The following is a 72,089-nucleotide window of genomic DNA, read 5'->3' as shown; positions in this document are numbered from 1 at the left end:
CGGCAACATTTACTGCAACTGATATGCTGCAGTAAAGGATGTCCTGAGGCATGATACACAGGGGAGACCATGCGGACGCTACGACAACAGATGAATGAACACCGCTTAACAATCACCAGGCAGGGGTGTTCTCTTCCTATTGGGAAACACTTCAGCAATCACTGGCATTTAGCCTCTGATCTTCGAGTAAGCATCCTCCAAGAAAGTTTTCACAACACACGACAATGCAGAATTGCTGAGCAAAAACTGATAGCCAAGTTCTGCACAGATGAGGACGGCCTCAACTGGGATCTTGGGTTCATGTCACACTATCTGTAACCTCCACATCTTGCCTGGGCTTGCAAAATCTCACTAACTGTCCTGGCTGGAGACAATACACATCTCTTTAACCAGTGCTTAATCCTCTTTCTACTCACATTGTCTATACCTTTAAGGCTTGATTACCTGTAAAGACTCGCATTCCAACTATTATCTTGTCAATTGAGTTTGTGCCTACATATACCCTGTTTGTGAACAGAACTCCCACTCACCTGAAAGCTTATGCTATGAATAAACTTGTTGGACTTTAACCAAGTGTTGTGAAACTTCTTACTGTATTTAGTTGGCCAGACATTTCTTTGTTCCCCATTATAAGTTCCCCTGTTTTAGATTGTAAGGGACTTACATTTGTCTTCACCAATCTTTTTCTTCTATTATATCAATAGGAACTTTTGCAATCAATTTTTATGTTCCCTGCATGCTTACTGTTGTACTCTATTTTTCCCTTCTTACTCAATCCCTTTGTCCTCCTTTGATGAATTCTAAACTGCTCCCGATCCTCAGGTCAAAATAAAAGAAAGGTGAGACTTCAGATAGAAATTAACTTTCAATTTAACCCTTAAATTCCCCCAACCACCAAACTCCAACACTTACAATCTACTGCAGTCCAAAGCAGCATCCCTGTGCAGAAAAAGATCACGGCTCAGTTAAAGAAATAGGAATTAAGGAATGTTCTAAAGGAAGAAAAAGATGCAGAGAGGCGAAAGGAAGGAATTCCGGAGTTTGGGGCTTTGAAAGCTGAAAGCACAGCCACCAGTTGTAGAGCAATTACAATTGTGGATGTTCAAGAGATCAGAATTAAATAATCACAGATATCTCAGAAGAGATTACAGAGAGAGGAAGGAGAAAGACCTTGGAGAGACTGTTGCTCCTGGGTTGGGTGTGCAGAGTTGAGATAGGTCCCAGCTCTACAAATCCAACTCAGGAGAATGTACCTGGGGTGGTGGAAATTTTGTTCCAGGGTGGTCAGGTTCTTTGGGAGTTGCACTTGCCTTCTCCAAAATGAGTATATAGGCTGATGGGTGCAGACGTAGGCTGGGCAGAAAACCTGACGCTGTGGTCATGCTTTAAAAAGAAGCAATAAAACAAAAATCAGCCTTCCAGCTCTCAAACCTCACACTCTTTAGACAACCTCTTTCCCCACACTCTTCCCATGTCCCATCCATGTCATTCCATGCCACCTCATGCCCCTTTTACCCACATCATGGCCCTTTATACCCTCTATGCCAATCAATGCCCCTTCACCCCCCCCCCCCCGCATAATCCTGCATACCATCCGGCTAATGTATGCTCTCTACCCAGCCCACATGACCCTTTATAGCCCCTATGCCAGCTTAGTGCTAACTCATGCCATTATCCATTATCTACCATGAGCATAACTCAGGACCCATGCTGAGATTTAATAAGATAACATTCTAAGTCTCGATTACAGACTTCATTAAAAAAGTCATTCATAAAAACCTATTTACTGCATTTACACGTAGCTTTAGGTTTATCCTCACAAAAACAAACATTTAATTTGTTTTAAACCCTTATAGAAATAAACATAGGAATTCATATTCTGATGTCTTTGAGTTTGGAGGTGACAATCAAACTGTGAAATGAAAGGCACACTATTGTGATAATAAAAAGCTGTGAAATCTGTTATGCAGCATTAATCCACTAATGGTAATCCTCAGGCTTATGTCAATAGAATGAAGTAGCAAGAAATGATTTTCAAACACTTTTTTCTAAGATTTAAAGGCAATAATGTTAAATGCTTGACAGTTTGACAGTTGCCTTTAAACAGTTCATTTTGCACTATTTGATAGTTTCCTTTGACAATTTGTTTCAATATTTTGACTGTTGTTTCAGACAGTTGATCTTAACACTTTTGAGAGTTCCAACGAGCTTGATTTATGCACTTTTTAAACATAATCATGCCTACATTTAACATTCCCAAGAGGCATGTGAGCTCCCCTAAAGGACAACTAACCTCTTCCAAAGGGCATGTGACTCCCCTCAAAGCTGTCCCAGGATCATATTCTCAGGGTAGCTCTTCAAAATGTACCTGTTCCATCTCTCCAAAGGACTCCACAAAGTTGGGACCTGCTCCTAGCAGGTCTAGCTTGTGTGTATCATGTTTCACAAACCTGGGTCATCGGAGTTAGACACGAATGGAGGTGGCTGAAAATTTATTTGGGCATCTGCCTCCACGAAGCAGGCATTTGCAATAACCCAATCTAAGTACATTCCTGCCCCTGCAAAAATGGTAGATGCTGTGTTCAGGGGCAGAGCTTTTGATTTTTGTCCTTTCTGCCATTTTTTCAATGCTGGAGAGTCTCTCTGAAAATCCAGGCCATAGACTCCTACTTGTACACTAATACTAGTAATATCTAACTCTTTATAATGTGGAATCACTTTTTCTTCATAAATAATGCAACACCCCTTCCTTACTGTTTTAATTTATTAGTATGAAAACCATTTCTTAGGTGCATACATCCTTTCAACAAACTTACTCCCTGTATCACAATTGTGAATATTTATTTTGTCAATTTTTTGCACTGAAAATCTTTGTGTAAACATTTGTAATGGAAATTATTATGTAAACATGTTGGCTGGCAGACTCCTAGCAAAAAAAACAATCATTTCACCACAATGGGTTGGTAAATTCGATCGCTCAAAGTAGTTTTTACAAAAATTCTTCTTGTCATTTTTCCTCATTAGCTAGAATTTCTTATGAGTGTGAAGTTGCCTCCCAGATTGTGCTAGGTGATTCTTTCTGATGGTGACATATAATGTAAGTAAAAGGATTGACACTCTTGGATTAATGCACCAAGCACATGGGAACACCACCTCCTGTGAATTCCATTCTAAGTCACAGAGCAGCCTAGGTAATATATTGCCTTTCCTTCAGCATCACTAGGTCTCAATCTTCGAACCGCCTATCTAACAGCACAATAGGAGTCACTTCATTTCACAGACAGCAGATGTTTAAGATGTCAACTCACCACCACCTTCTCAATAGCAGTTATAATTGGGCATTAAATGCTGGTCTTACCACATTCTAAGGTAATGAAAAAATGAAAAAAACAAATTGAGCTATTACTTGTATAATATGAAGAGAAGAATTACTTTAACTGGTGACTAATTGCTTAATTGAAGACCTATTTCATATGTGCTGCAATAGACTTCTTGCTTAGAGTGTGATTTGTGCAGAGAAACACTTTTTAGTATTTGGGTTGCAGTTGGAATATTGGTTCCTCCTTTCATGAATATAGGTTTCCTTATACAACAAATTGTGCAGCATGCAGCATTGATCAATGATCTTGGCAGTTATGATAGTTGTGATTCAAAGCACCATCTGATCTGCTAAGGCATTTCAAGTGTTGTTTCAAGATATCAATGGAGTACTTCATTGTAATTTGATTAACACATGGTTCTCAGTGTATCTGAGCTATGCCTCTATCTGAGACTTTTGTACAGAGTCACCCTTTTCAGTCTGTCTTCGTCTTCAAATAAAAATAGAAGAACTGATTACCTAAGAATAATGGCATAGTGATTTTGGCTTATTTTATCAAATGGCCTTAAAATAGTCGAAGACTTTTTTGTGTTGTTACATGTCTTATATTGATGTAAAATAAGTTTTGTATTATGAACTATAATATGGAATTTCATTCCCTGACATTGTATGATGAAATCTATCTGCTCATCTAAAATAGCTGTTATTATGCAAAGGGATCCATTATTTTGCAAAGTGGCCCACCTGTCAAATGTTGAGAGCTTTGTCAAACGTAATCTCTTTTAAGGCTTTCACAGGAGCAAGAAATACAGGTGCTGCAACACCTTAACTCAGAAAATATCACATAAACACTTGAAAACAGGAAGCAACAAGATTCTGTTACTCCTCCCCCCTTGCTAAATTCCACAGAGACAGTAAACATATAGCACTCCAGGACTTCATTCTTCATCTACTTGAAGAACCGCTGCTGGGGATTTTTTTTCCTCTGATTTGTCTTGTTATGTTTCTCCCCATTTGCCTGTGCTTCGAAAGGTAACGATGACAAATCCCCTGCAAGGCGTTGTTGATCATTCATGATCCTAGGCATTGAGTATATGCAGGTTATTTTCAGCTAGAATGCAACTGTGCCTTTAAAAGATATGGCAATATTCATGCACAAAAGACATTACACTCACAATGTTCCTTCTTGAATCTCCTACTGATGTGGCAGCTGGCAGGGACTAGTTGGTGTCTCTCTGCAGTCACAGTAGGAAAGGTAAGTGTTAGCCACAGCAAATGTTTCCTCTTTAAATAATATATAATGTATTCAGTCATCAGTGCCAAAACTAGCATGACATTTCAACAGCCTCTTTACTTTCAGTGGGAAAGCAGTTCTCTCAGTGGTGCTTACAAAAATTGACAGTGTTTTAAATCCATAACAACAGGTTGTCTGCTCGTGGTTCAAGGTCATCTGTAATTCCAATGAAAATTTATCAATGTCCATTGCTTTGCCCACTTAGCTGTCAAGTAAAATCAATGATCCACAGGAACCTCACTGATAGTTTTTAATGTCCCTTTCTGTGCCATCTTCAGTAAACCTGTCATTCCAAGCAACCATCTTAAATTTATTGGCTGCATCGCATGAAGTGACTGCAGGCGTTGCATGCATGAAAACTTCAGAAAATTTCTCAGACAACCAGTTTCTTGTCAGTTGTTTGCACTAAAGTTTTCTCTTTCTCTCTCTCTTTTAGCTCGTTCACACACTGACTCCAGAGTTCTGAAGACACTTGCAATTCTCCAGTTTATGCTGAAATGTTGTTGAGTTTCAGCAGCTTATTTGACTGCAGAGGGTCTTACAGACAAAATTATCCAAAATTCAGGTGTGCAAAATCCAGCGAGTTGTTGGATAGTGCTAAAGACTCTGATTTATTTTACTTTGCTCTCAGCCAAGGATGTAAAGTTTACCTTAAGTATCCCAGCGACTGAATCAAATTAGATAAACTAATTCTAAACTAACTGAAAATTAAATTTGGGATTTCCCTTATTTGCAAAGTTCAATATTGTGACCGTCTCTTGTGGAGACAATGGTAGAGTAAGGGTCACATGACCCAGGGAACCAGCCGGTGTGGATCTCACAACATCATGAGATGTCCTACCCTTGTGCCAAAAGATATTCAGGTTGAGAAATGGTATGTTCAGCCACATGATGACCCATGTCTGGAACTTGGAACCCTAAGTAGGTATCATTCTTGAGTTGAGGGACAGCGAATGGCTACAGGGAACTTCTCTGAGGCAGTATTCCTAGTTCTACATTCATCTGGTCACTTATAATATCAACAGGAATATTGGAGAATTCAACCATTTTGAGTGACTCCCAGGCATCAACATGGCAGGGCCATTCATTTTTATTACGCTATAGCGCCTTCAAAGTCCATTGATTAGTCAATGCTCTCATGTTGCACTGCAGGCCATTTGGTGAATTTTCTGAATAAAAAAGGAGCCTGCAACCTTAATCTTCAAATTGTTTGTAATCAACATCAACAAATCCTTCATGTCAATACCTGCATTCCAAGGATTTGTTATAATATTTTATCACAAGGAAATCCTGCCTTCCAGGACCATTTAGGGAAAGCAGTCAGGTGTAAGGATGGGTTTTAAGTAACAAAAATCTTAACTCTACTTCTAGATCCAAACTCACCAGCTGAATATCACTTGACAGTACATCCATCAACCAGAGTGATCATTAAAGGAATTACTTAGTTCTGAAGGGAAAGAGTTGCAGTCTTGACAGGGGTGTAGAGATGATCTGTTGCTTCATGGGTACATATTGGGCCCAATAAAACGTGGTAAAATTGGATGTGAGGCCATTAATGCAATCTGCACCCGCATCCGCGCAGATGGCCACTTTACCATGCATTTAAATTGAATTAATGAACTGCCCGCCCAACTTTATCAGCATTTCCCCCTTTACCACCGCATCTGCCGATCCAGAATCACGCTGAAATGGATGTGCTGAATAGAAGTCTAAATCAGGCGCTCCAGCTGCTGAAGAGGCGAGTTCAGAGCTTCCAATGGCTCTCTGACTCCGATCAGTGGTGGTGGGGGAGGAAGAAGGCGGGTTAGATTATTCTCTGGCCGGGAGGGGTGGTGTCAGGCCAAATCATTCTCTGGGGGAGGGGAGGCAGGTAAGATGGATCTCTGGTGGGGGGCGTGCAGGGAGAAGTGGGGGTGGGGGGGGGTTCCGCTGCCACTCTGCAGGTGATCGGTAGGGGGGAGCGGGGGTGGGGGGGGCAGGAGGTCGCGATCAGTCAGGGTAGCGGGGGGAGGGGGGTGGATAAGGGGGACAGTGATGTCTGCAGGGGCCATCACTCCCGCTTTTCATTGCCGGGCCACTTTCCCTGCTTTCTGTGGCCCAGGAGCGATCTGACACAGATGCGCTTTATCAAATATTTTTCTAACTGCGCGTGTGCAGTTCAGAGCTCTGATTGTTTCAGGCACGATAAGCTTCTGCCCGCAATGCGATTCAGGCCCGCGATTTTTTTTTCAGGCTAAGTGCATATGGGGACACCTGAGAACAGGTTTCCAAATCGGATCTGATGGTAAAATCAGGCCCATTCTGTCCTTCATAATTTTGTGATTCTGAAAAGAATACAAATCAGATCCCTGTCAGAGGCTAAGGAGCAAGAAATAAAAACAGAAAATGATGGAAATGCTCAGCAGGTCTTGCAGTATCTGTGGAGTGAGAGTTAACTGTTCTTCAGAGCCTTCATGCAGACTCTGTTCCTTTCTCTACAGATGCTGCTGCGTCTTTCCAGCATTTTCTGTTTTTATTTCAGATTTCTCGCATTCACAGTATTTTGCTTTTACACAAGGAGCAAGAAAGTTAGCCTCGTAAGCTTTATAACTTGAAGAATCTTTTGTGTCAGCTGTGAAAAACCTAATAGGCATAATAATAATTTAATAATGCATTCTCCTGAAATTGAAACTCATCCTTTTAAAATAGCCCATCACAATATTTCTTCATTCTTTAAGACTAATCCAATCGACCAAAGCATTTGCCTTTTCATACAAAAAAAGCACATACTTCACCCCAATTAACCTTGTAAGACCATATAAAGTTCATGGAGTAAATGACTCAGTTTGAACTGCAATTCCTCATTTATTGTACATTAGCACGGTTCAAATCTCTTCTAAGACTGTCCAAATAATGGTGATTCAGCATTCCTCATGTTATTTTAATGGCAACCCAGATGCTCCTTCCAGCTTCCACCTGAAATTTGGCTGCTGATTTGGAATATGAGGCCCTAGGGTTAGAATCGCCCTCATGTCATGATTGTGGAATCCTGGCACCCTATTTTGCCATTGCCTCCCGCCCATTTTCGGGTGCGAAAGCATGGCAAAAGTTGGGTGAGGAGCCATTATCCACGTACGCGCAGATTGCCAATTTACCGAAACCCAGGAATGGCGGCAATTCGATTCGCACCCAAGGTGGGCTCAACAGCAATTTAAATGCATTTGTATGCATTTAAATTGAATTAATGAACTACCCGCCCATCTTTCGCAGCATTTGCCCCTTTACCACTGTGTCCGCCAATCTGGAATCACGCCGTAATGGACCGGCTAAATAAAAGTCTGAATAGGGCACTCCAGCTTCTGAAGAGCACGTTCAGAGCTTCCAATGGCTCTCTGGCTCAGGCTAGTGGTGGGGCGGCGGGGGGGGGTGTCAGATCATTCTCTGGTGGGGGAGGAGAAGGGGAGTGAGGCCAGAACGTTGTTTGGCTGTGGGGGTGGGGGTGGGGGGGGGGGGGTGCAGAAGGAGGAGGAGACAGGTCAAATGTTCCTCTGGAGGGGAGGCGGAGTGAGGCCAGACCATTCTCTGGGGTTTGGGTGGGGGGGGGGCAGTGGCCAGTTTGTTGTCTGGGGGAGGAGGAGTGAGGCCAGATCGTTGTTTGGTGGGGGTAGGAGGGAGGCAGATAAGACGTATCTCGGGGGGGGGGGAGGCCCAATTGCTCACTGGTGGGTGGGTGGGGGGGGTGGTGACAGATGGATCTCTGGTGGGGGGAAGGCGCAGATGGATCTCTGGTGTGGGAACAGACAGATCTCTGGGGGTGGGGGGGGCAGATGATTCCCCGGTGGGGGTGGGCAGATGGATCTCTGGTGGGGGGGGCAGATGGATCTCTGATGGGGGGTAGATAGATCTCTGGCGGGGGAGTGGGGGGAAGGGGGGCCCACTGCCACTCTGTGGGCAAACGGTGGGAAGAGGGGCAGGGGTGGCAATCAGTCTGGGTTGTGGGGGGATTGGATACGGGGGACAGTGATTTGTGTGGGTAGTGGGAGGGATGGATAAGGGGGACAGTGATGTGTGTGTGTGCACCATCTCTCCTGCTTTTTGCTCCCAAGCCATTTTCTCCACTTTTTGAAGCCCGGGAGCGATCTGACACGAGCGTGCCTTTTCAAATTTTTTTCGAACTGCGCATGCGCAGTTCAGAGCTCCAATAGTTCCAGCTGCACTAAGCCCTGCCCACAGCGCGAATGGAACTGGAGATAGCTGAGAGCGTATGGGAAGCACCTGAAAGTGGATTTCTAAGTCAGATCAGCATTACGCCCAGATTCGGCACTTAGAATGAAAATGGTAAAATCAGGTCCCTGATGTTGGCTGCATCCTTTCTGTAGCTGTTTAAGCGGCCTGGGTTCGCATCCTACATGCTCATTCAGCAGAACTCTCAGGGATTAGGTCAGAGCTGGGCCTAAAAACTGGAATGCAAAACTCCTTCATGCCTATTCCTCCTGGACTTCCAGGGCTACAGTCTGTACTTCCAAGTAAATGAGGCACTGACTTATCCTGAGTCACTTCCGCAGTGGTTTAGGGAATGCTTGCAGACTTCAATGCTCCATTGATGTCTGTAATAAAGAGATTAAAAAAAAAGCCTGTGCCTTCATTACCTCAGGCTGTCCCAAAGCACTTTACAGCCCATTAATTACTTTGGGAGTGTAGTCACTCTTATAACCTGAAGAAATGAGAAACATGTCTTCCTTTTGTTACCACATAAGAGCGCAGTGCATTCCTTGAAGAGAAAAGTCTGCGCATAGGTGTAACATACTTCAAACATCATTCTTTTTGTAGCAGGATCCATGAGATTAGTCTTCCTTTTGAGAGACTGTATTCCTTTCTCAGAGTACAAAGCCAATGCGCAGAGTAGACAGGGCAAGCCCTTAATTCATTTTGTTGCTTGCTTGCTACAGGAAACAATTCAAATTCCAATTGAATCCAATTCAGCCAATACATACCTATCTCAACACTTTCCACCAGAGAATGGCCAAATTCTCACTGACTACCTACTCCTTTATTCTTCATTTTTTTCTGTATCTTTGCAACATCCTCGTCCTCATTAACTTAATCCTCTGGCGGAAGTCGTACATGGAACAACTGACAAATTTGATCTGCCAGAGGTGGAATCTTGCCACTTTCCATATCTCGCCATCACAGCCCAACAAAAATATAGATTGTTTCATTTACATTCTCCTCATGATTGATTTCTTTCTTGTTTGCCCCTATTTACGTGATGATGATGTCAAAGAAGAGGATAAGAATTGATATGCAACGTAAAGACAACTCTGAAATTTTCACTGCATTTGCCTTTTTAAAATATTGTAACAAAATGGGCACTTCAAGGATTAGATGCCATCTTTTTCATCTTGAAAAACACAACAATATTCCAGTAACCAATGCAATACCACAATCTATTCTGATTAAAACTGTGTTAAAAATGATCATTTACCTTCTGAAATTGCAGCATGCAGCTGTTGCTTTGAGATGTTGCAGGCTTCTCCAGTTAGTCGCAATTTTTATTCTTCCCATTGATTTGGGTCCCATTACATATTGCAGTTCTACTCACTGTTCAGTGTTGCCTAGAATTTACACATCTCCCCAGGTACAAGAGCTTCCATGGCAGCCCCTTCCAAGAAAACAATAGATTGATAAATTTCTGCTCCCTCTTCAGTTCTAGTTTTTGTCCCTTTTAAGATGTTGAGCCAACAAAGAAGTGTTCCTAAGGTGGTGTAATTTGAAGCAGCACATGCACCTGCCCAATTTACAGCCTATTCTGTATGTCAGCAAGTGACCTTGCATCATGCTGCTAGATTGTACAATACTAATTTTAAGTGTGGAGCCTTTTAAAGACGTGAGTGTGGCAAGAAATTTAATTTTAATTTGCACGTGTGCCTTCTGGAGTATAATAAGCACAAAAAGAGATGTGGAGTTGTGCCAGGCATTAGTATAGACTTGTAAAACAAATGGAACAGATTTACATGCAATACATTGTATCATGAACACCAGGTACCATCTGCCTGATAGATGATACTGTTAATAGATTTTTCTTGGTATTTTCTTAAAGATGTGCCACATCCATTCTCAGGTCATATACTGAGCACTGTATCGGATTGCAATCTTTTGCCCAAATATATTGGGCTGAATTTTATTGCCCCATCATGGAGGAGGTAAAGCTGGAAAATGCGACAAGCCATTCAAACGCCCATTCACTTAAGTCGGAGTGGAAAATCCCATTGGCAGAGTATTATTCTTTTTAGAGGAGTTCTGGAGTCAAACAAGGAAAATCTTCTTACATTTAACTCATGCCAAAAATCCTTTAGTTGTGCACAGACTCTACACATGCCAGCCACAAAGTTATTTCCCCACCATCCCACAACATGCAGACAAGGTTAAGATTATCCTTGTCTCCTGGGGACTGCATTCCATTAAAAATTACTTACGTTCCTTTTAACAAATGATGACATTCACGTTTTATTGTGCCACCAGCCACTTTCTGCTGAACTAGTTCCAGGGACAAAAAAACCATGAATAGCTAATTACGATTTCGGGAATATCCCATGTGGCTAGACCAGCAGGATATTGGTGAGTATTAAGCTCACTTTGCTCCAGTCCTGCCACTTCAATGACGGCACTGGAAAATCTACCTTTAATGCTGTTGCTATGATACAAAAGTTATGTAATGTTACACCTCTATGAGGAGCTAAATCCCAAAATCAGCAATTCTAGGTAGGTAATGAGTCATAGGTAAACATTGTCCAACAGTTAAACTAATTACATTTATTGCTGGATTATGATGTCAATTGGTGTCAAAACCATTACAAATGTTCAAGATTATGGTTTGTAAGTGAGGACATTTAAATAAGTATAAATGGGAAAGTCTAGGCAATACGATTCAGATGTTAGACGAGCTCCATTCATGAACTGGCTGGACTGGCCAAATAAAACTTTAAACTTTGGAAATGTGAAAAATGTTGCGAAATTAATTTTGAAGTTCAAGGTAAATGAAATTCCAATCTCATCACCTAATGTATATTATTATTCAAGTAGTGTTTTTAGTTATGTCGTAGCATGTTAAACAAATGATTTCAGGGAAAGTGGACAAAATTTGTATGATGGGTGGAATTGATCGTGTCTTATCTTGTGTATTTCCTCATATCTCTATCTCCCTCTCCTCCTTAAAGACCTCCATAGGCCTTTAACAATGCTTTTGGTCACTCCTCCAAATAATTCTTTCCTTGGCTCTTTGCTTTCTAATATTTCTATGAACTGTCTTGGGATATTTTCTATGTTGAAGATGTGCTGATTCTTTTGGCTGTAAGTGCAGTAGTAATTGTATTTCATCTTAATCCAATGGGCACAAAAGGATCAACTTTTATTTTTGGTATATATTGCATGGATGGAATCATCAGAACACTTAGGGCAGTGAGAGGCCCAACCATTTTAAAGGTTGTGATCTTGCTATTGCATTGTTGGTGTGAGGAAGCAGCATTGTCTGCATGACAATTTCTCTTCCACATATAATGCATGCACTTGTCTGCATGAAATTTGAACCGACATTGTTTGTCTGATCATTCTGAGCTGCCTTCTTCAATTGCATTCCAAGCTTGATATCGACTGCAAATTTAATCCATTTATGTTTAGCCTCAGAATCCAAGTCTAGTCAATTGGAATGAATAGGGGTGAGGCACCGCAGTTACATGGAAAGATGACCAAAGCTGGGCTTGTCTTGGAGCAGAGAAGGTTCAGAGAGATTTACCAAAGGTCTCAAAAATTATGAAGAGGTTTGATAGGGTTAATAGGGAAAAACTGCTTCCAGTGACAGAAGGACCAGCAACCAACCAATTTAAGATGATTGATAAAGGAACCAGAAGCAAGAGGGCAGGAGCATTTTTTTTTGCAGCATGTTATGATCTGGAATATCTGAAAAGGTGGTTGACGCAGGATCAACAATGATTTTCAAAAGCAAATTGGATGAATATTTAAAGGAGAAAAATATTCAGGGTTATGAGGAAAGGAGTGAGATTGGACAACACTTTCATTGAGCCATCATAGACATGATGACCTCTTCCTGTATCTGCTGTATCATTCTATGTTTCTGTTATATTAATAATGAGCTGTGGGACACCTCACCAATACCAGTACAACACCCTCCCATGTGCTTACATTATCCAATGACCAATTCATTTCCTGTATACCATAGCAAATAGTGGATATATATAGTAAAAACTTTGAAAAAATATAATGCATTGATAAATTTCTCAGTTAAAACTAAAGCTAAGAAAAAATATAATGGATCAAGCTAATAAAACTCAATCATCCAGGAAGTGCCAGAACTTGGTTTAAGTGGCATGAGGGGACATAGGATTGGGTGAAAGGGCAGGTCTTGGCACAGGGAGCGTATGGGGCCTGAGGTGTGGGTGGAATGCCAGAGCTTGACATGGCAGTATGAGGGGCCCAAGGTGGTGGGTAAAAGGGCAGAGCTTGACATATAGGCCATAAGGTGATATGGGGGTAGGTGGAAGGGCAGAGCTTAGTCAGGGGGATATGTGAGGACACAGGGAGTGGGTATGGACTCCCTATGCAGGGTGACGCGGGTGTGAGATCTGGCGATCTGATGTGTTTTTCTCCTCTGGAGTAAAGACCTGACTCTGCACCCAGTAGTTCCTGTGTTAGCCTGTGCACGTCTTACCTGGGTGGGCTGGCCTGACTCCAGCCTGCACCCAACCCCCAGCAATGACAATTCCACTTTTGCAGGCATTTTTTCCCGAAGGTGGTGGGCTGAGCCAGGAATTTTGTATACTGCTCCAACCTGCTGAGAGAATGAAAATCCAGGCCAATGAGTCTACAAATGCCTGTGTCCATTTTGTTCCCAATTTTGAATAAGGAAACTACGCTGGACTATTTCCAATCTACTGGCATTTTCTCAGTGTCCTTAGACTGCCTCATAATGACTGTCAGTACCTTGTAAAAATTCTTGCTAGTCTGTTTACACAATGGCGTTTTTCTTCCCTTTAAGACTTATTTGATATTGTATATGGCATCTTGAATTATGCTCAATACTCTTTTTGGATAAAGGCTTATGAATACTTTGAGAAAGTGGTCATTGAAAAGAATTACACTCTTATGCTCATCAGCAATTTCAAATGTGCTGCTTAAGATAATATTAATCCTCTTGATGATATAGGACTGAAAGAAATATTTCTGTTATACTTTGTCTTTCAGCTACGCTTTTTCCTGGTCTGTCCAGGTCCCATTAATGACTATTTTAACTTAGTACTGCCTCACCCTACTATAATCATCTCAAAGAGTTCCTCCTCCTTTCTCCCTGCATGATGAATAAGGGTAATTCTTTCTCTTCATTTAGATTTGAATTTGTTTGTTACTTTATTTAGGCGTGCACTCATTTAGTGCAAACTTATTTATCTATCCACTGAAATCTTCATAAACATTTGACCTAGTTTATTTCTCACCTCATAGAACAGAAACATAGAACAGTACAGCACAGTAAGGGCTCTTCGTCCCTCAATGTTGTGCTAAGCCATGTCTAGACCCAAGATCAAGCTATCCCACTCCCTATAATTCTTTGAACTAATTCTTTAAAAGTCAGAAAGCTAACTCCTTGGTTTTTATGTAATTACATCCCACATTATATTAAATTTCACCATTTTGTGGTCATTGTTCTCCTAGGTCTAAATTTCTATTTCTTTGATGATATCTGGCTTCAGATGAACACCTCTTCTTGTGGCTTTCCCTGCATTCTGAGTCAAGGAGCAGTCATGTATTTACATTCACCATCTCTCACACTTAATTCTTAAGTTTTCCTAGTTTATACTGAGGTGACCTAAGAGCGTAGGCACACGGTACATACTCTTGCTACTTGGCCAACGTTGTCTACCTGATACACTGCAAGAAAGGATGTCCCGAGGTATTGTACACTGGGGAGACCATGCAGACACTACAACAATGAACACTGCTCGACAATCACCAGGCAGGAATGTTCTCTTCCTGTTGGGGAACACTTCAGCAGTCATGGGCATTCAGCCTCTGATCTTCAGATAAGCGTTCTCCAAGGCAGCCTTCACGACACGTGACAATGAAAATTGCTGAGCAGAAGCTGATAGCCAAGTTCCGCACAAATGAGGACAGCCTCAACCGGGATCTTGGGTTCATGTCGCACTATCTGTAACCCCCACGACTTGCCTGGCCTTGCAAAGTCTCACTAACTGTCCTGGTTGGAGACAATACACATCTCTTTAACTTGTGCTTAACCCTCTCTCCATTCACATTATCTGTACCTTTAAGACTTGCTTAGCTGTAAAGACTCACATTCCAACCATTATCTTGTAAATAGAGTTTGTGTCTTTATATGTGTTGTTTGTGAACAAAACTCTCACTCACCTAATGAAGGGGCAGCGCTCCGAAAGCGAATGGCTTGTGCTACCAAATAAACCTGTTGGACTTTAACCTGATGTTGTGAGATTTCTTACTGTGTTTAAAGACCCAGGACTCAGATCTTTTTGTCAGAAGAAGCTAACTAGTTTCTGTCTGAAAGAGGTTATTTTTGTCTGAAGGTTGATATTCTAACAAATTAGGAAGTATGACAGAGGCTAAATGATTTCACTGTCTCACTAGGTCTTGCATTGTGTCTGCGATTGTCCAAATGAAGCATTGCAAATCTCTTTTGGTACATGGAGGGTTACCAGCCTAAGATTTTAACTTGATTTAACTGAGATGAGAGATTTGATTTAATGTTCACTATTTGGAAAAATAATTCTTCTTTCTTCCTATTGGATTTGATTTATTGTATTGTCACATGTATCAGTATAAGTGAAAAGTATTGTTTCTTGCATGCTATATAGACACAGCATATCGTACACAGAGAAGGAAAGGAGAATGTAGGATGTGCAGTTACAGTCATAGCTAGGGTGTAGAGAAAGATCAACTTAATGCGAAGTAGGTCCATTCAAAAGTTTGATGGCAGCAGGCAAGAAGCTGTTTTGAGTAGGCATTGGGCTCTCAGCTTAGTTTGCATTCCTGGGGTGAGATCCATTCCATCAGGGGCTATATGGATCATACTGCCTCAACCTTATCTTTAATGGCTTCATTTTTGAGCCACCATCTTGCACAACTTTGCATAGGTCTTCAAAGCTCAAGTTGCATATGATACCAATGTCTATCTAGCACTTTACATTAACTTGATAGTCTTCTTCTGCAGTCACCATTTTACCTTGAGATTTGATGATGCCAGCCTGGTTTAGTCTGGGGTGTAGAGTAATTCATCAAAATCATCACTCAACACTTTTCCAGCAGCTATTTTTATGGGTTTGATTATGCTCTTCCCAGCAAAATACTTGTGTGCAAGGTGGTTCATCTTCTTCAGTTAGAACATCGCTTTCCCCACACTGGTCATTCTTCCTTTTCTTTTGTGCAGTGTCCTCCACAATATTGACATCCAGTTCTCTGGCCTTGATCTTTCTGCTGGCCTTTTTACAAATAGTTCTACGTTTTCTCCAGCGTCTAGTGCTTAGAAGGCCTAGACTGTTTCTCAGCGTAGTGCAAGCCCATCATTTCTACCACCAATACTCTTCAGCCATTGATTAGCCATTTGGAACCTCTGCACATGTCAATAGCTTTCTTGTGAGAAAGGTTCTCTTCTCTCAGCAGGCACACTCTTATGGGGGGATCTATTGTTCTTAAGACAGGACTGCGCCTGATCAGATCATTTTTCAATTGCTCAAACTCTCAAGATTCAGCTAGATGCCTTAGTACACTCATGCACTGATAAATATTCTGTCCCTCTTCCTGAGCTTTGGTGTTAAACATATAAGGCGGGATTTTACAGTCCCAAAGCCATAAAATTCCATCCATTCCACCCTTCACCTGCTCTGATTCCTGTGGCAGGCGGACTGGTAAAATTCTGATCATAATGTTCATAAATGTCATTAATAGAGGGTTGGAGGTGAGTCTTCAAGCCTTCCAAAATTTCACCAGGCTGGCTTTTCTGCTCTTCAGAGTGCATTGAATATGTAACATTCTTCCAAACACTATAGCAGAATTGCTATTCTTAATCATTCAGGTTACATGTCTAACTCTGTAGCAATTACATTGTTCTGCCATTGAGACTGGAAGATGTCCCAGTTTATTTCCACATCATGGTAGCACAATAGTTAACACTGCTGCTGCACAGTGCCAGGGACCCAGGTTCAATTCTGTCCTTGGATCACTGTCTGTGTGGAGTTTGCACTTTCTCTTTGTGTCTGCGTGGGTTTCTTCCGGGTGCCCCAGTTTCCTCCCACAGTCCAAAGATGTGTGGGTTAGGTTGATTGGTTATGATAAATTGACCCTTAAGGCCCTATTTTACCATTTTGACTCTAAGTGCTGGGCAGACTTGAAACTGGGAGTGTTTCAGATCCGACTTTTAGACCCATTCTCAGGTGCCCCACTATGCACTCTGCCTGAAAAAATATCAGCAGTGCGCTGCACAAGCCTGTGGGCAGGGCTTAACGTGCCCGAAATCCTGTGGCTCCAATCGGCAGCTCCAACTGCGCGTGTGCAGAAAAAAAAAATAGACTGGGGCTCCCCTGCCAGATCGCTCCCAGGCCAGAAAATGCCTCCCCAGCCCCCATAGATAGTGCCCCATCCCACAATATTACTGACCACCTTATCCTCCCACCCCCATCACCCAAACTGATCGCAGGCCTCACTCCCACTCCCCCTCACTGATCACAGCCAGAGTGACAGTGGACCCCCCCCTTCCCTCTCACTGATCCCAGGCAGAGTGGCACTGATCCCTCTCCCCCCTCACCGACCTCAAGCAGGGAGCCATCGGACTCACCTCCCCCATCCTCTCAACCATCCCCACTCCCCAACCCCACTGATCTCAAGCAGAGAGCCATCGGACCCACCTCCCCCACCCCCTCCACTCCCCCCACCTCCTCAACCCCACTGATCTCAAGCAGAGAGACTTTGGACGCTCAGCACTTACTTCCTCACTAGCTGGAGTACCCGAATCGGACTTTTGTGGAGCATGTCTGTTTCCTGCTGATTCTGGATGGGCGAACACAGTGGTAAAGGGGGAAGAGCTGGTAAGGTTGGGCGTGCAGCCCATTAAGTCAATTTAAATGCATGTAGATGCATTTAAATGGCCATTGCACCCGTTTTGGGCACAGTCCCAATTGTGGCCATTTTCGGGCCTTGGTAAAGGGGGAACCAGCGTGGAGGTACTACTCACCTCATGCCCGACTTTACCAAGTTTCTGGCCCGAAAACAGGCGCAAGTTGATGATAAAATGGGACCTCGGTGTCAGGGGAATTAGTAGGGTAAATGTATCGGGTCAGCGGAATAAGGCCTAGGTGGGATGTGGTTGGTACAGATTCGATCGGCCAAGTCACCTCTTTCTGTATCGTGGGGATTCTATGATCTCCATTCATTTGTATCTGGAGCTGATATTGGAATATTCATAATGACTGCCAGTGGTCACTATCCTAAACTAAGTTGCTGTTAAAATTTCTTACAGCCACTGGCTCTCTCACTCAATTCAGCTGCACATTCCTGACACCATCCTCCATGGACTGGGTAAAATATCTTCTGCCTGAGTCCTTTATTCATAAAATAAAAATACCAGAGACCACCATAATATGGCAAGCCAGAGTATGCAATACGGATAGTGCACAATAGGCAAAGGAATTTGTCCAAACAATAGCCACCTGTTGTGTATTACCTATTCAATTGTGATCTTGTTTTCTTGCTGTAGTTTCCTCGTATCCATATATTATAAATTATATCGAATAACGTTCCTCATGTGCCTTTTAGTTCACATTTGATTGAGGTGCATGTTTACTGACCAAAGATCCAGTACAGGAAGAAGAAAAATGTTAAAAAGCTACATTTGAGTGGCAATTAGCCAATGTCACAATCCCATTGGGAAAGGCTGGCTTAGCAATAGTGCATGTCAGATACTTGGATCTACTTTGCACATCATTTTCCGACCTGTGTGTTGAGTATGCCATGTAAATCTGCTTCTCCGATATGCCCCCCAGCATGTGAGGTTCCTCACTAGGCCCATGAAAATGAAAGTTGCCCCACTAAAATATCCAGGGGCAGACATTCTATAGAATAGCACATCTTGGAATACAAGGTGAGGTGAACCCATCTCATACTCCTGCTGCTGATCTTGCTAAAGTTCATCGGGTTACTGGAAGATCCCTACTTTTACTTTCCTTGGTAGACACCCTGCTTATCAAACGGGGCATCTTCCATCACAGCACTGCAAGAATGTCTGGCATAAGTCTGTAGTCTCAGACGAGGTGATGTTGAAGCTCCCCACCTCCAAGGTATAAAGTTAGGGCAGGAGTATGCCAGAACAACCATGGATTTTATCACCCAATGTTTAATTTTAATCCTTAGCAACTGTATGAATAGATTACTCGGCAGGGAACTGGAAGAGGATATTTTAGGAGGAAAAGCTGTGTAAATCACATGACGTTTTCATTGGTGAATAACAGGTTGCCTTTTCTTGTGAAACCTACTGTGTCTAATTAAATACACTCTCTACACAATGGGGTTCTTGCCAATAGCCTTGTGAAGATAAGAAAGCTGTCAATTATAAGAGTACTGTATCCAGAATCTGAAATTCTGGATTACCATTAAAATGTAAAATTTTGCTGGGTGTAAAACAGTTTTCTGGAAGCACCAGCAAAGTCCCGCAGGATATATCAAATCAGTTCACAAATAGGAAACTAAAGTTATTAACATGACCTGCTGTAAAATGCAAATGCCAAATTTTTATTTGAAGTATCCACAGTCTTGATATTCATTGCACTGTGGCTATTTTAGGGGACTAACTCTATCTCACTGTAGCGGACAGAAAGTGCATACAGATTTTCAGATTATGTGAGAGTAGAAAGTTTTATTTAAATTTGACTCTGTTTGAAGTGCTGGATCTGTTTCCTATTTTTGAATGCCACAGCTTGATGAACTTACACAACACAATGTGACTCTCACCAGCAGGAAGGCCCCTTCATCAATGATATTTAAAGAGATCATGCAGTACTTCAAGGTTAATTCCTGGATTCTCGACTTGCACAGCTGGTTGACTTCTGGACTTTTACGTGAGTTTTCACACTTCTGCAACGCCACTTTGACTTTGTATAACAAGTTCTTGCATCATTTTAGGCTTTCTCAAAAATTTGGCTGCATTCATGGATGGCTCAAAAGGTTGCCTTTGGAGGTGCGAGGGTGACCAGTGAGAAAGAAACCATAAAGCAGGAGAGAGGAGGGCACAGCACAAGAGGCCATACCATAGCAGGTAGTCAGGGTGAACTTAATCCTACCTCAATTTCACCAAGAAGCGTGTCACTGAACTATGTCATCTGCTGCAATCACAACTCAAGTCTCAAATCAGGGCATGGACAGTGATTGAGACAAGCTGAATGTGTGGGCATCTGCGTGGTGGATGCAGTATAATGTGGATAAATGGGAGATTATCCACATTGGTAGCAATAATAGGAAGACAGATTATTACTTGAGTGGGTGTAAATTAAGAGAGGTAGATACTTGGAGTCCTCGTGCATCAGTTGCTGAAAGTAAACATGTAGGTACAACAGGCAAATGGTATGTTGGTCTTCATAGCAAGAGGATTTGAGTATAGGGATAGGGATGTTTTGCTGCAATCGTGTAGGATGTTGGTGAGGCCACACTTGGAGTATTGTATGCAATTTTGGTGTCCTTATCTGAGGAAGGATGCCCTTGCTATAGAGGGAGTACAGCAAAGGTTTACCAGGTTGATTCCTGGAATGGCAGATTTGTCATATGAGGCAAGACTAAGTTGGCTAGGATTATATTCACTGGAGTTTAGAAGAATGAGAGGGGATCTCCTGGAAACTTATAAAATTTTAACAGGATTAGACAGAGTAGATTCAGAAAGAATGTTCCCAGTGATGGGCAGTCCAGAACTAGGAGTCACAGGATAAGGGGTAAATCTTTTAGAACTGAGGAGAAATTTCTTCACCCAGACGGTGGTGAATGTGTGGAATTCACTATCACAGTATGTAGTCGAGGCCAAAGCATTGTCTCATTTCAAGAATAGATTAGTTCTAGCTCTTGGGGCTATAGGGATCAAGGGATATGGAGGGAAGGGAGGCTCAGGATAGTGATTTTGATGATTAGCCATGATCAAGATGAATGGTGGAGCAGGCTCTAAGGGCCGAATGGCCTACTCCTGCTTCTAGTTTCTATGTTTCTATGCCTGTGGCTGTCAAGAACACAATGGCCTTAAACTTTAATGGCAGTGGCTCCTTTCAGACTTCACCAAGTGACATCAATGATATCTCACAGTCCACAGTACATTGATGTACCAGGCAGACTGCTGACACCAGGGGAAACACTGGCACTTCCTTCCCTACTAACAACGTAAAGTGGGATGAGAAAGCACAGGCTTTCATTTGCATAGTAAGAAGTCTCACAACACCAGGTTTAAAGTTCAACAGGTCTATTTGGTAGCACAAGCCACAAGCTTTCGGAGTGCTGTCCCTTCATCAGGTGAGTGGGATTTCAGTTCATATAAAGACACAAACTCAATTTTCAAAATAATGGTTGAAATGTGAGTCTTCACAGGTATCAAGTCTTAAAAGGTACAGACAACGTGAGTGGAGAGAGGGTTAAGCACAGGTTAAAGAGATGTGTATTGTCTCCAGCCAGGACAGTTAGTGAAATTTTGCAAGCTCAGGCAAGTTGTGAGGGTAACCCACAACATGACACGACATGACATACCCCCACGACTTGCAAAATCTCACTACAATAACAATTGGTGACCTGACATTGCGGGTGGAATTTTACAGGACTGATTCCAAGTGTCAAGCTGCTGTGAAAATGGGAGATTTCATGATTCATTTTTTGGGTGAGTTTTCAATTAATCTTATGCACTCAGTCACTGAAGATGTGGACTAGACCATTTGTAGCTGCTGCAAGCAATGGGTTGGGCTTAATTCGCCAGCCAGTCTGTAGAGGGAGCCATTACACATGTGCAGACCCAAGTCCCACAATGTATGGGCATCTAGTCCCCACTGCCTCCCTGCCACCTACACCTATCATGCCTCCCTGATTCAATCACATTACAGAGTAGCAGCAGGCCCCCTCCTCCCAATCAAATCCCATTGCAGAGTGGCAGCGACCCCTCCCCCCCCCCCACCCCACCCACCCCCACCCCCACCCCCAGATCAGGCCGCCCCTTCATGGCCTGCCATATTCATACCCCATTCTATTCATGCCCCTCCCCTATAGGCCCTGCCACTTCATAGGCTCCACCACTTCAGCCCTACCATCATAGGCCTTGCCTCCAAAGACCCCTTGCCTAGAACAGCCTAGTAGGCAGTGCCAAGGTACCCACAGGGCATTGCAAAGGTGTCGAGCTGGCAGTGTCCAAGTAGCACTGTCCAAGTGGCACCAGCCCAGCCATTGGCCTTCCTGGGAGGCCTCAATAGCTTCTGATGCCAACAGTGAGGCAAGCATGACTGTTCCCCATTCACGTGGAGCAATTATTTTCCTCTCTGGAGAGAACCTCTCCCAACAAGGCCATAAAGGCAAGTGAGACCAGACAATTTAGCATCGGACTCACTAAAGACATGGAAATCAGCATTATACAATATTTAAATAAATTATTTAGCCTGTCGCCCATTTCCGGTCAGAGGCTGACCTCGTCAGAAATCCAGCTCTCAAAATCAGGAGAGCTGAGAAATCGGGTGTGACTTCTTGGCTCTCATGAGATTTTACCGGCTCGCTCCCACCATCAATGGGCGGGGCAAGGTGGTAAAATTCCACCCAGTGACTCTAATCAGGAATCAGCTGCAAAACACAGTCACAATACGTACCATGTACCACAAGAAACATTATTGAGCAAACAGTAGATGCTCTCAAACCATACTTCATTACCTGGACCTGTTGAAGAAACTGAGTGGTGAAAAAGATTTCTCTATTCATTTCACTGAGTTCAAATGTACAACAATTGATTGTGCCAGTAAAGTTTTCCATTAAGTGCAAAATACAAACTTATCTAATGCACCATGATTTAAATAGATTCTGTAGGTTTAGCTATTCAGTCTACTTTAACAAAACGCTATTATCTTGATGTCTATGTCAGAGATTTATGTATGTGCATACAATATACTTAATCTGTAACTAGGTTAAAATTTGTTATTTTTATTGCATTGTAAACTTTATTACTCAGCCACAATTCAAAGTATACATGTTAATTATCACTAGTTATATAAAGCTACTGATTAGCCTTTTTCTCTGAATAATCGACAGAATTGTGGAGTTCAATTTGAAATCCCCCAAAAGTCAAAAAACTGTAATTTGCTATACAGGTACCATGCAAAAATACATATAATTTTAAATTGGTGGAATCATAAGGATACAATCCCCAAAAGAAGACTAAATGTGACTTGCAGTCAAAGTAAATCCATGACCCAGGTAAATAACAGTCAGGGTAGCATTTCATAAAAAAATTGAATGGAGGCAAAATTTTAATTATGTTTCTCTCTCCACCAGATGCTGCCAGACTTGCTGAGTTTATACAGCATTTTCTGATGTTATTTGACATTTCTTTGGCTAATTTGAATTATGGTTCTAAAGTTATCTTTGATTATTCTATGCCTCACACATTCATGTCAAGCAACCTAGTTAATAAACCAAACATAGGCCTTTTTCTCTGCACCATTTGTGTTCATGACATTCAATTTCTGTCAAAATTTAGATGATAACCTTGCTAGATGAGCCTTGTTAGTCAGGTTCACGTGACACTATGGCCTGTGACTGATCAAAAGGGAGAAGGCTCGTTTGGAAAAGCACTGAACGCATCTCGAGACTTTGTCGGATAATGCACAGAGGCAAAGTCAAGGCATCAGAGGGAGCACACAAGCCTCCTTAACAACCCAATGACCAATGTCTTCAAGTACCAACTGTCCCAAATATGGCAGAGTCTGCAGATCATGCATTGGACTCATCAGCTACTGCAGAACCCACTGAGCCAGAGGCGAAGCAAGTCATCCTTGATCCTGAGGGACTTCCCAATAGAAAGTCTGGTGATTTACCCATGCAGACATGTGGAGAATGTGCAAACTCCACTTGGACAGTCACCAAAGGCTGGATCGAACCTGGATCCCTAGCGCTGTGAGGCAGCAGTGCTAACCATTGTGTCATCATGCTGCCCCATTCTGTTCAAAGTTCTTTATTACTTTGCTCCTTCCCTATTACTGTAACTGTCTGATATCGTCCAAGAGCTGTGCAATTTTTGACACTGAACTCTTGTGAAAACCCCACTCCATTCAACCCACCATTAATAGCTGTATTTGCACTGTGTGGACCCTACCCTCTGGAAATCCTTCTTCAAATATCTTCACCTACTTCCACCTTCGAGATCCTTCTTAAAATTCAGGGGTGGCATTTTCTGTTGTCACTGCAAGCGAGGACAGAGAACTTGGCACTCAGCCAGATCTCCATTTACTGTAGCGGGGTCAGAGAATCTCAATGGCGCGAAGGGCCAGAAAATTCCAGTACAGATCTTTGACCAAACTTTTCATTATATCTTCTTCGCTGGCTCTGTGTTTGATTATTTTTGTGAAACACAGATGTTTTTCTACATTAAAGGTGAGCTATAAATAGAGTTCCTATTGTTGCTTAATCAAACCCCATTGAAGGTTGGAGAAGTTATTTGCATATCCACTTAAGAAATAATTGATGAAAAACATGTGTAGAACAGAACTATCTGATGGAGGCAATTATAGCATAGCCTTTAAGAATTCAGATAATGGGGAAACAATACAAAAGTAAGTGACAGCATTGGGTTCACATATTTCGCTTCAACTGCATGTCTCATAGAATCATATGGTGCAGAAGAGGGCATTCGGCCCATCCTGTTTGCATCGACACATGATAAAAATCTGACCTCCCATCTATTCCTGTTTACCAGCATTTGGCCCACAGCCTTGAATGTTATGACATGCCAAGTTCTTATACAGCTACTTTTTAAAGGATGTGAGGCAACCCACCTCTACCACCCTCCCCCGCAGCACATTCCAGCCCATCATCATCCTCTGGGTTAAAAGCTTTTTCCTCACATTCCACATAGACTTCCTGCCTCTGACCTTAAAGCTATGTCCCCTTGAGATTGAACATTCAATTGAAGGGAATAACTGCTCCCTATCCACGCTGTCCATGCCCCTCATGATCTTGTACACCTCAATCAGGTTACCAGTCAGCCCTTTCTGCTCCAACAAAAACAACCCAAGCCTATCCAACCTCTCTTCATAGCTTTAGTGCCCCCTCCAGTACAATCACATGTTTCCGATTATGCGGTGACCAGAACTGCGCACAGTACTCTTGCTGTGGCCTCACCAAAGTTCATACAGATCCCACATGACTTCTCTGCTTTTGTAATCTATGCCTCGATTGATAAATGCAAGTGTCCCATATACCTTTTTCACCATCCTACTAATATGCCCTTCCATCTTCAGAAATCTGTGGATAAACATGCCAAGAACCCTTTGCTGCACAGAAATTCTGGGAATCATGCCGTTCATTGAATACTTCATTTTCAAATGACTCTTTCCAAAGTGTATCACCTATACTTTCAGGGTTAAACTCCATCTGCCACTTGTCTGCTCATTTTACCATTCTATCTATATCTTCTTTTAATCCAAGACACTCAGCCTCACTGCTAACCTCCCAGCCAATCTCTGTCTCATCCACAAGCTTACTAATCTTACCCCCCCGCATAGTCATCTATGTTGTTTATAGAAATGACGAATAATAGGGGACCCAACGCAAATCCCTGTGGTACGTTTCACAACTTAATGTGCTGTTTTACAAGAATAACTAACACAGAACTTGGCAGAAGCAGACAAAAAATAGGAACAAGGGGGCAGAGAAGATGCCACAATCTTAAAAGCTGAATGAAACTGTGCTCAGGGTATGTAGACTATTGGATTTCTGTGTTAGCATATCCTCAAAAAAGGCATTTATGTCATTTGAAAGTTCCACCAACTTTACTGTCTGATATTGTGTAATTGCTATTGATATGAAGCTTTATAGCTGAAGGCACTGGCAAGCCACAATACAAAGTTACACAGAATGTGTCTGTGTGTTACACAGCTGTAGACTTATAGATAAACATGCTGCAAGATTGTTTTGTTTTCTGCACTTTTGAGTTTTAACTGACAGGAATGTAAGAATAAACATGATTGATTTAGCAGGGACAAAGGTAAGTCACATTCAGGTTTGGTTATGTTTTACTGGATCCTAACTCTAGCCGGTGATAAACAGTAAAACTGGAAAGCAAGAGACATTCCATTTCTGGTGTCTTATGGGAGAAAACCACTCCTAATTAAATGAGGGTGAACAGAAAGGTCACATACACTTACAATAACTTTATTGTGTGCTAGTTCTGCTGCACTACTGACACTGAAATGGCAGTGAACCAACATAATTTTCTAAATGTCAGGCAAAGAAGCAGCCAAGTAATCTTTTTATTTCTTCATTTGATGAAAAGCAAGGCCATATTCAGTTCTCACCTCTGGTTGCTCTGAGAAGGTGCGGTGGCTCCTTTGCTTCAGCTGCTGATGGTGCTGCCATGCTGGTGTTAGGTCAGAATTTCAGGACTCTGACACAACAAACAAATACATTCTGCATGCCTTCTTGAGTGTGTTGATAGTTCCACTGACAACCGATTTAAGATAAGTAGTTGAGCTTGTAACATGGCTCCTCTGTGCCTTCCAGAAGCAACATACATTCATAGGCAGGGACCCATTTTTGCAAAGAAAATGAAAGTGTTGGAGCCTTTTTTGAAATAATTGGGAACTTGGCTTCCCCCCATGGCAACAATCAGCCAATCTAAGTCAATTTGCTAAGTAATCAGCACCCCATTCCTCCTATACTATAATTTGCTGTGATCTTTTGAAGGGCATTCTACTTTTGCCCTGATGAGTACAAGACTTATGCAACATATTTCTCCTTTTAATAGTATGCAAGTCCAGTTGTGTTCCAGGTCCTGCCATAGACTAGCATTGTATAATAGCATTGTCAGGAAGCAGCTTCATTCTGACTTTATGCAACATATTTCTCCTTTTAATAGTATGCAAGTCCAGTTGTGTTCCAGGTCCTGCCATAGACTAGCATTGTATAATAGCATTGTCAGGAAGCAGCTTCATTCTGACTTTATGAAGGAATAAATGTCATTCATGAACTAGGTGATGATATTTAGGTAGAGAGCTCGGTATTGAGAAACTACAGCCGTGATGTCTCTGGGCTGTGATAACTGGTTTTCAACAACTATAGCCACCTTCCTTTCCATCATGGTTGACACCATAGAATTTGGAGGATTTTCCCTTTAACTTCCAGTGACATCAAATTTGCTAAAGTTATTTGATGCCATACTTGTTTGAATATTTTCTTGATGTTGCGGGTTGTTCTTGTTGTTGTGTTCTACCTCATTAATCCTACGAACAGTAAACCTCGAAATGCTAAAACAGATTGATCATCCATTTGAAATCCATCAAGAATGTAACTGATTTTACCCATAGAGCAATTTTTTCTCACCTTTTGAAGGGCAATTAGGAAGGGCAACAAAGATTGGTCTTGCCTGGAGTGCTACATCCAGGCAAGACCAATGAGCTGTAAAAAATTGGTGTTCAAAGCAACATTTGATCCAGTAACTCTATCTCCAAGGTAACAGGACCAGTACATCTCCAAATGCTGTAGCTATCTTCTGATAAACTACAAACTGAAATCAGTGACTCTTTCCTACACTCCCTGGATAAAGGAAAGCAGGATGACAACAAACAGCTGTAAGCAAGCTGGGTAAATGACAGATATAATAAAATCTACCTTTCCAGGTCCCAATTATATTTTCCATCTGAAGGCAATGAACAATATTGAACATTCTTGTTGTTAATTCTTTCAGCCTTTTACACCGTGAAATAATTTTTTGGCTTTCTGGTGAAGTTGAGGTGCTTTGAAAATGTCAGGCTTCTGGAGTAAGTCCAGACATTCCACTGCCAGTTCTGTGAAGCTCTGGATTCCCTTAGTCTCGCAAAACTGAAAAGCCATTGCTGTAGTTAATGTCAATCACCAGGTCAACAACAATGGGCAGATTTACCCTGTCCCATCTGTCACGGGAATTTTAGTGGGCAAGACAGAAAATTCAGAGACAATGTAAAGATCCGTTGACCTCAGGTGGGTATTTCCAGTCTTGGGGCATGCAAGGCCAGAACATCCAGCCCAACAGCTCTGCTTAATCCCATATTTCATTCATGCATACAAATTAGGAACTGGAGTAGGCCATTCAGCCCCATGAGTTTGCTTTGCCCTTCAATAAGACCATGGATGATCTGACTGTGGCCTCAACTCCACTTTCCTTCCTCAATCATATACCCTTTCACTCCCTTATCAATCAAGAATCAACCTAACTCAGCCCTAAAAATAATCAATAACCTGCCCCCACCATTTTCCAATCACTTGTTGTACCTACAATATAACTTGTGATTCATGCACCAGGACACCTAAATTCCTATATCTTAGAATTCTGCAATCTCTCCCATTTAAATAATATTCCGTCGTTTTTTATTTATGCTACCAAGGTGGACAAGTTCACATTTTCCCACATTATATACCAAATAATTTATACTACACATATATACCTATATAAATCGTTAATATATGCCATAAACAATGATGAGACAGAGTACACAAATGAAATAGAGAATCTAGTGAACTGGTATGGCAACAACAATCTCTCCCTCAATGTCAACAAAACAAAGGAGATTATTATTGACTTCAGGATGCGTAAAGGAGAACACACCCCTGTCTACATCAATGATGGTGAAATAGAAAAAGTCGAGAGCTTCAAGTCTTTAGGTGTCCAGGTGACCAACAACCTGTCCCGGTCTCCCATGAAGTGGAGATGCCGGCGTTGGACTGAGGTAAACACCAACACTGTAGTTAAGAAAGGCCACTAACACCTCTACTTTCTCAGAAGACTAAGGAAACTTAGCATGTCAGCTACGACTCTGACCAACTTGTACAGATACACCATAGAAAGCATTCTTTCTTGTTGTATCATAGCTTGGTATGGCTCCTGCTCTGTCCAACACTGCAAGGAACTACAAAAGATTGTGAATGTAGCCCAATATATCACGCAAACTAGCCTCCCATCCACTGACTCAGTCTACACTTCCCACTGCCTTGGCAAAGCAACCAGCATAATTAAGGACCCCACACACACTGGACGTTCTCTCTTCTACCTACTTCCTTTGGGAAAAAGATATAAAAGTCTGAGATCGCATACCAACTGACTCAAGAACAGCTTCTTCCCTGCTGCTGTCAGACTTTTGAATGGACCTACTTGCATTAAATTGATCTTTCTCTACAGCCTAGCTATAACTGTAACAGTACATTCTGCACGTCTCGTTTCCTTCTCTATAACCTGATGTTTTGTCCGCACAGCACGCAAGAAACAATACTTTTCAGTATATATTAATACATGTGGCAATAATCAATCAAATTAAATCAAAAAAATGCCTAATTTTTGCCCACTGGTTTAACCAATAGGTTAATTCTAGACCAGTCAGTCTAACCACATTGATAGGGAAGTTACTAGAACTAATGCTGAGATGTAGAATATATTGACATGGATTAATCAGGGTTGGTCAGCATAGATTTGTTAAGGAAAGGTCATGTTTGACAAATGTAATCAATTGTTTTGAGGAGTATTGATGAGGGTATTGTATTTGATGTGTTATATTTGGACTTTAGCAAAGTTTTTGATAGTGTCCCTCATGGCAGACTTGTCAAGAAAGTGAGGGCCCCTGGGATCCAAGGCAAAATGGCACATTGGATCCAAAACTGGTTGAAAGGCAGGAACACAGTAAAAAGTCTGACAACACCAGGTTTTAGTCCAACCTGTTTATTTGATAATATACTCACAAGCTTTCGGGGTTAGCCCCTTCGTCAGGTGAATGGAGAGTTCTGGCCTCAGACAGAGCATATAAGGCACAGACAGTTTAGAGATTACTGATTAGAATGCGAATCCTTACACCTAACCTGCTGTTCAAGACCTGAAGTGGCTGATAATGTGAGTGGAAGGAGCACGACTTGCCTGGGTTTGCAAAACCTCACTTACTGTACTGTCTGGAGACAATACACATCTCTTTAAACTGTGATCAGTGCTCCTTCCACTCACATTATCAGCCACTTCAGGTCTTGAACAGCAGGTTAGGTGTAAGGATTCACATTCTAATCAGTAATCTCTAAACTGTCTGTGCTTTATATGCTCTGTCTGAGGCCAGAACTCTCCATTCACCTGACGAAGGGGCTAACCCCGAAAGCTTGTGAGTATATTATCAAATAAACAGGTTGGACTAAAACCTGGTGTTGTCAGACTTTTTACAGTGTTTACGCCAGTCCAACGCCGGCATACCCACATCATGAAAGGCAGGAAGCAGAGGTGACGGTCTGGGGATATTTCTGTGACTGGAAGTCTGTTTCCAATGGGGTTTCGCAGGGATCTGTGTTGGGCCCTTGCTATTTGGGGTTTACATCAATGATTTGGACTTAAATGTAGAGGTTATGATCAAAACATTCATGGACGACACAAAAATTGGTAGGGTGGCAAATTGTGAGGAGGGTAGCCATAGATGCAGGAGGATATCAATGACTGGTAGAACAGTGGCAAATTGAATTAAACCTGGAAAAGTGTGAAGTAATGCAGCTGGGGAGGGCTAACAAGGCAAAGGATTACACCATAATGGTAGGACCCTGAAACATACTGAAGATCAGAAGGACCTCGGGAGTACATCTCCACAGCTCCCTGAAATGGCAGGGTAGGTTGATGAGGTGGCTAACAAGACATTTGGGATACTTGCCTTTATTAATCAAGTCATAGAACACAAAAGCAGTGAAGTCATATTGGAACTGTATAAAACACTGATAAGGCCATAACTGGAGTAACTGAATGCAGTTCTGATCACCACATTAAAGGAAGATTGGAATTACACTGGAAAGGGTGCAGAGGAAATTTACTGGGATACTGCCTGCACTGGAGGGTCTGAATTATGAGGAGAGATTGCATAAGCTGGGGCTGTTTTCCTTGGAGCAGCAAAGGTTGAGAGGGACTTGATAGAGATTATAAGGGGCATGGATGGAATGAATAGGAAAGCATGCTTTCCATTAGTAGTGTGTTCAATAACCAGGGAGCATGGATTTGAGAAGGCTAAAAGGGAGTTGAGGAAAAACATTTTGATCCAGAAGGTGGTGGATGTTGGGAGTCTGGAACTTACCACATGGAGGGTGGTTGACTTAGAAACTCTGATAACATTTAAGAAGTATTTTGGCTTTCACTTGCACTCCCGTAGCCTATAGGGCTAATGACCTAGTACTGTTAAATGGGATTAATGTAGTCAGATCTTTGATGACTGGTGTGGACCAGGCTTCTCTGAATGGAGGCCAGTGACTAGTAGTGTGCCACAGGGATCAGTGCTGGGTCCATTGTTGTTTGTCATCTATATCAATGATCTGGATGATAATGTGGTAAATTGGATCAGCAAATTTGCTGATGATACAAAGATTGGAGGTGTAGTGGACAGTGAGGAAGGTTTTCAAAGCTTGCAGAGGGATTTGGACCAGCTAGAAAAATGGGCTGTAAAATGGCAGATGGAGTTTAATGCAGTCAAGTGTGAGGTATTGCACTTTGGAGGGGCAAACCAAGGTAGAACTTACAAGCTAAATGGTAGGATACTGAAGAGTGCAATAGAACAGAGGGATCTGGGAATACAGATACATAATTCCCTAAAAGTGGCACCACAGGTAGATCGGGTCGTAAAGATTGCTTTTGGAACATTGGCCTTTATAAATCAAAGTATTGAGTATAAGAGTTGGAATGTTATGGTGAGGTTGTATAAAACATTGGTGAAGCTGAATTGTGTGCAGTTTTGGTCACCTAGTTACAGGAAGGATATTAATAAGGTTGAAAGAGTGCAGAAAAGGTTTACAAGGATGTTGCAGGAACTTGAGAAACTGAGTTACAGAGAAAGGTTGAATAGGTTAGGACTTTATTCCCTGGAGCATAGAAAAATGAAGGGAGATTTGATAGAGGTGCATAAGATTATGATGGGTATAGATAGAGTGAATGCAAGCAGGCTTTTTCCACTGAGGCTAAGGGAGAGAAAAAAAAACTGGAAGACATGGGTTAAGGGCGAATGGGGTAAAAGGTTAAAGGGAATATTAGGGGGGGCTTCTTCACACAGCATGGTGGGAGTGTGGAATGAGCTGCCAGATGAAGTGGTGAATGCGGGATCACTTTTAACATTTAAGAAAAACTTGGACAGGTACATAGATGAGAGGGGTGTGGAGGGAAATGGTCCACATGCAGGTCAGTGGGACTAGGCAGAAAAATGGTTTGGCACAGACAAGAAGGGCCAGAAGGCCTGTTTCTGTGCTGTAGTGTTCTATGGTTCTCTATGGTTCTAATAGGCTAAATGGTCACTTCCTGTGTTGCAAATTTCTATGAATCTACCTACATACCTTTGCAGACTCCTTTTATGTCCAATTTACAACCTTCTTTCTCACCATTAATGCCTAAGATATCCACAAACCACTAGAACTGAATTCAGGCTGTATGAGACCACTTTGAAGAGATAGTCTAACATCACCTGGGTTTAAACCAGCTGCAGAGAAAGGTTGAATAGGTTAAGACTTTATTCCCTGGAGCGTAGAAAAAAAATGTTTTAAGCTTTAACAGCAGTTACTTCAACATAGTTAATAAAAACTGCTGGTTTGCAGCATTAATCTTAGTGGAATAGCTACATAAACCCTCGGGCAAATGGCATTTGAAACATTTTACTTTAGGCTCCTTGGCTCTACCTAAAGGTTATGGTGTATGAGCCAAGATCATAGAATCTTGCAGTGCAGAAGGAGGCCATTTGGCCCATCAAGTCTTCATCACCCACATTTCCACCTAGGCATTATCCCCACACATCTTTGGAGTGTGAAAGGAAACTGGAGCACCCAGAGGAAACCCACGCAGACTCAGGGAGAACATGCAAACTCCTCACTGACAGCGACCCAAGCCAGCAATTGAACCCAGGTCTCTGGTGCTGCGAGGCAGCCTTGCTAACCACTGTGCCACCGTGCCACCCAGGGCAATAGGGGACTTATGTTGAAAATCCACTAAAATATCAGATAATTAAATTTTACACAAATGAGTTACTCTGCTTTGTATTTTTTCTGGGTGTATTTCCCCTTTTGTTTTGTGACTTTACATGATTATTGGCTCTCTTGAGAAAATTTTAAGCTTTGTTTTCAACTGTTAATGTTAGCAGATAACTGAAAGTCTTATTGAAAGGTAATTGCATTTGGACAGTGGTGGGCAGAGCTCTGTCCAATTGAGTATGCACAAATGTACAAATTCAACTTTACAGAGTAACATTAAGCCAGTTGCATGACTTTGACCTCTACCCAAAGTAAATGCCAGTCCTAAGCCAGCGCTTGTAATGTAACTTCACTCCTTTTATGCACTTATATGTGTATATTTCATTGCAGAAGGAATTAATAGTGTTCACTGCGCCCCACATTAACTCAGTAATGGAGAATTGTTTAATTATTTTTGTTTAAGTGATTAGTTATCAGAATGGTCAGATTAAATTTAATATTCCTGCTATCCAACTAGATCTCAACTAATTGTTTCTGCACTCAGATCATAAAGCACATTTAACAGTCAAAATTTAATACTAAAAAGGAATGATTGCCCCAAATTGTTGTTTTAGTACTCAGCAAAATGCAACATATGCTTTTAAGACTCAAAAAAGGAGAAACTTTTGTCTCTAATAAGGCTCAGTGAGAAGTCTCACAACACCAGATGAAGGAGCAGCGCTCCAAAAGCTCATGCTACCAAATAAACCTGTTGGACTTTAACCTGGTGTTGTGAGACTTCTTATTGTGCCCGCCCCAGTCCAATGCCGGCATCTCCACATCATGTCTAATAAGGCTGTAAGTGGGGAGAAATAATTGGAGAAGGATATTCAGTACAATGTGTAGGCACAAAATAGAATTTGTGAGCAAATGGCAGAGTGGTATTACTGACCTTAACCCGCAATTCCTGGATAGTTAAGTGGGAATTCTGCTGGATAAGGGGGTGTGAGAAAGTTTGCCCCAGTTGGCATTAGGATGGCCTTTCCAATGGACAGCAGCACAACTTTACATGTCAGGAATTGATATCCTGAAAATTACATTTCAAATGAAGCTGTGCATCAGAGAGCACACACTCAAGAAAACAATAACAACAATAACATTCAAATATTCTAAAGGCTTCAAGTTGGATATATGGTAGCAATCTTTTTTCATTCTTTCACAGAATGTGCCATAAATGGTTAGGCCAGCATTTTAATTGTTTTTTCCTAATTACCCTCAAGAAGGTGGTGGTGAGCTGTGTTCTTGAATGGCTGCAGTCCACGTGGTGTAGGTTCTCTTTTCAGAAAAAGCATGAACGTGGTCAAACTGGGAATGTCTGGAATGTGGCTCAATGTGAAAGGTGATAAATGTGTTGGTCTTGTTGCCCAGTGCATCAGTCACTGTCTTGTTTCATGAGCGACCATTACAGTACTTAACAGTACAGTGATCGACAGATCAGGGTTACAAGCGTAACAACAGAGGGCAGTGGTGATCTTGTCAGTCATTGGTATTGCTGCCCTGTTGTTTGCTGCCAATGTCTTGCCTATAAATGCCAAAAATAAGAAGCAACCTGAGGTAATTTTCCTGGATCATTGGTAGTTGGTATGCCTAGGGCTGCTGATCTTCTTGGTGTGGCTTCTTGCATTTTGTAATGTAGTCACACAGAATTAAGTTGCATTAAAAGCAAAGTTACCTTCAGATGTGTGTGACCATGAATGCCAGTCTTTCCTCAAAAGTTAATATTTTGATAAAAATTTCAAAAGTATGGCAAAATAATTAATGTGAGATGGCATGAATAAGTTTTGTTAAGTATTAGTTAACCTATTCCAAAGGCTATTTATGAGATTTTGTATTCAAGGGGTTTCGTTCACACTCATTTGGAATGAGTGTACAAAAACCTGGAGCAAATTCAAGGAAATTATGAGCGTGGCATTCCATTAAATATTTTTGCAACAATTTTGCAGCCTTCATAAGGCTCATATGTATAAGGCTCATACATGAAATAGACACAAAATCCTTTAGCACATTAATCATAGAAAGTAGACAATTACAGTCTATGAATTACACTCAATTCCCCATATATCCCTGTTTGAGTCCATCAGGATATAAGAACAGGAGTTGACTTTTTGCCTCTCAAGTTTGTCTCATTATTCAATGAGACCTTGCTAATCTGAGATGTAACTCCACAAGGCTGTTTCCTTCCCCATATTCCTTGATACCTATGATTGACAGATGCTGCGCCGGTCGATCAGCATGGCGAACAAGAATGATAGCGTACAAGGCCAAAAATCCAATTTGCGGTAGGCACCAATTAGTTCTGTATCTTCCCGGCCCTGTTTTACTGATGAGGACAGCTTTGCACCCTTTCTGGGTATGAAGCCTATTAGCATCTGATTGACTGAAGTTAAATTCCATTAGTGAGTCCGGGACAGCTGCTTCCCCCCTCACACTGGCCAGAGATCTCACACTGGCCAGAATTACTACTACTCCACAGCAACAGAGATCAGGCACCATGGCCACGCTAGGAGGATCAGAAACTATTGAAGCCTCTGGGCAGTCAGGGACATGGCTGGGCAGCACCTACCTGGCACCCTGGCAGTGCCAACCTGGTATCTTAGCAGTGCCCATTTGACACCCTGGCAGTGCTCAATTGGGCACTATAAGTGGGCCAGGGCAGTGCCAAGGATTGTGGATTAAGTGTAGGTGGGGCCTAAATGGGACTAAGGCTATGCAAGGAAGGAGCCATGCAAGGGGAAAGCTCTACAAGGGAGGCGGTCAGTGAGAGGGACAGGGTGTCTCAGGGTAGTGCCATCACATAGATTAAATTGTTGTCGTAAAAATATGAGACAATTCAAAGGGTGTGGATTGGGGCAGTAGGGAGGGGTGTGTTTTGGGCCAGAGGATTTCTCTGCAGGCTGTGTAAGAGAATAGAGAATCATATATTTATGATTGGGTTACCAAGAGGTAAACCACTGTTGTTGCAACTTCGCATATCTAATTGGTAAAGCTACCACTCAGTGAAGTATGGTACATGTTCATGCTGTGGTCAGGAGATGGAGGCAAAACAATCACACAACTTTGCTGCATGTTGTGATACTGCTGAGGAGACTGAGCACCTGCTCTCAGACATTGAGAACTCAACACTGCACTTGTAAGTTTTCTATTAACCAAAGACTGATTATCCTCCACAGGATTGACATTTCATAGATGACAGAAATTTGGAACCTCTTATGTCAGACCTCTTATGTCAGACGTGATACACTGATGCATGTACTGACAAACCCGCATTACTGTAAGGCACAGCTCATAATTTTCCTGTAAGCTCCATGAGTAGAATTCCCTGTCACTTGGAAGTGGGATTCTTCCAAGATAACTTTGAAAGTTAATTCTCCTGGTTGGAGAGAAAGAAATAAGTTTACCAATGCACTGGAATACAATCACACATGTTTGAGATACATAAGCCTTGGATTTGACAATCTAAATCTAAGCCCATCAGATATATGCAACCACAACTCACATTTGTACATTGTCTCTAACTTGGGCCAAAATGTTACGTTCCTTAGGCTGGCATGCTCCCAACCTTGAAGAGTGTGAAATCTCTCAAAAAGATGTCAGACCAAGCCAGCCAGGTTGAATGAGCTAGAGTCTTCCAAACCATTGCAGAGATCCCCCACATTTAGGGTGCCATGGGCTGTACCCATGTGCTATCAAGGCATCAGAAGATCAGTTGAGTGCCTTTGTGAATAGGTAAAGTTAGTACTTCATGAACAGCCAGATAGTTTACGATCACAAGATGCAGATTCTGCAAATTTGTGCAAGGTACCCTAATAGCTCCCATGTTGCACACATACTGTGACACTCTCGTGTCCTGACCTTCAGCATCTGATGTGGTGGCCTCTTCTTGCTACTCTGTGTCATTAATATTTCACACTGGGGACTTACTGCCTCTACTTGCTGTTGTTTGAGAATTATGGGGCTGGTGCCCACCAGCACTGGCAGCTAGCCTGCCATGTCTACTGGATGCTGAGGCCATCATTTGTGCCAAAACTTCCACTCTCTTGTTGACAGATCCTTTGGACTCCTCTCCAACTCTTGGCAGCCTGCAGGGGGAATGACTGGGCTTATTTTATACCCTCATCTGGATCACCATTTTACCTGCCACCCGCCATCCTCTCACCCCACCGACAGTGCTGTGCTAACGTCTGCACCAATCCCTCAATTGGGCAGCCAGTGTGAAATCACATTGTTGCAATACAGGTGGGCACCACACCTGCTCGACGAGTGCCAAGTTTAGGTCATAGAATAATGTTTCAACACAATTCATAGATATAATCAAAAATGGGCATCAAACTAATCTCGCTATGATGTTACGCTGCTTGCATACCTAATATGATCACATTAGTGAAAGAATATTGCAGAACAATTCAACTCCATTCAATGAAGGGCATCACCTCAATTGTAAACTGTAAGCGAAATTAGAACAAAATTGACAGCAAATGCAACAGCAGTGAAGTATAAACTATGATGTTAAAGACAGAAAATGTAGGCCCTGAAAGCAACTATTTTCTACTGCACAGGCCGATTGGACTTCACATTTGAAACACATGAAACATTGATCCTCAGACCTCATTGAGCCAATAAGTTATGGCACCTATCAGGAAACAAATGGGCATTCAATTCTCTGCAAATTCACCAAGCACCCCAGGTATCCATTTTCTGCCCATGTCATTGTGGTGTGCAATATACTTTAGGCTTGAACGTGCTTCCCACCATACAGAGGTTTGGAAAGTCATTCAGCACCTTAACAATGCACACTAAACAGTTGAGTTTCTTGACTGTGGTTACCCTGTTCTTGTTCCAATTTAGATAGTTTTTTTTGTTTTGCATTTCCATTAGAAGTTAAATGAGCAGTTTCTTGGAAAAGTGAAGAAGAGTTGAAAAACCTGGCAGCATTGAATAGTTTCATTATGATGTTCCAACTATACAAATCAAATTTAAATCTAATTCTTCCTTTCTTTTTCCCCCCCAGTAGTGGCAGCAGCCCAGAGTACCTGGAATGTCCCCAGTTTGTGGCTTTGACATGCTGCTGACTTCATCATTGCCTGCAGCATGGAACCATTTATAATCTTCTACTACTCATTCCTTTCATTGGAAAGCAGAGCATCATTTTCCGCATGTGGCTGATGTAGTTCATCAATAATTTTGCTTGGTTTTGTGGCACAGACTCTTCGGAGTCAAATAGTATAAATTAACCACTGTGAATACACGCTGGTACAGCTTAGTAAGACAACTGTATTCTCTTGAATGAATGGCAAATGGTGTATTGTCAATTTTAGTGTCATATTATGGAGATGATAACATTGGCATTCAGGAGTCACATTGGGCAACAGCAAAGGAAATGGGAGCTGAATGCAAGGAATAAAAATTTATTTGTTTTCTTGGTAAAGGAAAAGAATACAGAAAGAAAATAAAAGCTGCAGAAACAAATAGCATGTCTTTCAGCATCCATGGAAAGAATAATCAAAGATTTCCGAAGAAGGGTATACACTCAAAATGTTTGCTTGCCTATTGTCCCCAGTGATATCAACTGACCTACTTTGTGTTTCCAGAATTTTCTTAAGTTTAAAAAAAAATCCCTTTTCTTGTCAGCACTAGTTCAGTAAAACTGGTTCCTGTGCTGGCAGCATGTTGTTTTTTTTTCAATTTGTGTAGGGTGCCGATTAGGTAACCTAAAGACGACACACACCACAGACACTGAGCTCACCTTTGGACATGTTTGTGTACCTGTAACCACATTTGTACTTACTCATCAAGTGTAGTTCGAGCTTGAAGAGATATGTATAATGGTGGGCAAGTTTCAAAAAGATCAACATTGCATTCTGTGAACCTTACGCCGGAAAGTACATAATTTATATCGGTTGTGTATAAGTAAAACAAACTTTAAGACAATTATAAATTACTCAAAAAAAACTGTAAGTTATGGGTGAGGAGCCAAATGGTTCACCAGTAATGGAAATGTGAGGACGTTGTGTCATCCTTTCCCCCATTCTCATTCTGGTTTAGATTAATTCCACATATAGCACCTCAATACCAAATGTTTTTGTTTTGTTTATGCTGCTAATAGGGTTTGAAATTAAATTAAGAACAAATGTGTGCTTTCTGGTGTCGGTCATTTATATTTTACTGGGAATGATAATAAAATTAGACATTCCTTTTCACAACATGACTTTCAGAGTTTGGTGGGTAACTCAAAATGCTACAAATAGGCATTTGGGTTTAGCTCTGATGAAGAGTGGAGGGTCATCTAGACTCGAAACATTGGCTTTATTCTCTCTCCACAGATGCTGTCAGATCTGCTGAGATTTTTCAGCATTTCTCTGTTTTTGTTGTGTGTGTGACATAACTTCACTGCTAAAAGCTGATCTTCAATGACAACAGGGAATTGACCCAACAATGAACTTAATCACATTCTTCTTGCTGCAAAGGTTGTGATACAAAGACATTTTGGGGTTGAAATTGGTATGCAATGTGCTTGTTTTTTGGGCACAAAATAGGCACAAAGTATGACAATTTATCAGTGAATAGCCTGCACGGAATCTACAACATTACATCTCTTGGCTATGTACGTGAGGAAACATGGGGAGGAATTTGTTCAAGTGGTGCTGCTTTTGATTATCACAGAAAAGGACCATGAACATCATGCGGATGATGACTGTAGTGATGGCTGCCCCTGGAGAATACACATAAGTGTGTCTACAACTTTAGAAGCGGAGATACGCAAACAAATATCTCACCTCCCCAAATATTTTCCACTGATACTTTTTGAAAACTTGAGCAGGTCAGGCTTTAGGGCCTGCCTTCACTCAGAAATTGTCAGCTGCTCTCGTGGCTTTATAATGGGCTGCAAGAAAAGATAGATATAAACTAAAGCCTTTTCACAGAAACAATGGAGCAGATCCACAGGAGACTGGGATTTCTGTGGAAATCCTATCCCAATTTCCTGCTACAACTTCAGTAAGAAATCAATGGAAACCCCAGATATTACATAATATTGACACCAATTAGGGCATGATAACCCCTGTGGAAATTCAGGGCTGTTATTAAAGATCAGCCTTTTTTTTTGAAGAGCTATTTTTTAATCAATGGTAATGTGAAACATATTTTTTTCCCCAAATAACCACCTCGTACTGACTGTGCACATTTAATGAGCGATCAATAAAAAATCCTTGACCTGAATCAGTGCATAACCCCTCCCAGTTGACCCCAACAGGTGCCATTTGCCATTTTATGCTCAATTGAGCATTGATTGGAAGCAGGCGGGACTTCCGTCTGCCCTTGGATGAAAGTCTGCCTTGGAGAGTTTCAGCCAATCAGATTGCTTGTCAGCTCCCCAGCCCCTTAAGCACAGTGCAGTGGTGGCCAGAAGAGATATTTTCTAAGTATTTTGAGATATTCTAAGTGCCATATTCACGTAAAAGCTGAAGTAACTCCCGCTGGTTTCTTTTAGCAGGGTTTTCAAAATGAATCTCCGACACTCTGCATCACGGAGTCCCTTAGGGAGATCCACGTTGAAAATCGGTGGATGGGGCCTATTCCCACCAGAGAGACCGGCAGCATAGCGTTGATTGGGCCATTGTGCAGGTCCTGATGTGTCAGAATGGAAATTGGCAAATGCGCAGTAGGCGTGCACTGTCAGCCTATCAATTGCTGTTCAGCACAGCAAACTTCCCATCACTGGCCGTGGGACCCACCCCCCCCAACTACCTAATCACTGGCCTCCCGGATGTCTTCGGGCCTGCCCTGATGCTCCTCTCCCATCGCGGCAGTCCGGACAACAAGCCCCCAGCAGTCCCAAACACCCTCCACCCCAACCTCCCCCCCCTGCCCCCGGTAACCCCCTCACCTCCCCTACCCCAATGGCCAACCCCAATCAACCCCTTCTATCCCTCTACCACTGATTCCGACTGCAGAGTGCCAGCGAACACCCTACCCCCACTGATCTCCTTTTCTTAGGCTCTGCTCCCTCTGCCTCCCCCTTGGCACTGCTCGAAGCCTGGTGGGCAATGCCAAGGTGCCCCATGGGCATTGTCACTTTGCCCATTTGGTAGTGCTGGGCACCAGGTTGACACTGCCAGGCTGGCAAATCCCAGGAGCCACTCCCCCTCACCCCCAACCTCTTGGCGGGCCTCTCTGGCCTCCCTTCACTCTAGTGGGGTCGGCCACCAGCTCCCCATTAGTAGGGAGCTGTTGCAAATCCTGCTGGAGTGAACCACTCATAGCAGGGGGGAGACGCTAGTGGGCCTTGAGAAATCAGCTCTGCGCTGATTTCTGACATGCGCCCCGAGGTGCTGGAACGGCACAGCAGGCTGGGAGAATGGCCCCTTAGGTAATTATTGGAGGTCCCAGGGCAGGAGGGTTGGAGGATAGGGGGTGCCCTGGCGGGGGGTGGGGGGGGTTGAAGGGGCATGATCTCAGTGTCGGTGGTCAGCTAGAGGGGGTGAGGGAGAGGGAGGGTCAAAAGAAGCTCTGAGATCCCAGAAGAGAGTACGCCCAGAACTGCCCCCTCTCCCCCCACCCACTGCCCCCAGCTTCCTGATCAATGTGGCAATTTCTAACTTTTTCAATCTGGTACCTTTTTTTATTTGTTATTGCAATGTGGATGTCAATGGCATTTATTGCCCAGTGGCTCTGAATGGCCATTTCTGAGGGCAGTTAAGAGTCAACCACATTGCTGTAGCTCTGGAGTTGCATATAAACCAGACTAGTTAAGGATGGTGGATTTCCTTCCCTAAAGGATATTAGTGAAACAGATGGGTTTTTCCAACAATCGACAATGGCTTCATGGTCATCAGTACATTCTTATTTCCAGATTTTTAAAAAATTCAAATTCTACAATCTGCCGTGGCAAGATTTCGAACCTGGGTCCCCAGGACATTATCTGAGTTTCTGGATTAATAGTCTAGTGATAATAACACTAGGACCTCACCTCTGCACCGGCTCTGAATGGTGCCCACCAGCCTGAAAATTGAGGCTAGCTGAGAAAAGGCCCTTAAGTGAAATTGCCCCTGGGTTGGGGCTGATGACATCCCTTTGGGAGCAATTTAACGTTCCCCCTCTGCCTCAACTGCAGCATCCACGAATGAATAAATAAACTATCTTAATACTGCCGAGGTAAGGTGGGGGTGGTGGGGGTGGGGCGGTGTGTGTATAAAATTCTGGCTTATGTTTTTCTTGGTCTGTTGTTTCTAACAGATCAAGATAGACACAAGGCACCCTGGTACGGTCGATTCATGTTTGGGGTTCCTGATCCCTAAGAAGGTTAAATGACATTTGACAACATTAATATGAAGCCTATCACATACAGGCCCCAACTTGTCAGGTTAAGTTACAACTTATTGATCTGTCTAAATTACTCACCAATTGACAAGAATCATGTATCAATTTCAGAATAGTTCTATTTATGTCCTTACCTGAAGCATTAATATAAAAGATGAACAGAAAGTTTAGAAGATTGGATTTTTTACAACATTTACTGTACTCTCTTTGGTCATAAATTTAACCAAGATTACCTAGGAATAATCCCAGAACATTCCAAATCTACATTCCCAATATAATGAAGGCTGGTAGATTTTATGAATAATTTCTCCTAATGCTAATTATAATGGATAGAAAAGCAAATGGAAAAGGCAAGACCACCCATCCCCGCACCCGCCCCCATCCCTCACCCCCTCCCAATCAGAATCCTGACTAGAAGTCTTTTCATCAGTTGATTAAATTGGTTAAATTTGAATTCAAAGAAATCTGGAATTAAAAGTCTAATGCTTGGAGGGAGTGCAGAGGAGGTTTACTAGGCTGATGCCGGAATTGAAGGGGTTGAGCTATGAGGAGAGGCTGAATAAACTAGGCTTGTACTCGTTAGAGTTTAGAAGAATGAGGGGAGATCTCATTGAGACATATAAGATGATGAATGGAATGGATAGGATAGAGGTGGAGAGACTCTTCCCGCTCAGAAAGGACAGTAGGACTCGGGGGCACAGCCTCAAAATAAAGGGGGGGCGGTTTAGAATGGAGTTGAGGAAGAACTTCTTCACTCAAAGGGTGGTGAATCTCTGGAATTCTCTGCCCGTTGAAGTGGTGGAGGCTGCCTCGCTAAATATTTTTAAGACGCGGGTTGATGGGTTTTTGATAAGAGAGGGGATTAAGGGTTATGGGGAGAGGGCGGGAATGTGGAACTGAGCCACGACAGATCAGCCATGATCTTATTGAATGGTGGGGCAGGCTCGAAGGGCTAGATGGCCTACTCCTGCTCCTATTTCTTATGTTCTTATGTTCTTATGATGACCATGAAACCATTGTCGATTGTTGTAAAAATCCACCTGGTTCACTTATCTCCTTTAGGGAAGGAAATCTGTTGCCCTTAGCTGGTCTGGCCTACATGTGACTCTAGATCCACAGCAATGTGGTTAACTCTCAAATGCCCTCAGGGATGGGCAATAAATGTTGGCCTAGCTAATGGCACTCATATCTCATGAACGACTAATTAAAAAAATCAAACTCTGCACAGGGAGTTCGAATGCCCTTATCTACTCAATCTCTTTGTCAATTATTAAGTTTAAAAAAAATTCATTCACAGGATGTGTCGCTGGTTAGGCTGGCATTCATTGTCCATCCCTAATTGCCCTTGAGAAAGTTGTGGTGACCTGCCTTTTTGAACCACTGCAGTCCATATGGTACAAGTGCACCTATAGTACTGTTAGGAAGGGAGTTCCAGGATATTGACCCAGTGATAGTGAAGAAATGGTGATACATTTCCAAGTCAGGATGCTGTGTGTCTTGGAGGGAGACATATATATGTCAGTACAGAAGTTTTGGAAACTGAAAAACCATACAGTAGGAAAGTTTTTCTAATCCCGGCATTCAAACAAATTACGAATGTGGATCAATAGATTTATCTGGGTATCTTATCCCACCATAGGCTGAAATGTTATGGCCGTTCATGCCAGTGGGAATTTCCCAGTGAATGGAGATTTAGTTGATGCCAAGTTCTCTGACTTCGCTGCAGTGGGTGCATGGTGTGAACGCCCAGTAAGTTTGCACCCCTACTCTTAAATCTAAAGTCCAACCTGAACTCATCAGGGTGGAGAGTATTACCATAACTCAATGTTTATCGATGTTCTTTTAAGCTTGTTGTACCACTGATAATTTACAAATATCAGTACACTGCTGCCTGCTTCATTCAAGTTAAATCAATACTCACAAATACTCTGTTTCTTTAATTTCAGAACTGCATTCATCCTACTGATCTCTCAGAGAAGTCCTTCCCATGTGTGAGGATGATCAATTCTACCTGCAGTGACCTTGCAAGTCACTATCTAATTCCCTAAACAATTCTTCTGGTGCAAAAATCACACCTGTGAAACTGTTTGCCACAAACTCCTCCCACTTTTGATTGCACCTTCTTACATTTTGCAACAATCCCACATCCGGGGTTTGTGAATGGTTAATCAACATTTGATTGGAGTTCCCATGGGGAGGATTCTAGCTTTTCAGCAGCATCAGATCTGTGGCTGAGTTTGCTCTGAATTTGGGTGCACACCCAGACAGACTGGAACCTGCAGCTTATCAGCTTGTAACTACTAGTTACCGTTCTACAGATTGGCCACATGAGATCAGTGGTCGAGACAAATCATTTAACTGGATAGATTGATACCATTGTGTGGCGTAATTGCTTCACCATTTCTTGGCTAGTGTGTAAACTTCACTGTGTACGTGCTTCATTTCACATTTTTTTTAAATTTAAGTTCCAAAGTCTTGTAGAATGCTGGGAGGCAAAAAAGGGCCAATTTCTGCCCATTACAAATGATCTTCTTTTCAATAAAAGCAAAATACTGTGGATTCTCGGAATCTGAAATAAAGCAGAAAATGCACAGCGCCAGGGACCTAGGTTCAATTCCTGGCTTGGGTCACTGTCTGTACGGAATCTGCACATCCTCCTTGTGCCTACATGGCTTTCCTCCAGGTGCTCTGGTTTCCTCCCATAATCTGAAAGACATGCTGGTTAGGTGCATTGACCATGTGGCTACTAGGGGACTTTCACAGTAACTTCATTGCGGTGTGTCACCATGCTACCGTGTCACCTACTGAAATGCCCACATCAAAAGGAGAAGAATGTTGTATTTAATTTGCTCCATTTGGCTAAATTGCCCGCAGTAACAGTGAAGATGGTAAGTTTTGCACCTTTGGTAAGATGATATTTTGACTGTATGACATCAGGCTCTCCAGCCAAAGCCTCACACTGCTTTTTGCCAATCAAAAAACAAAGAACAAAGAACAATACAGCACAGGAACAGCCCCTTCAGCCCTCCAAGCCTGCACTGATCATGTGTTCCTAGCTAGACCATCCGTTTGTATCCGTTTTTCCCAATCTGCTCATGTGGCTATCTAGATACGTCTTAAATGATCCTACCTTCTCTGCCTCAACCACCTTGCTTGGTAGTGCATTCCAGGCCCCCACCACTCTCCGTGTAAAATACGTCCGCCGCATATCTGTATTGAACCTTGCCCCGCCTTACCTTGAACGTGTAACCCTTTGTGTTTGTCATTTCCGACCTGGGAAAAAGCTCCCAACTGTTCACCCTATCTATGCCCTTCATAATTTTATAAACTTCCAGACAGAACAACCCTAGTTTACTCAATCGCATCTCATAACTAAGACCCTCCATACCAGGCCACATACTGGTAAACCTTTTCTGCACTCTGTCCAAACCCTCCACATCCTACTGGTAGTGTGGCAACCAGAATTGGACACAGTATTCCAAATGTGGCCTAACCAACATTCTATATAGCTGCAACATCACATGCCAACTTTTCTAGTCTATGCTCCCTCCAGTAGAGGCAAGCATGCCACATGCCTTCTTCACCACCTTTTCCACCTGTGTTGCCATCTTTAAGGATCTGTGGACTTGCACATCCAGATTCCTCGGTGTGTCCATACTCCTGATGGTTCTGCCATTTATTGTATAGCTCCCCCCTGCATTAGATCTGCCAAAATGCATCACTTTGCACTTATCTGGATTAATTTCCATCTGACATTTCTCACCCAATTTTCCAGCCTATCTATATCCTGCTGTATTTTCTGACAATGTTCATTACTATCCCCAACTCCAGCAATCTTTGTGTCATCCGCAAACTAATCAGACCAGCTACTTCCATATCATTTATATATTTCACAAACAGCAGAGGTCCCAGTACAGAGTCCTGCGGAACACCACAAGTCACAGGCCTCCAATCAGAAAAAGACCCTTCCACTGCTACCCTCTGTTTTCTATGGGCAAGCCAGTTCTGTAGCCATTTGTTAGTCCATCTTTGATCCCGTGACATTTAACCTTTTGCACTAGCCTGACATGAGGGACCAACAGTTATCCTGCCTCCCACCCTGTTGCAAATGGGCCAGAAACAGTCAGCCCGTCTTCCATAACATTATGTGCAATGAGCACCGGGTTCCTTGCATTGTGGGGAACTAAAGATCTGTGTGCCAAACTATAATCTGATCAGAAAGTCCCTGTAGTATACTTGGCTTATAATACTTGCAGCTGTATGCTAGGACCCATGAATAATACCTACTGTGTCCACAGCTACATTTTCCTGTCAATTGAAATAAACTTGCCAAACAAATTAGTGTACCCCAGTCAACCCACATTTTATTCATTGAACAGTCTGTGTTGCATGTGTGTTTAATGTTTTCACTGCCTTTAGTGGAAGCATGTGGTGTGTATCTTTTACTTCTTAATTATACGTTTTCCCAGTTTGAGGAGGATGAAACGTGGACAGCTGGCACATATCAGTGTCTGTCTTTAGGAATGGAGATGGTCTGCTGGGCCAATAGAGAACCCTGCAACTACAGGTTCATGGAGAGCTGTCTGTGTCTGTATGCCAATGACTGCCACTGGTAGCCAATGGATTGCTAGGAGCAATTCTACTTAGCTCATATGCATCTTCCTCTTGGGAGCCATTTCAGTATCAATGTTAGCCCTTGTTAATCGCTGCTGTTGAGCACTTTCTCAGCACAGACACGGACCTGTGTGGGAGAAAACTGCTGGACTAGAAGAAGGATCCTGTAGACCTGTGTTATTTGATTCCCCACAAAAAAATGAATACAGAGAGAGCTGATTGTGTCAGCTTATTGGATTACAGTTAAACACAGTACCCAAGGAGCAATGTCTACATCATCAGTTTAAAGTTTATTTTATTAGAGTCACAAGTAGACTTACATTAACACTGCAATGAAGTTAGTGTGAAATTCCCCTAGTCACCTTACTCCAGCACTGTGAGGCAGCAGTGCTAACCACTGTGCCACCATGCCGCCATCATGTCTGTATACTAAGATTGTATTATTCAGTCTGTGTTGCAAGAGAAGATATCAGAGCAAGAGAATTGTCAGTTCTTTCATCTGCATCAGAAGTTTCTTAAACATGGCATTTTATCAACAGGGTGGAACTTTGCTTAACGTAGGTTTGTATAAATGTAGCTGTTTTTTTAGTGCCAGGTCAGGTACTTTGAAATGTCCATTTTGACCACTTTGTGTTTATAACAACCACATATTACACTTCCCATTTCCCACAGAACTATTTGTGTCTCAGAGCCCGTGGGAAATGTCACTTTAAATGACAAGTTTCTTAAATGGGATTTATAAATCCAATAAGCAAAAGGTCATGTACAAAATGTCATGTAATCACGTGATTGACAGAAACTTGGACTATTTTTTCCATGATATTTGGTCAGTCCAACTGTTTTGCATTAATTATGTTAGAGATTGAGGGACAACTTCTGATGGTGTGTCACTAAGATAATATTACACTGTTAAAACTTTGTGTAATGTTACATTTAGAATATGAGCTAAGATTTATTTAAGCCAGAAGCTATAAAAGTGTATTAAAGATTTATGGTTGGGAGCAAATTTGAACAAATGAAGTATAGTACTGACTTAAATCAATGTGATTCTCTTAAAAGTCCATTAAGCATTCAGGCCCTTATGACTCATGTGTGATTATGCAGCTGAAGGAGTAAAATTGCAAGAATAGTGCTAGTTGGCTACAAAATTATCTTTAACCACATTAATCATAGAATTCATCCCTCATTCATTGGGAAGACAGAAGTGGTCATGTCTCTTCCTGCGTCTGTTAACCATTTGCATTAAATACAAATTTCCTAAGCAGTGGTGAGCATGATTACTGGAATGATTCGTGCTCTGATTCATGCACTGCCATAATTACAATTAAAACGTGAATAACCTGGAGGTTAATTGACCCTGTGAATGATTTAATGATTTACAAGAAAACAAGGCTGAAGCAGGCTGTCACTATGGGCAGAATTCTTCCATCCTGCTCTTGGGTTTGGTGGTGGGTAGGAGGGAGAATCTAGCAGGAACCAAAAACCCATTGGCGCAAATCACATTGCAGTTTTCCCCGTGACAGGTTAATGACGGGTCGATAGCTGGTGACATGAATCCAATTTGAATTCATTTGCATCTCATGAATACTCATTAAAACAGCAGCATGAAATCACTATCAATCTAAAACCTGATTGAGAGAAGTGGTGTGCACAAAGCCATCCTCAATTTGCAAGAGACTTTGAGCTGAGTGCAGCAAAACCTTGCTGTCATAATGCTGCATTGCTCCTGAAACATGGAACACCACTCTACCAGGGCAGATTGGTTCCTGCCTTCCATCTCCATGCTGAGCTGGTCTCCATGGACAGCACCATGCTGTGGGACTTATGGAGTCTCCTGTGTCACCATCCTGGATCAGTACTGTACCTAGGTTCGGGGAATACAAGGGCTTCCAAAGTCTGACTGTGGGTACAAGATGAGGCTGGTGAAGGGGAGAGGATAGCCTGACAAAAACAAGAGGGATAACGTGGAAGGAGAATTGTGAAATGAGAGGGTGGGATGGGGAGGTTTCACAATGCCAAGCAAAGGGATGAGAGGTGGATGAAGAAGGTGAACAAAGGAAGGCAAAGAAAAGACCAAGGGGAGGGAAGTTTAACCTTGACTAGGCTACACAAAAAAGCTCACAAACATCGCAGTCAAAGGGATAGCACATCGTTTGTTGGAAAAGGATGCACAAAGACTCCAGATATGGTGGCTAGATGTCTAATTGGGGGCATGGGAACCTCGCATGTGATGGGCTCAGGGGAAAAGTGGTTGTATTGAGCAATAGACTGCACCTTGAGGCTGTTAGTCTTTTCCCTCTGGGTTGCTGACAGCCTGCATGATCTGGTGAAGACAGATTAGGAGAGAGTGATACGAGTGTTCTGGACTGGAGTTTAAATATGCTGCTGTAACTTCAAACCCTCCAGCTGATAGCAGGCAGATGAATCAGCCAGGAGCTTCAGAGGGAACTCATCCATAGACTTTTGATGAGGTCGTATGTATAGAATCTGGCACAGGATCCTGCCACTCTGGCCAGCGAGAAAGCCACCCACCTTCGCTCAATGTGCAAATTGTGTGGAGTTTGCACAATCTCCCCGTGTCTGCTTTGGTTTCTTCCCACAGTCCAAAGATGTGGGGGTTAGGTTGATTGGCCATGCTAAATTGACCCTATTGTCAGGGGGATTAGCAAAGTAGGTATGTGAGGTTACGGATATAGGGCCTGGGTGGATTGTGGTCAGTGCAAACTCAATTTGCACTGTACGAATTCTATAATTCTTTAAGTGGAAAGCTGAGTTGAGATCAGTCCTGAGAATGTTGTACTATATCTTACAGCATCAATAACTATGAATATAGTGGTTAGGGCTAAGAATTTAATATTTCCAGTAATAAGAAACTGAGGAGGTAGGTCGAAAGAATGATAGTGTTAGAGAAGGATTTTGTCTTGGTGTTAGATAAGGATATTCTGTTTTGGAACTGAGTCATTTCCTCTGGCGCTTTGCTAATGTAATGGAATTGATGGAAGTGTTGCCATATGGAAAAAAAGTAAATCTAGATGAGTTGTACGTTATACATAAATAACATATAACAAGCATTCAACAAGTGAATGAATGTATTATAAATAAATAACATAACAAGCATTCAATAAGTGAGTATTAATGCTATGATGCAGTAGTGTACATTAAAAATATACTGTACCAGGATATGTTTAAAACTTAAATAATACCAGTAACAAAATTATTACTATCTTTTAATGCACAATTAGTACGTGAGTTAGCTCTAAAACATATTTTAAAATAAGTGCCTGAATGACTGATGAAGGAACAGAAATTGCCTAATGCTCATCATTTAATGGCAATGGGAACAAATATCCAGTTTATGTAAATCTATCAGCAGAGGCACTTTGGTTCACTGGCAACCTAGTAGTGAATAGAGTCATGGAGGTTTACAGCATGGAAACAGGCCCTTAGGTCCAACTTGTCCATGCTGCCCTTTTTTTTAAACTCCTAAGCTAATCCCAATTGCCCACATTTGGCCGATATCCCTCTATACCATCGTACTCACGTAAATATCTAAATGCTTTTTAAAAGACAAAATTGTACCTGCCTCTACTGTGACATCTGGCAGCTTGTTCCAGACACTCACCACCCTGTGTGAAAAAATTGCCCCTCTGGACACTTTTGTATCTCTCCCCTCTCACCTTAAACCTATGCTGTCTAGTTTTAGACTCCCCTACCTTTGGGAAAAGATATTGGCTATCTAGTTGATCTATGCCTCTCATTACTTTAAAGACTTCTATAAGATCTTCCCTCAGCCTCCTCCGCTCCAGAGAAAAAAGTCCTAGTCTATCCAGCATCTCCTTATAACTTAATCCATCAAGTCCTAGCAGTATCCTAGTAAATCCTTTCTGCACTCTTTCTAGTTTAGTAATATCCTTTCTATAACAGGGTGACCAGAACTGCGCACATATTACAAGTGTGGCCTTACGAACGTCTTGTACAACTTCAACAAGACATCTCAACTCCTGTATTCAATGTTCTGACCAATGAAACCAAGCATGCCGAATGCCTTCTTCACCACGCTGTCCACCTGTGACTCCACTTTCAAGGAGCTATGAACACGTACCCCTAGATTTCTTTATTCTGTAACTCTCCCCAACACCTTACCATTAACTGAGTAAGTCCTGTCCTGCGTCAATCTACCAAAATGCATCACCTCGCATTGGTCTAAATTAAACTCCATCTGTCATTCATCAGCCCACTGGCCCAATTGATCAAGATCCCGTTGCAATTGAAGATAACTTTCTTCACTGTCCACTATGCCACCAATCTTAGCATCATCTGCAAACTTACTAACCATGCCTCCTATAGTTTCATCCAAATCATTAATATAAATGACAAATAACAATGGACCCAGCACTGATCCCTGAGGCACACCGCTGGTCACAGGCCTCCAGTTTGAAAAATAATCCTCTACAACCACTCCCTTTTGTGTCACTTTCCTCAAGTAACCTAGAGATGGATTAGGTATTCCAATTTCTCTTGGGTGGGACAGGGTTGATGTGGAGTGATGGGGATAAGCTGGAATACATTTTTTTTAACCGGCAATGGTGTAAATCAGTGTGCTTTCTCTCTGGCATATTCGTACTCATCATCAAATTAGCTCCTAAATCTGATATTTTTCAATGTTCTACATAACCATAATCTACAACAAACTCAGTCCATTTTCTCTTTGAGTTGGTGCAATATTATGTCATGATGGGGAGGAAGTGAAAACTGCTCATGAAATTGAAATTGAAATGTTTTCACATTTCTGAGTGGAGGATGCATTAGTGATTGGTACATTGGTGTGTAGTGATAATCTAGCTACATCCTTGCATTAATTTGAGTTTGATATCAGTTCTTCAATTTCATAAATGCACAAGTTTGAGGATCAAAGCCACAATCATGTCAATTCTTGATCATGCCATGTAATTTTGTTATTGTTCCAGGACTCTCACTATATATGAAGCATAGCAATATTTGCTGTCAATAAATAACTCAAGAGACTTATTTTAACAAAATGCTATTGGGCAAAAACACAAATAAATCAAGAGCGCTGTCCTTTGATATCACTTATCGGATATTAACACATTTGTTCCAAAATATTAGATTCCAAACTTATGACCCCTCCCCTTAGCAAATCTGTAATGACATGCCCCTTTAAATTAAGTATGTGTGCTATAGCACAAGAACTCTATTGTCTATCTTAAATAAACTCTTGAAATTCTCTGAATGTTCACACCCTGCTTGAGCTGTACTTATCTACTCAGTAAATGACTCAAGAGTATGGTTTCCCTTGCCAAAGAATTTGAACGCCTTAAACAGTTAAAAGGAAACTTTGTTCGCAGTTACTTTAAATTAAAAAGTAAATGCTTTATCTAGACAGCATTGTCTGCACAAACGTAAAGCTTGATTTTCTTGTATGGTGCCTGACTGTAGACTGAGATTGTAACATACCAAATAATTTTGTGTTCTGCAGTCAAAAACGTTTCGACAGATGTCAACATTGTCTAAAAGCTCCAGACAGTTGTTTGTCATGTACAAGCAATTATGGCTAACCCTGCTCACCTCTCCTTTAATCCAAAAAGGCTAGACTACATTTTGGGAAAGATTTAGCTAAGTCTGAATGTAAATTCTTTGAACCCCCACTCTCCCCTTAAATTTATTAGCCTGGGGCTGTGTCTGGCGTAAAGTTTTGTGTTTAAAGCACATATCTTTCTGCCAATAGAAAATTAGCTACAGTAACTAATCCAAACTACCGCTTATACATATTTAACTTTTACTGCTTAAAATTATAATTCTCTTCCAATCCAATCACAGTCACAAGCATTCACAACTGAATTTTTTTGGTTTTGTTGAACAGTCCCAGGTAGCAGGAAGAAGCATTGAGATTAAAGTTATAATAAGTCCCTCAAAAAGCTCAGACTGTAAACATTTTATAGAAAATACTGTTCCCTATATTAGCGGGTGAACAGTTAATACTTTTGGTATTTCTGCCACCTCAGTCTGCCACCTCAACAGGGGTATTGACTTATTTAAAATAAACATATTAATATCATATGATATGATATATCAAATTAAGTTTTTATCTACCAATGATCAACAACAATAATTTCTAACTTATATTGCAATGGTTGCATGCATGGAGATGTAAGAGTTTATTGCTGAATCACTTATCATTTATTCAATATTCATTAGTCTTGAGTTTGATGGAGTTCCTATCAATCAAACTGGACTGAAAACTTTTTTGATAATTATTAATTCAAATTACATTAAAAATTGTAGTGCATCGAGAAAGGATTTGATTAAGAATAAAGAATCATTTTTAGGTAATGGCCAGAAATTGACCATGGTAGCTTTGGTCCACATTAACAATAAAAAAAGCATGAAATATAGAATTCCAAAAATTATATTTACCTACGATTTTGTTTTTTGATCTGAGACCTTAAAAAAACTCATACAAATTTTGACAACTTGAATACTTAGTGCTGTTGCAACAAAGGGTTAGTATCCACTGCTGGAATCAGAACAATGTACAGATCTCGAATGTCAGAGAACAAGATTAAATCACAGCATCGCAATTTTTTTTTATCATTCAGAAGGAAGCTATTCAGCCCATCATGTCTGCACCAGCTCTTCAAATGAGCAGTATGACATGATGCCATTTTCCTGCCTTTCCCCTGTACCTTTGCACATTGTCTCTGTTCAACTAATCATCCAATGCCCTCTGAGTGTGTCAATTGAATCTTCCTCCATCATATTTCTAGGCAATGCATTCCAGAACAAACTACTCATATGAAAATGTTTTTCTCAAATCAGATGTACTTTTTTTTAAAGCAAATCACTTTAAATCTGTGCCCTTTCATTCTTAATCCTTTTATGAGCAGGATCAGTTTCTCCTTATCTACTCTGTCCAGCCACTTCATGGTTTTGAACATCTCTAACAACTCTCCTCTTTGACTGAATATAAAGTCAAAATAGTGCAGATGCTAGAATCTGAAACAAAAACAGAAAATGCTTGAAAATGTCAGAATCTTCAACATGTTATTGATGGAGACGATCATCCGCCAAGGCCATCCCCACACCTCACTTCTTGCCTTCAAACAACTTCAAACAGACTGTTGTCCGTAGCAAACTACCCAGCCTTCAGGAGAACAGTGACCACGACAGCACACAACCCTGCCACAGGAATCTCTGCAAGACATGCCAGATCATCAACACGGATGCCATCATCTCACGTGAGAAAACCATCCACCAGGTACACGGTACATACACTTGCAACTAAACCAAGGTTTTCTACCTGATATGCTGCAGGAAAGGATGTCCCGAGGCATGGTACACTGGGGAGACCATGCAGACGCTACAACAATGGATGAATGAACACCACTCGACAATCACTAGGCAAGAGTGTTCTCTTCCTGTTGGGGAACATTTCAGCAGTCATGGGCATTCGGCCTCTGATCTTTGGGTAAGCATTCTCAAAGGCGGCCTTCACGACACACGACAACACAGAGTCGCTGAGCAGAGATTGACAGCCAAGTTCCACACTCATGAGGACAGCCTCAACCAGGATCTTGGGTTTGTGTCACACCATCTGTAACCCTTCCACGACTTGCCTGGGCTTACAAAATCTCACTAACTGTCCTGTCCTGTCAATACACATCTTTTTAACCTGTGCTTAACCCTCTCTCCACTCACGTTGTCTGTACCTTTAAGAATTGATTACCTGTAAAGACTCACATTCCAACCATTATTTTGTAAATTGAGTTTGTTTCTTTATATGCTCTGTTTGAACTGAAATCCCACTCACCTGATGAAGGAGCAATGCTCTGAGAGCCAGTGGCTTGTGCTACCAAATAAACTTGTTGGATTTTAACTTGGTGTTGTGAGACTTCTTACTGCGGCAGTCATTGTCAGACTGCCACTCCATACCCACTAACCTGCATCAAATTTCACCTCTTCTTCTCTGCAAAGAGAACAGTCCTGAGCTATTCAGTCTATTCTAATAACTGAGATTTCTCATTCTGGGAACCATTCCCATAAATTTTTTCTGCACTCTCTGCAATTCATTCACATCCTTCCTATAATGTGGTGCCCAAAACTGTACACAATATTCCACTTGAGGTCTAACTAGTGTCTAAGTTCAGCATAACCACCTTGATTTTGTACTCTGTCCCTTTTAATAGAGCCTGGAGCACTGCATGTTTTCTGAACTGCTGTCTCCACCTGTCCTACTGTCTTCAATGATTGATGCACATATACACCCAAGGCCCTCTGTTCCTTCACCCACTTAAGAATTGTATCCCTTATTTTATATTGTCTGTCCACGTTCTTCATACCAATTGCATCACGTCACATTTCTCTGCATTGTACTTCGTCTGCCAACTATCTGCCCACTCCACCAACATATCTACATTCATTTGAAGTTCGACGCTGTCCCCACTTGTTGTAATGCTTCCAAGCTTTGAGTTGTCCACAAACTTTGAAATTATTCCCTGTACGTCAAGGTTTAAATTAATATATCAGGAAAAGCAAGTGCCCCAATATCAACATTTGCAATCTTCTAGTCTCCTGGCACCTCCCCTAGGTCGAGTGAAGATTGGAAGATTATGGCCAAAACTCCTGCAATTTTCACTCTCACTTCTTTCAATATCCTTGGATGCATCTTAATAGGTTCCAGTACCTTGTTAAAGACAGAAGAAAATCACTAATTTAGTATCTTATCCATGCCCCCTGCCGCCATATGTAAATTCCCTTTTTAGTCTCTAATTGGTCCCAATCCTCCTTTTTCCACTCTTTACCATTTATATACCAAAAAGTCTTTGAGATTTCCCTTTATGTTGACTGCCAGTCTTTTCTCATAGTCCCCATTCACTTCTCTTACATGTTTTTTCACCTCCCCTCTAACTCTTCGGTACTCCTCTTGATTCTCAATTCTACCTATCACCTGTCATAAGCACAGTTTTTATTATTTATCTTTATTTCTATCTCATTTTTTTCAGCCAGGGAGTACTGGATTTGTTTCCCCTGCCTTTATTTTTGAAAGTAGCCCATTGTTCAGCTACAGATTTTCCTGCCAACCTTTCATTCCAGTCTATTCAGCCCAGCTCTCTTGTCCCATTTTGGAGCAATACTGGTTTCCTTAGTCTGAAAAGGAGGAAGATGAGAAAGAAACTTTCAGGGATATGGACTATATCGAGGCAGAATTTCTACAAGGGCTTCCGGATTTCTCATTGTAGCATCAATGAAAGATTGGTGCAAGAGGCTGAAACTTCTAATTTTCTGTGAGTTCTGCCAGATTTATAACAGGAGATTGTGAAATGTCTTGTAGAAATTATTAGTGGCTAACTGGTGACAGTATGCCTGCTTGGGTCCGAGAGGATGTGTTGGAGCAGCTTTGGCATTCAGGAGCCAGGTGAGGACAACTAGCATTCCGTTTTTGCTGGGGTGGTCAAGCTCAACTGGCATACCTTCTTCCCAAATGTTCTTGCCCTACTTTTCAGTTGGGCATAACAGATGGATACAGCATTGCTCTCTCTCTGTAACTGTCTTTTTATCAATTATTGCCTATGCAAACAGCATAGGCAGAGTGAGAGAAGTGTTTCAACATTGAAGTATTAAACAGTTTTGAGTAATGGTAGAATAACTTCGACTTGCGTGATGGCAGAGGAGTGAGGAGGTGAAGGTAGTAACAGTATTGAACTAGCAAGTGAAGACTACGACAGGTGGAGCTAAAGGAGGCATATATATGACCATACAAATTAGGAGCAGGAGTGGTCTCCATCACTCAGTGATATTAAAGCTTGTTTTAATGTGGCCTCAGCTCCACATTCTCTCTACCCACAATAACCTTTGCAGAATTAATTGTTTGCGCTACTCTGGGAGTGTGCAGAGAAGGGTAGTGAATACTGGAGCAAGGTTAATGATCCAGTGATGATAAATATTATTTTTAGAGGCTCACCTTAGCTGCCTTCACAGTCATTGAACTTCTGCTTACTGCAGTCAAGTGCCTAAGGTGATAGGCTCTGCCTTCTCTGCATAGTCCTGCTTAAGTGGATATCTTTTTGCTTCCTGGTAGAAAATAGATGCCCCTCCTTCTGCTGATGTGAAATCACCGAATTGTTATAGTGCAGATGGAGGCCATTTGGTCCACCTGCATCAACTCTCCAAATGAGTATTTCACCCCTAGTGCAGTTCTCTTGCTTTCCAGATTCAACCTCTCAAATCCACATATCTGAAATTTCTCATCCCTAGAACTATTCATATAAACCTCTCCTGTATTCTCCTCATTGCACTCACATCCTTCCTATAGTGTGGTGTCCACAACTGTGCATAATACTCCAGCCGATGTCTAACCAGTGTCTTGTTCAGCATAATTTCCTTGCTCTTGTACTCAATGTCCCTATAAAGCTCAGGATACTGTGTGCTTTATTAAATGTGCTGTCAACCCATCCTGCCACCTCTAATGCCTGGTGCACAGACACACACAGCTCTCTCTGCTCCTTCGCCCCCTTTAAGGTAGTACTCTTTATTTTGTACAGTTACTCCATGTTCTTCCTACATAATATATTACCTTACATTTTTCCACATTGAATTTCATCTGCCACCAACCTGCCCAGACCACCACCTTGTCCATGGTCTTTCGAAGTTCTGTACTCTCCTTCTCATTGTTTCCAAATTTTATATCATCCGCAAATTTTGAAATTATACTCTCTACACCAAAGTCTATGTCTTCATAGATATCAAGAAAAGGCTTCCAATTCTCATCCCTGGGGAAGTACACCATAAGCCTTCCCACAGCCTGAGATTCTTCCAAGGAAAATTACTCTCTGTTTCTTGTCACTCGGCCAATTTTGTATCCATTTTGCTACTGTTCTTTTTATTCCATGAGCTATAACTTTTTCCACAAGTTTGTTCTGTGGCAATGCATCAAGTGCTTTTTGCATGTTCATGTGCACCACTTCAATAGTATTGCCCTCATCAGTCCTCTTTCACCTCTTCAAAAAACTCCAAGTTAGATAATTATGATTTACCCATAATAAATGCATGCTGGAACTCCTTACTTAACCTACATTTATCCATGTGAAATGGGATGCAGGTATCATTGGTTAGGCCAAAATTTATTGCTCATCCTTAATTGACCTTTACAAGCTGGTAGTGAGCTGTTTTATTGAACCATTCCAGTCCGTGTGGTGTAAGTGTGCTTACATTGTTGTTAGGGAAACAGTGGCATACTGATTTTGTGCCTGGACTAGTAATCCAGAAACTGGAGACCTGGGTTCAAATCCCATGATGGCAGATCATGAAATTTGCATTCAATAAAATCTGGAATTAAAATATTTAATGATCGTTCAGATTTTCCTGCTTTTTCTGTCCCAAATTATAGTTTCTAGAAGTTTCGCCACCATTGAAGACAAATTAACAGCTGGGCTTATCCCTGCACCTTTTTTGAACAAGAGAGTAATGTGTGCAATTTTCCAGTCCTCTAGGACAACCCCTGAGTCTACAGAAGACTGAAAAATTATGGCCAGTTTCTACACAATTTCCATTTTCCCTCCCCTTAGTATCCATGGATGCATCTCATCTGCTCCTATCTGTACTTTCAGTACAGATATCCTATCCAATAGCTCCTCCTTATTCATTTTAAACCTCTCTCTCATGACTGTATTTCCTCCTCTTTCACCTTGGCCTTGGTAGCATCTTCTTCCTTGGTAAAGACAAATTATTAAATGAATACCTCAGCTATGCCTCCAACTCTGTGTGCAGGTCACATTCTCAGTCTCGAAACCAGCCCTACTCCCTTCACCACCATTTTACTATTTATATACCGTTTATCTTCTGCCAAAGTCTCCAAGTAATGTTATTTAAATAGGAGCAGCCTTAAAGCTTCACTGGAGTCTGAGGACAAAGTTCACCTCTCCCATCAGAGATGCTGGAATCCATCAAATCATTTCAGGAATGTATAGAATTGATGCCTCCCCCTCTGCCTCACCCCCACTCCAAGCCAATCATGCTGTCAATCAGCAGCTTGAGTAGTATTGGCAACTTGCCTCTTTTGTTTCAATTGATGAGTTATGCAAATTGTAAGTTCTCTTTGCACACAATTGGATAGGCGCTTCGAGCGTGGCATCCACTATGTAAATCAAAACTGCAAATGCAAATTCCACCCCAATGTATCCAAGTTGAAGAAAATACATGGCAACACATTCTACTTGTTCATTCACTGTAGTTGACCACTCAACTCAAATTCATCAGCAATGCTCCTCGTGAATACAGACTCTACATACTTATGAAATACTTCACTGTCTTAAATGAAGAATCCTTTGTTTTCATGTTAACAAGAATTTTAAGAATAAAGAAAATCCAAGTTAAAATTTTATTCTGTTTATGACTGTAAAATTCCAAACCTGCAAAACATCTGATGGCAGATTTCATTTTTTTTTAATATATTAACCATTCATCCCTAATCAAAAGAGCAATGTAAAGTATAGGCTTCCCTGTGACTGACAAATTTTTGAACAGTCTGCTTCTATATTCACATGTGAAATCTTTGTGAGTTTTCATTTCTTAAACAATGTCACTTATTTTGTCAGTTCCCTACACTGTCTTCTTGTGCCGATATCTTCACTTTACTAGTAATATCCTCCTTTTTCCGTTGTCTCTTAGATTCGAGGATGGTTTGCTTTCACACTAGTCAATGGGGTTTGAAACGGCTGCTCAGACCAATGCACAATCAGTAGAACCTGCCACACATGGTTCAGGTAGTGCTTGAAGGGTTGGGTGGATGAATTCAATGCCTTGACTTTGCCTCTGCACCTTTCTAATGAACAATCTTCATTTTGCATGGTCACAAGTCAGGAACTACCATAGGTCAGCAGGAATATTTGATCTCTTTGGGGATGTTTTGGGAAACATCCCTAAAGAATCATAGAATCCATACCGTGCAGAAGGAGGCCATTCAGCACATCGAGCCTGCACCAACAGCAATCTTACTCAGGCCCTATCCCCATAACCCGACATATTTACCTTCCTAATCCCCCTCACTCTAAGAGTCAATTTAGCATCTAAATCAACCTAACCCACACAGCTTTGGAGTGTGGGAGGAAACCAGAGCATCCAGAGGAAACATATGCAGGCAGGGAGAACATGTAAACTCTACACAGACAACAATTCAAGACCAGAATTAAACCTGGATCTCTGATGCTGTAAGGCAGCAATTCTAACCACTGTGCCACCTTGCCGAACTTGCAGGTCTCAATGCTTGGCTACTATATTCTTTGTCCTGATTCAGGATGAAAAAATCAGACCAACATCTTTGGAAGAGCAGAGAGGAAAGAATTATTGGAAAAAGTACAGTTAACCCATACATTTAAAGTTGGATATAAATGTTGTTGTAACAGAAGTAATTGGAAAATGATTGCTACATTAGAAATTTATGTTTACAATGATTGCAGTGACCTCAAGTCCAACAGCATTTGGATCTGCCAGGTAACTGCACAGTACTTTTTGCAAAATAGAAAAATGTTTCCACTGTCTTCCTTGTGGTTTCCTGCAGTAATCAAGGTCTGGGTAGAGCAGTTGTTTCAGGAATCCAATATCAGTCACATGGACAACATATCATGGTCTGTGGAACTGATTTTGAGTGATTAATGCCTGAATGTTGGGCTGGTTAACTAGGAGAGGATGTTGCTTTTGGATCACATTTCATGCCACTGAATTTGGAATATCTTGAGAAAGCACTGGTGATGGTACTTCTCCAATGCTTTAAGGTGCCTACTGTAAATTGACCAAGTTTCCAAAATATACAGGAGCACATTGATAATTACTACCTTGTCAATCATGACCTTAGTCATGGGTTTGAGACCCTGGTCCTGAAATGTTCTCTCCCCCACTTGGCTGAAGATGTAGAATGTTAAGTGACAGGGAACTTCATCGCCATTGGAAGTGCCATCCTCGCCCTGTTTAAAGGCTCAGTGTGGCGGAAGTGGCACAATTCGTTTACCTCCATTGTGAACTCTAGCCACCATAGTCCCTGCTCCTGACTCATGGCTAAATAGCTATGCAATTTGAAATTAGGACCTTCTATCAAGAGTTCTCCATTTGCCTCCACATAGATCTTCCCTTCTCTACCTTTCCATATTTTGATTATACTGCATACCAAGTGATAATGCAACAACACCACCCCCCCTCACCCATGCCTGCTTCTGTTGTCCCTTAATATTTCCAAATTGATCCAGCAACTCACCACAATGCTTCCACAAACTTTGTAAAAGCACCTGACCTGCAACTTGTTAAATAGTCCCAAAGCAGTAACCATCTTGCTTCATAATATTTGCATCCAGGAGTGATTAACAAAGATGTTACATGCCTAAGTATGGATCAGATTTGGTATCTTGGTGTTGCATCAGGCCATTCAGTGAATTGACATCATGATGGCATCTATTCAGAGTTTGTAGACAAATGAAGGGGGTGTACTTGCTTGCACTACTCCAATTCAGTGATGCTGAGTAGATTTTGCAGGAAGCAGCTATCAGTATACAGAAAAGTGAGATAACCCGGTGGTGCTTCAGTAAGTTTTTTCTAGATTCCATAATTGTAAAATTAATTTTTCAGGGCCAGAAAGGTAGTTTAATGGTAATCACATATTGTGCTGTTAAAGACTTACTTATTCCTCAATACACAAGCAATAATCCTGAACTTTTCAGAGGCAAGTGTATTAGCCCTGTGAGGGAACTAATTCACACCATTTCAGCACCTTCTGGATTTCCACACTCAGCTGATGTGAACATCGCTTTGGGATCATATTTAATACTGAGCGTCCTGAATTATTATTGCAGAAAATGCTGGGCTACTGACCACAATGCATTGGTCGTTTAACACTTTGAGGCACCTGAAGAAATGATGAAACCAAATTTCACAGTGAATGAAGATAGATGTGCCATTTGACAAGGTTTATTGGTAGAATGCAATTAAACAATATGAAAGGAAATGAGTCAGTATGGAATGGAAATGACAGAAAGGAAACTATTTTTCAAGTGTCAGTGTTGAAACTTGTTAAATAGTCCCAAAGCAGTAACCATCTGCTTAGTAAATGTGAATCATTTGGATTTGGACAAATTGGACCCTATAATTAAAATGGAAGATTGAATTGGATAGTGGTACTCCGGGCTGGTTGGCTGAAAGGCAACAAGAAAAGCACTGGCATGGTGGCACTCCTCGGAGCATGAATATTGCCAGGCTAGGAATTGGCAGCAGATTCATGCACCATGTCGGCAATGCCATCCTACCAAGACTGTGTCTCAGCAATCCTAGTAATCTTTGGGAGCACAGATTTCTGGCTGGGAGATCCTGCATATCCAGTTGAGTATGTGCAACAATAATGACAGAAATCTGAGTCACCAACTTCAGCTTGCATGGCAGCAGGCATTGTCTCATGTTGTCTTCTGTCCATGCTGTAATGGAAGCTGAGACATCATTCAGAAGAAATTCTAGCATGTTTGGATTAGCAGGTGCTGTCATGGAGTTAGAACATAAGAACATAAGTTTGACACAATTTCCCTGCTGGAAAAATGGGCTCCAAGCTTTGTGTGAAGTCCTGAGCCAAGAGCTTGACTTCTTCATTCTCCTTGAGAATGGCAACACACTCTGTGGCAGGCCTGCAAATGCTCATCAGCATACTCCAATGCATTGCCGCATCAAAATCCATATCTGAATCCTTTGCCGCAAAACTTGTTTGTAACCTCACTCTCCAATGAGCTGGCCATGGACTCTCCTTTTCCCATGACCTGCCTCCAATTTTGCTGATGTGTTTTTTTTAATTTGCTTGCTTGTTTATTTATTTATTTCTTCAGCTTGCATTTAGATGGCTGCTATTTAGCCATTGTCATGGATCTGTCTAGTAACAGCAGTAACAAGAATTTAATAAGGCATGAAAGGAATTGGCCTGCCCAGCAATGGGGAGAAATCTGTCTAGTGACAGCAGTAAGTCAGCATTCAGAAGTCATTCAAAATCTATTATTTTCCCAGTAACAAGATTAGCAAGTATCTTGACAGAACCAGGTATAAATCATCCTACTAGTAGAAAACAGCTTATCTAGAGATCAGTGGATGCATACACATGCTAATTCCTAGAGTCCAGGAATTTGAAACATGTAGGCAATCAAATACATGTAATGAAGAATTAGAAAGGAAAATTGTATTATTACCAGCACCATCAGAAGAAAGCAGGCCTATTTACATCCAGCAGCTGAGAGATGAATTCATATCTAACAACATGAGAAGCCAGTCCCCAGTTTACAACCAGGAGGCATGTCCCACATCTAAGTCTTAGAGCCAAGGCAGAAACCTTTGTAAAGCCAGTTTAAATATCTTTGCTGGACCAGGAAGATAAATTTTCCAGACTTGATCCCCAGCCTTCTACTATATGGTAGCTATATGCTGGATTTGACTTGTAGATTTATTTAACTTGGATGCTGTTTAAGAAGTGGGAAGTCTTAAGGAGATCTGTGATCATAGATATATTTTGGAATGAGGGGTAATTTCTATTTAAACTATGCGTGTGTTTAGTGATTCGTATACTTAATTGTCTGTGTTGTCTTTATTGTGCATTTGTTTTAAATTTAATATGTAGTCCTTAATAATTGTTGTACGATGACTGTTTGTGTCATTTTCACAGGAATTTCATGTGATTCCTCACACCATTCCAAAACAAAGCTATAGACCACCACTAACTGATTTTGGTTTTATTCTCTCTCCATAGATGCTGTCAGACCTGCTGAGATGTTGTAGCATTTTCTGTTTTTGTTTCAGATTCCCAAGATCTGAAGTATTTTGCCTTTATCTTATTACTAAGTAGTTAGCTCTTTCAGAGACACAGCAAGATACAATGAGCTGAATGGCATCTCTTTAGTTGCAAAATATTATCATTTTATTTTAAGATTTACAGATTGTGTTTCATTTTGCCTTATCTTCCTCTACTTCAGCCGTATCATTGCTTGGTCATTATGTTGCCTTGAGTTACAATACAGAGGAAGGTTGCACTAAACATTCCGTCACTGTTACGCCACTTCAAAGGGCCAACTAACAGGGTAAATCTTTGCAACTTAATACCTGTCGAACCATAGGACCATTTTCATTTTAGGAATAAGATTTACTTAAGGGTTAACTTAAACCATAGCTCTTTAATTCAGTCATAGCATCAACAGCACATCTCTGGGAATTATGATTAATGGGGTGGGGGGAGTAGGGTGGGGGAGTGGTGGGCAGGTGGGAAATGTGGAACCCATTCTGTCAAATAAATGATTTCTAATTAAATGTAGATTAACATGGCTATAAGAGTTGATCAGCATTTGGATTTTTCTGCAGCAGTTATGTTTGCTCAAGGTTACTTATATCTTAAATGATTGAATTATGTCAGAACAAAGGGCAGGATTCTCAGCCATTCATGGCAATAGGATTCTCTGGTCCTGCTGCGGTGAGCAGAGATTTGGCTGAGCACCAAATTCTGCTTCCTCGTTTGCAGCTGTCGCGGGGCTTGAATGGCCAGAGAATTCCAGCCAATGGCTCTAATTCTAAATCTTTAGCTTTAACACATCTCAAAAGATGAACGCAAGGTGATCTTATCGAAATAATAGGATTCTGAGGGAACTTTTAGGGTAGATGCTGAGAGGATGTTTCCTCCAGGACTAATGGCTCATGGTTTAAAAATAAGGGTCCCCTCATTTAGGACTAAAATGAGGAGGAGTTTTTTCTCTGGAAGTTGTTGAAATTCTTTTCCAAAGAGGACAGTGGAGACTGGGTCAAGATATTTCAAGATTGGGTCAGACAGGTTTTTAATCAACAAGAGAGTCAAGAGCTAAGGAGGGCTGGCAGAAAAGTGGAGTTAAGGTCACAATCTGATCAGTCATGATTTTATTGAATGGCAGATTGGGCTAAAAGGGGCAATGGCCTACTCCTGTTCTGATTTCTAGGATGTTTTCCTATGCTACATAACATAGGTAACCGACCCTGTGCCAAATAATTCCAGTGAAATCTGCACTGGTGCCTATCAAGATATATCACAATATTTATACCAGGATGAAAAGCCCTTCAGTATAAGGGCTCAGCATCTCCAACATGGCATACTTCTCTCAACATTGAACTGAAGTATCGACTTATATTAATAGTTCAAATCTTGGAGTAGAACACACAATCTATAGGCTGTGAGCTACATAGAGACTCAATAGTTATGCATGATGGCACAGTGATTAGCACTGCTGCCTCAAAGCACCAGGAACCCAGGTTCAATTCCTGGTTTTGGTCACTATCTGTGTGAGGTCTGCATGTTCTCCCCACGTCTGCATGGGATTCCTCAGGGTGCTCCGGTTTCCTCCCACACTCTGAATGACATGCTGGTTGGGTGCATTGGCCATGCTAAATTTCCCCTGTGTACCTGAACAGTCACCAGACTGTGGTGACTAGAGGATTTTCACAGTGACATCATTGCAAAGTTAAAACAAACCTACTTGGGACATTAATAAATAAACCAAACTTAAAAGGAGGTAAGGGGCAGACATTTGGAAAATGATTTCAGTTAACATTAAAAAGTTTTTTTTTACACGGAATTGGAGAACAATAATAGTGGAGTTTGAAATAGATAGTGCAAGTGGGAGGGGAAAGAATTCATGTAGGAAACACTTCAAGGTCCTGAGACTGAGATTAAAATTGAGACTTGCATCCACAACAGGATTTGCACAAAATAATTAAAATGATAAAAAGAGTATTGTGAATTAAGATGTATTTGTGGTTTGTTAACTTGCATGCATTTTATGTACATATCAGGGATTGCTAAAATATTAAACATCTATGAAGAAAACATTTGAACTGGGTCAATTTTCTTCTCTGGCCCCTTGCAATCCTCAGGTATTCACTTTTCTCAATGCTAACACATGCAGACTATTATATATCAGGCGAGATGTGTACTCCATCTGGGGATTACTTACCAAAGGGAATTAACATTTAGTGACAAAATAGATTGACTTACGCACCAGCTTTGGCAAACGAGCCTAATGGCAATTGGCAAATAGTCATGATCTAATCTGAAGTTTTGAGAGCATTTTTCTCCCGCTAATTTAAAAACAAATCTTTCTTTTCAGTCAGTCTTTACCTTTCTGACAATGATCCTTTATACATTTTATATTTAAAGCCTTTATGCCTGAAGTCACATATTCAATGTCATTTATATATAAAGCACTAGTAAAATAGATTAATTGCAAAATAAATACAAGTAGCCACTAACCATTTTTTTGACACAGCAGAGTTGTGATTCTAAAAGGCATTTTTTTAAAACTAAAGGCTTTCTTCCCATCTAAAATAAACATTAGCTTTACCTCCACTACCCCCGCTACACCCCCTCCCCCCCACCCCCCACACCACCACCACCTCCCACCCCTTATGTAGAAATGCTTTCAGGTCTCATCTCATGAACTAAACAAAGGACCTAAAGCATAGAAGGTCTTTGAAAGATCAATAAACTGTGTATTCTGACTGGAGCAAAATAATACACAGACATAGGAGTGCATTCTCCAACCTCGCCCACACTGGGATTCCCCAGTCCCGCTGCTGTGAAAAGAGGTTTGGCTGAGAGCCAGATTGTCCATTCGCACTGCCTGCGACACCGGGACACAAACAGCTGGAGAATTCCGGCCATGGTGTATCTTTGAAGAACTTTTAATGTTGTTAATACCTTGTAGAAATTCATTCATAGCAGTAGGGAATTGCAGCAGCTGAGAACTAACACTGGATTTTTGCACAAAGACTTCACAAAGATTTGTTCTATGTTCACTTGTTTTTACAGCCTTGAAAACTGTATGTACTGAATTATGTGTTTATCAGAGCGAATTTGTTTCAAAAAAATAAAAGTCCACTCTTTTTAGTAATTACTGACAAGAAAAACAGAACAAACACATTTAGACAGCAGCAGAGTTGGTTTAAACTGGTTGTCAGAATAAACTTTCAGTTCAGAGATTTAATTTGAGTGATGTAATGTGCTGAAAAAGACAATGATGCAATGCACATCCTGGAAGAAAGCAAAGCTGCCCTTCGAACCAAACCATACAAGTCCTGTCACTTTATTTCAACAAATGTTGAAAGAACTAAATAACCAAGAATCAGGACTCAGTGCCAAAATAAATCTGTCAACCATTTATCAATGTTTAAGTGTTGGCGCCACAAAGGCATGTGCAAATTTATTTTTCAGTTTTTTTTTGCTGAGTATATAAGTTGCAGTGAGCTACACCTTTAATGAGAAAGGTGAATGGAAGAACTGTAGTAAATATAAAGTCTTAGGATTTGTTCTCAATGTTTCATGTATATAACCTCAAATAGACCTGCCTGGGAGTTTGTCACGGAAAGACTTAATTTCAATGATTTACAGGACCCAGGGGAAGGTCCAAAAGAAAATATACAATATGATTTGCAAAACAAGTGAGTAGGGACAAGAAGTAGGAACAGAGTAGACCACTTGACCCATCAAGCCTGCTCTGCCATTCAGTATGATCATGGCTGATGTTGGGCTACACTTTCCCACCCACTCCTCATATCCCTTGTAGCTTAATCAGTTGCCAACTATCATCATCCTCACCTGAAGCAGACATCCAGGCTGGTATTTTACTAGCATGCCCACCCCTGAATTGGGTGACATTTGCAGAACAGAATTCTCCATTGGCCTCCAGTAGGATTTTATGAGTCTCGCCCCAGCGAGGTCACAAAATACCAACCTAAGACAGGAATAAGTGTTCTTTAGAAAACATTGCTGGTATGTTACGGTCATGTAAGGGACAGTGAAATGACTCCCCTGTTCAAGCTGTAACAGTTTGTTTTAAATGAGTTAAGAGAGGATGTGCTTTTCCAAGGAGTCCCACTATTTACGCTTTCTGTTTGTAAAGAATTAGTCGGTAGGTTTACTTAGGTTAAACAAAGAACAAGATAAGTTTATTGAAATGATTTCTCATTTTCTAAAAAGAAAGATGGATCACAGCAAGCAATTTGTCACAAACATTTGCCTGGATTCAGACAAACTAGTACAGAAAGCAGAACAAGATAATAGATTTAAGGATATTTTTAAAAGAGTTTGTGCAAAATATAAAACAATGGAGTATACTGTTGGCTGTTCTTAGGCTAGTCTCAGTGTAGTGATTCCATGTTGTGGCTGTTTAGTTTAGTTGTCTTTTTGTTTGTAATTGTACAGAGCAGATTTCCATGCTTTATTCCAAAAAGGTCGCAGATTTTCTTAGGATGGTTACTTTGCAAATTTAGACACAACACTTAAGAGATGAGGGCAAACAGGTTCACAGCCGGTTTTAATATAGCATGGTAAAAACAAAGATCTCTTTTCTGATTGGGAAAGAACCCCTTGCAATTCTATTGGTTGCATATTCCAGGGAAATTCTATTCATCTATATCTGCTGCAGTCATTGTTTTAGAACAGGTAATTGAAGTCTCATCTCAAGAACATTTGAAAGGGTTTGGGATAATGTAGAGCCAACAGGGGATGGGGCATTTCATGTTCCACAAGCGGTCGAGTGTCTTTTTCTCCCCCACTTGATGGAATGCAATTTGTATATTGTGGATGTCTTGGGAATTTCCAATGTCTTTCAAAGTTTTCAGATTATTTTTCAAATTCAGCCAGAAATAGAAATGGTGGCTGGAAATTTCCCATTCCACCCACTGTGGGAATTATAGCAGGCAGGGTGGAAAATTTGGCGAACAAATGAAAGGTCCATTGACCTTGGGTGGGAATTTCCGGTCTTAGGACGCATGAGGCCGGAAAGTCCTGCGCTATGTCTTTTAGAAAAATTATAACAGATGATGCTAACAAGTAAGCACAGTGAGCAATGGTGACACTTGAAGAGCTATAGGATAGAACTACTTTACTGAGTGCCCAACAAAGATGTTTGTAGATAAGGTCTCGGCATGAGTCATATTGAGGAAACAATTTCCTCCTTGCATAATGCAAAAGAACGTAGTTTGATTACTATGGAGGAATCTGATTCCTAGACCTACCCTTGAATCTTGTCTCTGACAATGGTTATTTACCAAAAAGTCCAACATTGAGCACAACTGTTTTTGCAGTTGAGTCCTCAATTTCATAGGTCACAGATAGAGTCTTCTCTGATAAATGCTTCTAGTGCCTGTGCAGAAGCTCTAGCATCTTGATTCTAAAACATGATTCTGGTCAGTTGCAGATCACTTGGATAATAGTTCTGGACAATCACAAGGATGAGATAGAGACTCACTCTTTTCCTCTCACAGTTATCAGTGGGCATGCTGACTTGCCCTACAGCATTCGCATGGATGGATTAGTACCATTGGGCATTCAAATCAGCAGCAGTCCTGGGATATTCTGAACAAGTAACAGTAGATTTCGCTTCTGAATGAATTAAGTCCATAAAAAAAGCTCAGATAAATTAATGAGATAAACAGATGCACGACTCGTGCTGCATGGCTGAATGGCATTAATGTACTTCTGGTGTCCTTCGTTAAGCTGAAAATAGAGTTGCTTTATTTCCAGATGGAGCCCTAGACAGGAAATGGAAGACTTCTCTGACAAATTTGGGATGAAATGCAATTCTGCTAGGATTCTACCCACCTCTTATTTCCAGTGTAGAGGGGAAAAGTTGATTTCCATGCTCATCCCCTCTATCAAGATCATGTGTGTGGAGAGCTGCCAGACTGGAATTTGGAATTCTGTCCAACACACCAGTTTATGGCTTGGACAGAATGCAAAGGTTATATGTAGAAATGGTCCCAAAAGTGTTGCAGATTAGAGCCGTAGATCTCAGAGGAAAATGGGTACCTTTGCTACCTGCTAGCAATGGTGTTGAGGATACTTAGACATTACCTTTATTTTTATCATGGGAGAACCTCCAAAAGATGAATAGGAGTGAGTTCCACTGAAGCATTCTTGAAATGTTAATGGTTTGCCCTCACCCTGTTTGATTTCAGCCCTGAAATTAGTTTGCATCTGAGGGTATAAGTGGCAGAAGTTCCACTCAATTGAACTTCCACTGGTAATGCGCAATTTCTAGAATTTTGTCCAGTGTCAATTTTCAGCACTTCATTTAAACCAAAATGTTGCTTGTTCCCCCACTTATTAATGTGAAAAATAATGCTTGGGCATGTTTACTTGTCTCATATTCAATCCAAATTTTATCTCACTTTTATGACCAGAGAAAGATAAAGTTTGAAAGTGGTTGACAGCAGAGGCACTCCCTTTTGGTTGCTGACAGAGTTCTGTAGCATTGAGGTCCAGGAAATTAGACACCTGAACTATCATTGGTAAGTCATTGTAAATAGCTAATTTTTCCTGCTTGAGTACCTTACCTGGGATTATCCATCTTTAGGGTAAATTGCAGCAGCAAAACCCTAGCTTTAACACCAAATCATATTGTGTTGTATGGACCGGAGATACTGAATTGCACACCATCCTGGCCTCTTGCAGTTTGAGTTCCTCATGGATGTGATGGGTGCCAAATAAATAAGCTCTTTCTTTTTGTTTCACAACTTGATTTTCAGTATTCTGTTTGAGAATCAGGTGGCAATTTATGTAATGTTTTGAGTGAATCATCTATCCAACCCTATTTTGTGCCAGATACAAGTATCTCAAAATTGAGATCATAGTCCAACACTCCAAAAAGTGCAGTTTGTAAGAATTTTGCCTGCCTGTTTGTCACTTGTCACCAAATCCTCGAGTTGGGGGTATTTGAATAATTGTAATAGATGTTGCAGTAGCACAGCTCCTGACTCAGTTCTGTTTCCTGTTCTGTTTTCCTAGTAATATGTTGAACGTGCCATTCCATTGAGAGGTGCTATAGAGTAAAAGGTTAACATCAGCGCACTTGATACTTATGTCACCATGATGTAATATCACATGACAAATTAATACCTGGCAGGAATCAGAACTACATCCTCAAGTAGAGTACTGTGATGTATGTAGATCTGCAAATAAATAAGAATGGTTTTTAAGAATAATTTCCGTGGTAGCATTCTTAGGAAAACAGATAAACCCTAAAGAAACTGTTTCTTAAATTCTAACCCAAAGGGAAAAAAACCATGGTGGCAGCAGACAGAGCATAGAGATGCACAAAATCTCCAATAGAAGACTGCAGATCTAAAAGACTTGAATCCTGGAGAAAGGATAAGAAGAGTAAAGATTGAAGATTTATCTGAGTATAGAGCAACATAGGTACCACAGTAGACATAGACCTGGAATCCAGGCAGCAGGACGTGCAGATCATAATTTATAAGACAAACTATTGAAATGGCAACAGATCCAATATTAATGGTAAGCATAGTGTTGACCCTACCACACCAAAAGCATTCCTAAGTTTTGCAGCCTTGCAACAGGCTCAACACTGGGACAATTATAGGAAAAGATTTGCTAGATACACTCCTTTTGATTGCTGGCAGAGTCCTGTAGCATTGAAGTCCAGGAAACCAGACAACTGAACTATCCTTGATAAGTTATTGTAGATAGCTGAATTTTCTTGCTTGAGTGCAACTATTATCCGTCTTTAGGGTGCAAATTGTGGCACGGTAGCACAGTCGTTAGCATTGTTGCTTCACAGCTCCACGGACCTGGGTTAGATCCCAGCTCGGATCACTGTCTGTGTAGAGTTTGCACATTCTCCTCGTGTCTGTGTGGGTTTTCTCCGGGTACTCCGGTTTCCTCCCACAGTCCAAAGATGTGCGGGTTAGGTTGATTGGCCATGTTAAAATTTCCTCTTAGTATCCCAGGATGCGTAGGTTAGAGGGATTAGCGGGTAAAATGTGTAAGGATATGGGAGTAAGGCCTGGGTGGAATTGTGGTCAGTGCAGACTGGATGGGCTGAATGGCCTGTTTCTGCACAGTATGGATTCTATGATTTTATGATTTATACAGAATAGCTTCAAATTTGCATAAGAAAGACCAGAAGAATCAGATGAGTGCTTTATGCAGTAAGGACCATAGCAGACAGCATTATATAAAGCTTCAAGCTTACCTCAGTAGGTCCTCCAGCCATTAGATTTATAAAGTGTTTGAAAACTTTCTCCAGCAATGCATTCATCTGATCTATCCTCTTAGTCCTGCTCTTGCTAGTGCATGGTACTTGGAGTAATCTTGAAATTGCTACATTTGAAGTCCTGCATTTTAATTTATCTCCTAACTTCCTATATTCAGCTTGCAGATCTGCGTCACTTTGTCTACCTATGTGTATAATGACCACTTGTAGTTCACCCTCCCTCTCCAGAATGTTCTCC

This window comes from Carcharhinus amblyrhynchos, chromosome 2, assembly GCF_965287045.1.
Source record: "Carcharhinus amblyrhynchos chromosome 2, sCarAmb.v2.hapA, whole genome shotgun sequence".
Lineage (NCBI taxonomy): Eukaryota > Metazoa > Chordata > Chondrichthyes > Carcharhiniformes > Carcharhinidae > Carcharhinus > Carcharhinus amblyrhynchos.
Note: the sequence above shows the minus strand (reverse complement) of the source record.